At 36.3% G+C, this 72,089-nt stretch overlaps 1 long non-coding RNA gene across 1 annotated transcript, besides 1 other annotated feature; it reads left to right on the top strand.

The window, feature by feature from the left end:
• The first annotated feature begins 21,595 nt into the window (after positions 1 to 21,595).
• LINC01208 (long intergenic non-protein coding RNA 1208) lies at positions 21,596 to 52,980 on the top strand. Its single transcript, NR_109968.1, has 3 exons — positions 21,596 to 21,687; positions 22,593 to 22,783; positions 52,442 to 52,980. It is a non-coding gene; the product is annotated as a long intergenic non-protein coding RNA 1208 (long non-coding RNA).
• Positions 61,352 to 61,853: an enhancer, noted in NCBI's record as "NANOG hESC enhancer chr3:176313063-176313564 (GRCh37/hg19 assembly coordinates)". NCBI's record gives its function as "activates a minimal SCP1, AML or CMV promoter by ChIP-STARR-seq in primed H9 embryonic stem cells {active_cell/tissue: H9 hESC(primed)}" and the evidence as "EXISTENCE:reporter gene assay evidence [ECO:0000049][PMID:30033119]".

Genomic DNA, 72,089 nt, shown 5'->3' with positions numbered 1-72,089 from the left:
TTAGACACACGAATTCTTCAGAAGGTCTTCAAGGTGCTGCACAAATGATCTACTATTCAGGTCATGTTAGTAAAATGGCCCAAATAGTGATGGTGCTTTAATAATAAAAACCATTGAGCATTGTGTACATTATAAATTGTTGTGTATTTTTTGAGAAGGTGCACATTATTTGTAGTGTTTTCTCTGGAAAAAATAATTATTCCTAGTTAAATAGAGCAAATACATGTTATTTCCTACTTTGAACTCAAATTCCTGTGTTCATATTTTATGAAAAGGTAGCAACTAAGAAAACAAAGCTCTAAACAACTTGCTACCTGTTGAGAAATTTATAGCATTTGTACTTATTAGTTACCAAAAAGAAAAAGGTAATAAATCTGCTATTTCCTTGTTTGTCAGGGGCCAAGGGAAAAGAGCTTCATTAGCATATTTGTCAAGCAGATGTGAAATGAGGCAGAAAACTACTAGAACAATTGGAGAAATCTAGAATATGAAGTTCCAGCACAAACTTAGATGGCTTCTAACTATGTGAAGGTTTGAACAGCAGCTTCTGACATAGAAAATAACCACAGCAAAAAGAAGTGAGGGAAAATTATGAACATGATAATGTGAAAAACAATGATACAGTCTTTGCAATTTAGATTGGCCTTTGAGATGTGCCATATTGCATAGTTTAATTTTGGAAGGTCATTTAAGCAGAGTTAATTGCCTCTGTTAAATTGGATAGTCAACAAGGCTTGTTCTAATGCTTGGTGCACTTTAGGTTTCAGAATTACAACACAAAATTTGTTTCTTCTTAGAACTGACCTGATAGATGGGAGCCACAAATGTTTCCATAAATGTTTTCTGTCTGGTGTTATATAGATAACACCAGACAGAATAAAAATCTAATAGATGACCAGATAAATAATGTCAAGGTATATGAGTTAGAAATACCTAACTTTATAGCAGTTTGTAAAGAAAGAAAGAGAAACAAAAATTGCAGCTGTGGATTCAGACTTTTACTGAATTATGTTAGTATTATGTTAAATATACATAGTATATGATATATACTATGTTAGATATACATAGTATTATGACAGTATTTCTAAAAAATTCTATCTTTAATTTTAGTTGAATTGTTGGAAGCATTATGTTGATTACTATGGTTACAGCACCATGACCCTTGACTGGAGGGCGCATGCTCAGTTGTGTCATTGGTTAGCAATGAAGCAATTTATATATTGGCCTCTATTAGGGGCAATTGCAATGCCTCATGTACATTATATATGGATGCCTGTATGCATAAAAATCCTGAGTGATGGCAACATGGGAATTTCCAAAATTAGTTCCTAGGAAAATGTGGGCTGAATAGAGTCCATTTTTCATTATCTGTGAGAATGAAGATTGGGTATAATATAAAAATGAAATTGATGTTTATTGCATGGTTTCATCCTCTTTACTAATAAATTTTTACTGTAGGCACTAACAAGTGACAGATGTGGTTGACTCATCTCCTTCTCCCTTCGACTCTCTAATGAGCAATTAAATAGCCTGAAACAGAACAATCAAGAGGTCTGGCAAATCCACACACTAGGTAATCGGTTTTTGAAAAATTGAGAGTTAATGGTACTTAGCTCTGTTGTTAGTCAAGAATTCCCCAAGCATCTTTCTCCGAAAGACTCTGAAAAAGGGGACACGCAATAAACAGTATAGTTCTTGGTAGTGGTATCATCAACCCAGTCCATAATTTGCCAACGATTTTTCAAATACTGTTTCAAATGAAGGTATGAAGAAGGCACGTGGTCATATGTGCTATGTTGTTTGAGGAGATCCTGTGAAATTCTGATAATCCAAGCTAGCTTTCCTTCTCAGTTTCTGGGCCCACCACTATTAATAGGTTCTTTGGGTGGTGATACTCCTTAGAATTTTCTTCTTTTCTTTCTTTCTCTTTCCTTTCCTTCTTTTCATTTTTCCTTCATTCCCTCCCTTTCACTATAAACATTCATTGAGTGCTGAATGTGTATCATTGATTGTGTTGGGATATGGAAACAGGAAGATAAATAAAGACAAATTATTGATCCATACTGACTACTGTCTCTGAAGACAGTATAAATGTATAGTTATAAGGCAGTATGGCTTGTTCAAAAATAGAGAGATGCCATGGGTAATTGGAAGCATATAATAAGTGCAGTTTAGGAGTAGAGCTAGAAGATCATCTGGACAAAAAAGATAGCAAGAGCAAGAGAAGATGCCTTTGAAATAGCAGTGTCTATGAGGGAAATAACAGTCCAATATTTCTGTAGTGTAAAGTGCAAGGCAAGATTGTGGTGAAGGATGAGGTAGGAAAGCACAATAAGAGCCTTACAATTCATGTTAATGAAATAAGGATTTTTCTTACACATTTTAGAAACTCACTGAAGGTTTTTGAGCAAGGTAGAAATATGATCACCTTTGCCTTTCAGGGCAGCATTCTGGCAGTACTGTGGAGACCAAGACCAAAACAAGAATGGAGGCTGGATTGTGGTTAAGAAGCAGAAGCACTAGTGCAGATTCTGACGTATTCTGACACAGTGCCATAGTGCCAGAGAAAGAGGATGCGATGGCATCAATGCATATTTAGGAGGATGAATTAAAAATATTTAGTGCTAGAGCAGGGCAGTCCAAAGATAATTCAAACTGAGGTGTTTGTGTGCTAAGTTCAAGCTGCATTTAGGATAAACCGGGGTAATAGTCTAGCAGGCAAGCAGTTTGATGAGTCTGTATTTCATGGGAGATATATGTGCAGAAAATATACATTTGGGAATAGGGAACATTTATGTTTCACTTGAAACTATGCTAGTGGGTGAAATTTCCCAGGGACTGGAAAATTGTGATGATGAGATAGAGTCTAGGAATCCCCCTAACATCAATATTTAAAGGGCAGACAGAGATAAGAGTTACACAAAGGAAACAGAGGGTAGGCACAAAGAGGTCATAAAAAGGACAAGGACACTATTTATTTATTTATTTATTATTTATTTATTTATTTAGAGACAGAGTCTCTCTCTGTTGCCCAGGCTGGAGTGCAGTGGTGTGATCTCTGCTCACTGCAACCTCTGACTCCCCAACTCAAGTGATCCTCTTTCCTCAGCCTCCCAAGTAGCTGAGATTACATGCATGCACCACCATGCCCAGCTAATTTTTTTTAATATATATTTTTACTAGAGATGGGGTTTCATCATGTTGACCAGGCTGGTTGTGAACTTCTGACCTCAAGTGATCCACCCACCTGGGCCTCCCAGAGTGATGGGATTATAGGTGTGAGCCACCGAGTCCAGGATCTTTTTTTAAAAACAAGAGAATTGGGCATCAAGGGAGTGGAGAGTTTCAAAGATAGTGCTTAGTGCAGTCAAGTACTTCAGAAAGTTCTTAATCATTTTGCAAGGCTTAATTGGTTGGGTCCAAGGATCCTGAGCAAATTGCCTTCCACTCAGTTAAAATAACTCCAAGAAATTCTGGAAGAATACGTACAAAAAAAAAAAAGAAAAAAAAAAAGAAAAAGAAGAAAAGAAAAAAAAGAAAAGAAAAGAAAGCCAGGCCACACCAAACCCAAACAATACATTTTATTTCCAGATGAAGTATTGGCCTCAAACTGTAATGTAGAACTGTAATTTAGGTATTTGGTTGACACATAGAAAGACCTTAAAGACTCTTTTACTTAGAATAGGTATGTTACTTGGAACACCCAATCTCATTGTTCTGTGTTTTATTTAGATGATGAAGAAATGTACATCCAAGGAAAATCAAACCAAGTAAAGGAGGAAAAACTTTGAGTTCTGCTTAAGGTCTAGGACTTCCTAAGGCTCATTCCAGCTCCTCCAGATGAAGGCATTTTCTAAGCAGGAGACAATTACAAGTAATATTAAAATTTTTTGAATGAAAGAGAGAGAGAATTCAAACTAAATCTAATGTCTGAGAAAAAGAGATCAGAATCTACCACGACTTGTCATGACATAAACTCTGTGATCCAGATAAACACCTAGGCCATAAGCCAGAAGTATCCCCTAGAGATCAATATCTTTCCAATATTCCAGTAAGAAAATCTCAGAAATACATCTATTGAAGTTTATCATTAGGAAGATGTTGATTTTTTTAGGGATAGCATTTTTTTTTTTTAATAGAGTGGAGGTAGTGGAAGTCAGATTCCAATAGTTGGGAAGTGGATGAAAGCTGAGAAAGTAAAGAGAGTGTTGGCTACATTTTTAAGAAGTTTGGGAAACGCTGGTAATCCCAGCACTTTGGGAGGCTGAGGCAGGTGGATCACGAGGTCAGGAGTTCGAGACCAGTCTGGCAAACATGGTGAAACTCTGTCTCTACTAAAAATAGAAATATTAGCTGGGCATGGTGACACACGCCTGTAATCCCAGCTACTCAGGAGGCTGAGGCAGGAGAATCACTTGAACCCGGGAGGCGGAGGTTGCAGTGAGATGAGATCATGACAAAGGACTCTAGCCTGGGCGACAGAGCGAGACTCCATCTCGAAATAAAAAAAAGAAGTTTGGACAAGAAATGGAGGAAAGAAATTCAACGATAGATCAATTAGGACCAAAGGTGGAGGAAGTTTTTAAAATTGTACTTTAGAAAGGGAGATAATTTGTTTGTGTTATAAATTGAAGAGTTGGAACCAGTATAAAGCGAGACATGAAATTTTAGAAAGATTAATGACTTATTTAAAAAGACCCCTCCAAACCAAGGAGGGATACAAAGATGCTGAAACAGCTGGTAAAACAAGTCTTCTAAGATGTTATGTGTCACTTCTGCATCCACCCCAGCCATAAATAATTTTCTGCTGCCCATACAATAAAAAGAAAATATTTACTGACAGGATAAAGATACCTCATGACAAAGCCTCCTGGATATAATACTCCTAGTTATAAGTTGCAGAACAATGCTTATGTTTATATAGCTAATTGCTAAGTCTGTAATGAAAACCAAGCTTACAGTAGCTCAACACATAGAAATTAAAAATAAATGAGTCTTGTAACTTTGCCTTTTGGTTTTGTTTGTTGACTTTTTGCTTAAAATAATGATTTTAAGAGGTGATGGATGACTGTCCACATCTATTTCTATTTGGCCTAGAACAATTAATCGGCTATAAGTCTTTTGACTGTTAATGCTCTCCGTGATAGGGAGTCCCATCAAGGGACAGGGTGGTCATGGGGCAGGTAGCCAAGCCATCCTGGCAACTCTATGGGACAAAATAAAGATTTGCTGGCCCTTGATGTTGCTTCTGGCAAATCTTGGCCAGAAGGGGGAGAATGTAAACCAAAAATAAAATTACATTTAAGAAATACATTGGTTTGGTCCAGAAAGGTGGAACAACTCACAGCTGGAGGGTGGGGGGATGCTTCCAGCTTATAGGTGGATTTTTACATTTTCTGGTTGACAAGTGGTAGAATTTATATATTGAACTAAAAGTTCAGGTTATATATTTGCATTTCCACTCTCCCCCACCCCCCCTTCCCGGGCCAATCATCTGAATGGACTTCCTTCATTCAGGGGTCTTTTAAAATTTAACCTGAGAGACTGTTTCAGGCCATGGCTGGAAGTGGGGGTCGGACATGCCTCATTATACCTCTTTGGCATTAACAGCAACACAGACTTTAAGTCTGATAAGTCTGATAAGAAACAAGAAACATTTTACAGTCTTTTCTCTCTGAAGTCTTTTACCTCAAGGGTTCCTTTGCAAATAAGAACTTGGATCTCCATAATCCTTTATCTTAACCAAGACTTTTCTTTCTGTTGATCCCAGGTCTTTAAACTCTGCCACTTGTCAACTAGAAAATGTAAAAATCCACCTATAAGCTGGAAGCATCCCCCCACCCTCCAGCTGTGAGTTGTTCCACCTTTCTGGACAAAACTAATGTATTTCTTAAATGTAAAAATTGATTGAAGTCTCATGCCTTCCTAAACTGTGTAAAACCGAGCTGCACCCAGACCACCTGGGGCACATGGTCTCCTGAGGGCTGTGTCATGGGCCATGGTCACTCATCTTTGGCTCAGAATAAATCTCTTCAATATATAAAAAAATGCTATCAAGGAGGCAGTAGTAGATGGGATTAAGGATTCAGAGGTCATTTAAATTTAAGTGCTTGTTCACTAATATTCTGATTTTCTATTTTCTGGCAAAATAGTAGGATACACTTCTTCATCCTTAGGAGTACACACTTCTTCATCCTTAGGAGCACAGAAGAATTTGCCATAGAACATGCCAGTCAATAAAATGTTAGTGAAAGTGATATGTATCACTACCAGTTATGATTTGCCTTCTTCTCAACCTTCTGTCAGAATGCCTCATCATGGTTGAGATGATGACATCACCGTTAGCTGGAGTCACTGAGCAAGAATGGTGTGAAGCAAGCTCAAGGCTGACCTACTAAGGTCTACAAACTGAATCTAATGTCTGAGAAAGTGAGGCAAGATCCACCATGATTCGTCATGCTATAAATGCCCTGCCTGTGCCCTTCACTACAATTTTAAGAAATGTGAAAAATACATGGAAGAAAGAAATGAATGGATGGATTGTGACTAGTGGTGAAAGACTATATTGCATGTCATGTAGCAGGAGCAAGAAACAAACCTTTGTTGTTTTAGGCTTCTAAAATTGTAACATTGCTTGTTTACTATAGCAGGATGCAGCCTGCCTTGACTGACACATTAGATAATATAAATCATTCATGCTTAAGTATTATTGATTTATTGGGTCTTTCCCACATCAAGCCAGGCAATAATTACAGCTCTAAAACAGAATATACATAAAAATCAAAATCTATTCTTTTTTTTTTTTTTTTTTTTTTTTAAGATGGAGTGTCCCTCTGTTGCCCAGGCTGGAGTGCAGTGGCACGATCTCGACTCACTGCAACTTTAGCCTCCTGAGTTCAAGCGATTCTCCTGCCTCAGCCTGCTGAGTAGCTGGGATTACAGGTGCGCACCAACAAGCCCAGCAAATTTTTGCATTTTTAGTAGAGACGGGGTTTCACCATGTTGTTCAGGCTGGTCTCGAACTCCTGACCTCGTGATCCACCTCAGCCTCCCAAAGTCTTGGGATTACAGGTGTGAGTCATTGCGCCCAGCCGAAATCTATTATTTTAAAGTACATTCAAGTTGATGTGTGATGAAGGGTGTGTGTGTGTGTGTGTGTGTGTGTGTGTATACTTAAACAAATTTTACATAGTAATAGATTCCTATACACATATTTCACTTAAGTTCTTCTAGTATAAACAATATTGTTATGACCATCCTTTACATGATTTTTTTGTATACACATGTAAATACATCATTTGAATGTTATTTTAGGTGGAATTTCTGAATCAAAGGTATATGCATTTAAAATTTTATATGTTACTCAATTGTATGCCATAAAAGTACAATGTATAAGAATACTTGTTTCCACTAATATTACCAACATAGTACATTACCTACTATATTTTCACCTTTGAGAAACTAGTTTACAATAATAGAATTTTCATTCTAGAGTAGTTGGTATTTCTTTTGTCCCTGAAGCTAAACATCCTTTAATATAATTAAAATCCTTATGCATTGCTTTCCTGTGATCTATCTGTGTATACTCTTTGTCCATTTTTAGGTAACATTTTCCTTTTTCTTGATCATTTAAAATATATATTTTATTTTATTTTCTGAGACAGGGTCTCGCTTTGTTGTGCAGGCTGGAGTGCAGTAGTACAGTCTCGGCTCAGTGCAGCCTCCTGGGTTCAAGCGATCCTTGTGTCTCAGCCTCCCAAGTATCTGGGACTACAGACGTGCACCACCATGACCAGCTAATTTTTGTGTTTTTAGTAGAGAAGGGGCTTCAGCATGTTTGCCAGGCTGGTCTTGAACTCCTGGCCTCAAGTGATCCACCCACCTCCGCATCCCAAAGTGCTGGGATTACAGGAGTGAGACACTGCATCTGGCCTAAAATGTATTTCTATATATTAGGGAATTCAGTCCTACGTAATGAAATTTTAAATTGTTTGCTCCAAATATTATTTTTACTTTCACTTCAATTTATGATCATTTTTGTCATATAGAAATATCAAATTTTTATGCAGTATTCAAATCTATTTTATCTTATTGCTTATGCGTCTCAATTAACTTCTTCACTTCTAGTTTATGGGAATAAAAAGTTTTAAGATTTTTTTCTAGCATGTCTGTAACTTCATTTATATATTTTAATCTTTTTTTGTTTATTTATTTATTCAAATAATTGATTTACATCAGCATAAACTCATGGATATTATTTTATACTTTGGGCTATAATTCAATACTAATTTGGTTTACTTTATTACTCAAATTATTCCAGGTTTGGCCACCGGGACCTCTTTCCGTTGGTTTCTATATCCCTTTGACATAACTATATCGTTGTCTTTTTGTTTGTTTGTTTGGGTACTACAAGATGCTCAAGGCTCATCTAGTATAAACTTACCCCTGTCCTAGAATCAGCCATTTCTCTAGGGAGTTCTGGTTCCTTTGATTAAAGAATGATGTTAGAAATCAAGGTTTGGATACTAGGTCTGTTCTTTGCTACTGTGGTCTCCTTCCTTCCAGGTCTTCTTAGCTGACCGAGTAAGGAAACCTATGTATGTGTATGAATGGACATGTATCTATAAATGTTTCCATATGTAGATATCTTTATTAAGCTAAACATTGGTTCATATTGATGTCTCCAACTCTAATTCATTACCATATGGGCCTCCTTCCCTTGCTTATCTTTAACCTCTCCTTGCTTATCTTTAACCTCTCCTTCCATCATCCACTTGGCTCACCATCCATCAACCATTTACATAATTGTTCATTTCCAATATAAGTGTATATTGGCTTAAGAATTATTAACCTGTAGCTTTGTAGGAATCAATTCTATCAATGGAAGTACAGTGCTGACTATAGTTCCTTTTGCCTTTATTCTTTCCAAAATTACTTAGGTCAGCACTTTATTCCACCATCCCCTTTAGTGAGGTTGATTCCATCCTGTTATTCCCCAATCTCTTAAATGAGTTTTTAAAAATTTACATATGTCAAGGCCTACTCCTTGTGTTGTAAATTTCTCTGGATTTGATAAATGTTTAATATCTTATATTCAGAATTATTGTATTATACAGAATAGTTTTATATCCTAAAAAATATCCCATGCTTCACCTATTCAATCCCCCTCTGCCACTGAACCCCTGGCAAATATTGATCCATTTATTCCCTCCATAGTTCTACTTTTTCCAGAATGTCATAAAATTGAAATCATATAGTATATAGCTTTTCTATATTAACTTTTCCACTTAGCAGCGTGTATTTAAAATTCATTCAAGTCCTTATGTGAATTTGTAGCTTATTTCTTTTTATTGCCGAATAATATTCCTTTTTATGGGTGACTGCAGTTTATCCATTCACCTATTAGAGATCATCTTGGTTGCTTCCACTTTTTGGTGATTGTGAATAAAATTGCTATCATCATTTACATTCAGGTTTTTGTATGGACATGAGATTTCAAATCAGTTGGATAAATGCTGAGGAGTGCAATTGCGAGATCATATGGTAAAACTGTATTTTGTGTTGTAAGAAATCACAGTGGTCATCCAAAGCAGCTGCACCATTTTGCATTCTGAATAGCAATGATGGAAAGAGTTGTTGCTCTCCACCCTTACCAGCAATTGGTACTGTCAGTTCAGATTTTAGTCTTTCTAATGGATCTATAGTGGTATCTCATTTTTGTTTTAATTTATAATTCTCTAATGACAAATTATCTTATCCTATGCTTATTTGCTATCTGTATGTCTCCTTTGGTGAGGTTTCTAATCATATTTTATGCCCATTTAAAAAAATAATTTCAACTTTTATTTTAGATTCATGGGGTACAGTGCAGGTTTGTTGCATGGATACATTAAGTGATGCTACGGTTTGGGTAGAAATGATCCCATCACCCAGGTAGTGAGCTTAGTATCCAATAGGTAGTTTTTCAGCCCTTGCCCCACCCTTCCCCCTTTAACAGTCCCTAGTGTCTATTGCTGTCATCTTTACGTTCCCTAGTACCCAATCTTTAGCTTCCATTTATAAGTGAGAACATGTGGCATTTAGGTTTCTCTTCCTGCACTAATTGTCTTAGGATAATGGCCTCCATCTGCATCCATGTTTTTGCAAAGGACATGATTTTTTTTTAATATATGCTCATTTTAAAAATTTTGTTAGTTTTCTTATTGTTGAAATTTTTGTGTATTTTAAAATGCAAGTCCAATATGAGAGTTTTGCAAATAGTCTCTTCAAGTCATTGGCTTCTTTTTGCATTGTTTTAACAGTGTCTATCACAGAGAAATTTTTAATTTTAATGAAGTCCAACTTACCAAATTTTCCTTTCACAGATAATGTTAATGGTATTATATTTAAAATCTCATCACCAAACCTGAGATCATGTAGATTTTTCTGCTGTTTCCTTCAAGAAATTTTAAAGCTTTAAATTTTACATTTAGATTTACAATCCATTTTGACTTCCTTTTTGTGAAAGGTATAAGTCTGTGTCTGGATTCATTTTCTGTGGCGTGTGCACATTCCAGCACTATATTTTTTTAAAAAGAATACCCTTTATCCATTGAATTGTTTTTGCTACTTTGTCAAAAACCAGTTGACTGTATTTATGTGGCTCTATCTGCGCTTTCTTTTTTGCTCCATTGAATTGTGTGTCTATTCTTTTGCCAAGATCACAGTCTGTATTACTGTGGTCTTATGCAAGCGTTGGAATTTGATAATGCAAGTCTTCTAGGTTGTTCCTCTTCAGTACTGTGCTGGCTACACTGGGGTCTTTTGCTTTTCCATATAAACTTCAGAGTCTGTTGGTTTCTGGAAAATAGTTTGTTGGGATTCTAATTGGGATTGCATTAAATCTATAGATCAAGTTGGGATGGCTTGGTATCTTCATAATATTGGATCTTCTAATCCATAAACATAGAATCTTTCCCCATTTATTTACATCTTCTTTGATTACTTTCATAGAGTTTTGTAGTTTTATACATACAGCTCTCATATATATTGTTAGACATACACCTATTTGATTTTGGGAAGTGCTAACATAAATGATATTATTTTTTAAATTTTAGATTTCAATTATTCATTGCTGGTTGTGGTAGTCAGAAAAATGGCCTCCAAAGATGTCCATGTCTTAATGCCCTGAATCTGTGAATATTTAACCTTAAATTGCAAAGTGTATTTTGCAGATGTGATTAAGGATTTTGAGATGGGGAGATTATCCTGGCTTATCTAGGTGGATCCAATGTAATCATTAGGATACTTACAAGAGCGAGGCAGAAGAGTCAGAATCAGAAAAGGAGATGTAATGATGGAAAGAGAGTCCAGAGAATCAAAGAAAGCTTTGCAGATGTGGTGCTCCTCATTCAGAAAATAGGTTGAGTCCATGAGCCACAAAATGCAGGTGGCCTCTAGGAACTGAAAAAGGCAAGTAGATGGATTTTTCCATAGAGTCCCCAGAAGGAATGCAGCCTTGCTAACACCTTGATTTTAGCTCATCTAAAACAATTTCATACTTCCACCCTCCAGAACCGTAAGAAGATACATTCGTATTGTTTTAAGTCACTGCATTTGGGGTAATTTGTATACATATGTATAGGAAAGCATTTGTCTTTTGTATATTAACCTCATATCCTGTGTCATTGCCAGACTTACTTATTGGTTTCAGGAGTTTTGTTGTTGATTTTTTGGATTTTCAGTATAGACAATCATGTCATCTGTAAACAGAAAGAGTTTTATTTTTTCCTTTCTGATCTATATATGTCTTATTCTATTTGGGCTGCTATAGCAAAATATCATGAAGTGTGTATTTTATAAACAACAGAAATTTATTTCTCAGCTCTGAAGGATAGGAAGTCCAAGATCAAGTGCAGGCAGATTTAGTGGCTGATGAGGGCCCTCTTCCTCATCGACAGCTGTCTTCTCTCTCTAACCTCACACGGTGAAAGATGTGAGGGATGTTTCTCAGGCCTCTTTTATAAGGGTACTAATCTCCCAAATGAAGGCACTGTCCCCATGATCTAAATCACCTCTCAAAGGCCCCACTTTCCAATATTTTCACCTTAGGGGTGAGGATTTCAATATATGAATTTTGAGGGGATATAAACATTTAGACCATGGCAATATACCTTTTATTTCTGTTTCTTGCCTTATTGAACTAGCTAGGACTTCCAGTACAATACTGAATAGGAGTGTTAAGAAAGGACATCTTTGTCTTGTTCCTGAGCTTAGGGAGAAATTGACCAGTTCTTTATCTTTAAGTATCATGTTAACCGTGGGTTTATTGTAGCCTCATTCTTTCTCAAATTAGGGGAGTTTCCTTCTATTTTTAGTTTGGTGAGAGTTCTAATCATGATTTGATGCTGGATTTTGTCAAATGTTTTTGTGTGTTGATTTATATGGTCATATGATTTTTCTTGTGTTTGTTAATGTGGTTCATTACAGTGATAGATTTAAAAATTTGGAATCAGTCTTCCATATTTGGCATAAATCCCATTTGGTCTTGGTATATAATTATTCTTATACAATGTTGGATTTAATTTTTATACAATGTTGGATTTAATTTGCTACAATTTTGTTGAAGATTTTTGCATGTTCATGATAGATATTGTTCTTAAGGTTCAATATCAACAAAAATTTGTTGTAATGTTTTCATCTAGTTTTGGTGTTAATGCAGTACTGACCTCAGAGAATGAGTTAGTAATCTTTCTCCAGCTTCTATTTTCTGGTAGCGATTTAGAAGAATTGGTATCATAAATGTTTGGTAGGATTTACTGGTGAAAACATCTGGGCCTGGTGCTTTCTTTTTCATAAAGTCATTATTTATTGTATTAACCTACTTGAGCTGCCGTAAAGAATACAATAGATTGAATGGCTTTAACAATAGAAATTTGTTTTCTCCCAGTTCTGGAGGCTGGAAATCTGAAGAGAGGGTGCCAGTATGGTTGGGTTCCTGATGAGGGCTCTCTTCTGTCTTGCAGATGACTGCCTTTTCACTTAACTGTGTCCTCATATGGAAGAGAGGAGAAAAGAGGAGAGGAGGGGAGAGGCAAGTTCTCTTGTGTTTCTTCTTACAAAGCACAAATGCCATTATGAGGGCCCCACCCTCAGGACCTCATCTAATCCTAATTTCCTCCCAAAATTAAATCTCAAATGTCATCACATTGTGGTTAGGAGTCAACACATAATTGGGGGTCATGGTGGGGGTAAGTCACAAACAATCATTCTGTAGCAATTATTGATCTTAATGGATTTAGGACTAATGCTACTTATTTCTCCAGTGAGTTTTAATAATGTGTATCTTTCAAGCAATTGTTCATTTCATTTAAATAATCAGTTTTGGGGCCAAAAATTGTTCATGCTATTTCTTTTCTTTTTATTTTAATATCCTTGGGAACAGTAGTAATGCTCTTTAATTCATTTTTAATATTAATTGTTGTCTTCTTCCTTTTTTATAGTTACTTGGCAAAAAGTTCATAAACTTTATTGATGTTTTCAAATAATTAGCTTAAAAATATTTTTTGAGAAAGGGTCTTACTCTGTCACTCAGGCTGGAGTGCAGTGGTGTGATCATGGCTAACTGTATCCTTGACCTCCTGGGCTCAAGCAATCCTCCCACCTGAGTCTCCTGAGTTGCTGGGACCATTGGTGCACACCACCATGCCTGCTATTTTTTTTTAATTTATTTTTATTTTGTAGAGACGGGGCTTCACTATGTTGCTTACTCTGGGTCTCAAACTCCTGGGCTCAAGTGAACCTCCCATCTCGGCCTCTCAAAGTGCTGGGATTATAGGTGTGAGCCACCATGCCAGGCCAGAATTAGCTTTTGTTTTCATTAATTTTTACTATTGTTTTCCTATTTTCAAGTTCATTGTTCTGCTCAAATTTTTATTACTTATTTTCTCCTGTTTGCTTTTTAGACTTAGATGCTCTTTCTTCTTTAGTTTACTTAGGTGGAAATTTAGGTGAGTGGGTTTAGATCTTTCTTCTTTTCTAATATATACATTTAATGCTATAAATTGTCTTCTAACTACTGCTTTGGTTCAATCCCTCAAATTTTGATAAATTGTATTACAATTTTCCTTTAATTCAAATACTGTTTATTTTATCTTGAGATTTCATTGACCAATGTTATTTAAAAGTGTGTTGTAAATAACCGCGTTAAAAAGGCGGCAAAAGACATTAACAGACACTCCTCAAAAGAAGACATACAATAGGCCAATAAACATAAAAAAAGTTCAACATCATTAATCATCAAAGAAATGCAAATCAAAATCACAGTGAGGTAACATTACACACCAATCAGAATGGCTATTACTAAAAAGTCAGAAAACATATCCTAGCAAGGATGCAGACAAAAGGAAACCCTAATACAAGATTGGTGGGAATCTAAATTAGTTCAGCCACTGTGGAAAAGTCTGGAGATTTCTCAAAGAACTTAAAATAGAGCTACCATTCAACCCAGCAATTCCATTACTGGGTATATATCCAAAAGAAATAAATCATTCTACCCAAAAGACACGCACATGTTCGTGGCAGCATGATTCACAGTAGAAAAGACATGGAATCAACCTAGGTGCCCATCAGTGGTGGACTGGATAAAGAATATATGATATATGTACACCATGGAATATAGTATGCAATCATAAAAAAGAATGAAATCATGTCCTTTGCAGAAGTGTGGATGCAACTTGAGGCCATCATCCTAAGTAAATTAATACAGAAATAGAAAACCAAATACTACATGTTCTCACTTGTAAGTGGGAGCTAAACATTGGGTACTCATGAACATAAAGATGGGAAAAATAGACACTGGAAGCTATGTGGGGGTGGGAAGAGGGAAATGGTTTAAAAACCACCTACTGGCTACCATGCTCACGATCTGATTATGGGATCACTTGTACCCCAAACCTCAGCATCATGTTGTATACCCATGTAATAAGCCTGCACATGTACTCCCTGAATCTAAAATGGAAGTAGAAATTAAAATTATAAAAAATAAATAAATAAAAGTGTGTTGATGTGGTCTTATTTCTGAGATCTCTATTCTGTTCCATTGGTCTATGTGTCTGTTTTGGTACCAGTACCATGCTGTTTTGGTTACTGTAGCCTTGTAGTACAGTTTGAAGTTGGGTAGCGTAATGCCTACGGCTTTTTTTTTTTTTTTTGCTTAGTATTGTCTTGGCTATACAAGCTCTTTTGTGGTTCCATATCAATTTTAAGGTAGTTTTTTTCTAATTCTGTGAAGCATGTCAATAGTAATTTAATGGGAATAGCATTGAATCTATAAATTACTTTGAGCAGTATGGCCATTTCATGATATTGATTCTTTCTATCCATGAGCATGCAATGTTTTTCCGTTTGTTTGTGTCATCTCTTATTTCCTTGAGCAGTGGTTTGTAGATCTCCTTGGAGATGTCCTTCACATCTCTTTTTAGCTGTATTCCTGGGTATTTTGTTCTCTTTGTAGCAATTGTGAATGGGAGTTCATTCATGATTTGGCTCTCTGTTTGTCTATTGTTGGTGTAAAGGAATGCTTATGATTTTTGCACATTGATTTTGTAGCCTAAGACTTTGCTAAAGTTGCTTATCAGCTTAAGGAGCTTTTGGGCTAAGAAAATGGGATTTTCTAGATATAAGATTGTATCTTCTGCAAGCAGAGGCAATTTGACTTCCTCTCTTCCTATTTGAATACACCTTATTTCTTTCTGTTGCCTGATTGCCCTGGCCAGAACTTCCAATGCTATGTTGAATAGGAGTGGTGACAGAGGGCATCCTTGTCTTGTGCTGATTTTCAAAGGGAATGCTTCCAGCTTTTGCCCATTCAGTATGATATTGGTTATGGGCTTATCATAAGTGTCTCTTATTATTTTGAGATATGTTCGATCAATAGCTAGTTTATTGAGAGTTTTTAACATGAAGGGATGTTGAATTGATCAAAGGCCTTTTCTGCATCTATTGAGATAATCATGTGGTTTTTGTCATTAGTTCTGTTTATGTGATGAATTGCATTAATTGATTTGCGTATGTTGAACCAGCCTTGTACCCCAGGGAAAAAGCTGACTTGATTGTGGTGGATAAGCTTTTTGATGTGCTGCTGGAGTCAGTTTGCCAGTATTTTATTGAAGATTTTCACATTGATGTTCATCAGGGATATTGATCTTCAACAAACCTGACTAAAACAAGTAATGAGGAAAGTATTACCTATTTAATAAATGGTGCTGGGAAAACTGGCTAGCCATATTCAGAAAACTGAAATTGGACCCCTTCCTTATACCTTATACAAAAAGTTAACTCAAGATTGATAAAAGACTTAAATGTAAAACCCAAAACCATAAAAACCCTAAAAGAAAATCTGGGCAATACCATTCAGAACATAGGCATGGGCAAAGACTTCATAACAAAAATGCCAAAAGCAATTGCAATAAAAGCCAAAATTGACAAATGAGATCTAATTAAACTAAAGAGCTTCTGCACAGCAAAAGAAACTATCATCAGAGTGAACACACAACTTACAGAATGGGGGAATACTTTTGCAATCTACCCATCTGACAAAGGTCTAATATCCAGAATCTACAAGGAACTTAAACACATTTACAAGAAAAAAGCAAACAACCCCATCCAAAAGTGGGCAAATGACAGGAACAGACATTCTCAAAAGAAGACATTCATATGACCAACAAACATATGAAAAAAAGCTCAACATCACTGATCATTAGAGACCTGCAAATCAAAACCACAATGAGAAACCATCTCACACCAGTTAGAATGGCAATTATTAAAAAGTCAAGAAACAGCAGATGCTGGTGAGGCTGTGGAGAAATAGGAACGCTTTTACACTGTTGGTAACAATGGTAACTGTAGTTCAACCATTGTAAAAGAAACTGTGGCGATTCCTCGAGGATCTAGAACCAGAAATACCATTTGACCCAGCAATCCCATTACTTGGTATATACCCAAAAGAATATAAACCATTCTATTACAAAGATACATGCATGTATATATTCATTGCAGCACTATTCACAATAGCAAATACATGGAATGAACCCAATTACCCATCAATGATAAACTGAATATAGAGAATGTGATACATATACACAATGGAATACTATGCAGCCATAAAAAGGAATGAGATCATTCCTTTGCGGGACATGGATGAAGCTGGAAGCCATCATCCTCAGCAAACTGTCACAGGAACAGAAAACCAAACACCACATGCTCTCACTCCTAAGTGGGAACTGAACAATGAGAACACGTGGACACAGGGAGGTGAACAACACACACTGGGGCCTGTTAAGGGAGTGCAGGGAGGGAGAGCATCAGGATAAATAGCTAATGCGTGCAGGGCTTAATACCTAGGTGATGGGTTGATAGGTGCAACAAACTACCATGACACATGTTTTCCTATGTAAAGAACCTGCACATCCTGCACATATATCCTGGAACTTTAAAAAAAGGTGTATTGTTTAATTTCCAAATATTTGATGATTTTTCAGATATCTTTCTTTCTGTTATTGATCTCTAGTTTTAATTCCATTGTTGTCTGAGCTGATACTTTGTGTGATATCTATACTTTTAAATTTGGTAAGATGTGCTTTATGGCCCAGAATGTGATCTAACTTGTTGAACATTTTGTGTGATCCAAAGAAGAAAGTATATTCTAGTGTTGTTGAATAGCATATTCCACAAATGCCAGTTAGAAAAAATTGACTGATATTGCTGTTTAGGTCAACTAAATCTTTACTGATTTTCTGCCTGCTTGATCTATCAATTGCTGAAAGATAGATGTTTAAGTCTCCAACTATAATAGTAAGTTTATCTATTTTGCCTTAAAGTTCTATCAGTTTTTGCCTCACATGGTTTGATGCTCTATTGTTAGGATTGTTGTGACTTTTTGGATAATCAGTCCCTGTATCATTTAATCATTGCCTTGTTTATCCATGGCATTTTTCTTATTCTGAAGTCTGCATTGTCTCAAATTAATCGAGTTACTTCAGCTTTCTTTGGATCAGTGTTAGCATGGTATATCTTTTTCCATCCCTTTACATTTATCCTATCAGAGTCTATATGTAAAGTAAATTTCTTGTATGCAACATATAGTTCAGTTCTGTTTGTTAATTCACTCTAACAATGTGTGTCTTTTAATTAGTATATATGGATCATTTGTCTTTAAAGTGATTATTAATATACTTGGATTAATAGCAACCATGTTTTTACTGTTTTTTATTTGTTGCCAAAAGCTGTCTTTTCTGCCTTCTTTCATTTTAATTGAGCATTTTATATAATTCCATTTTCTTTTCTCTCTTAGCGTATTATCTTACTTTTACAAATATTGTTAGTGGTTGTCCTAGAGTTTACAATATAAAATTTCAACAGATCTAAGTTCACCTTCAAATGAAAGTATTCCATTTCACATGTAGTCCTGATTTGTCCCTTGCATCTCTTGTGACGTTGCTGTCATTCTTCTAGTTATCCAGAAGATAGAAATTGTTATTATTTAGTAACAATAAATACGCAATAGTTATCTTTTAATCAATTAAGAATATGAAAAATACAATATTTATTTTTTCTTTATTTATTATTCTCCCTTGCTCTTCCTTTTTAATGTAGACTAAAGTATCCGGCTTACATAGCTTTCATTCTATCTAAAGACAATCTTTACACATTTTTTACATGATAGATATGCTGGCAATGAAGTCCCTCAGTTTCTGTTTTATAAAATATTTTTCTTTCATTTATGAAGGATAATGTATTTTGATATAGAATTCCAGGTTTTTTTTCTTTTAACACTTTAAATATTTTGCTTTTTGTTACTTTAAATATTTTAAATATTGCTTGCATAGTTTCTGGTGAGAAGTCCGCTGTAATTATTATCCTTGTTCCTATATAGGTAAAGCATTTTATTTCTTTCTGGTTACTTTCAAGATTTTCTCTTTGCATTTGGCTTTCTGCAGCTTGAATATGATATGCCTATAGATAGTTTTTGTTTTTGGAGGGAGGAGAGGGAGGTTATTTATTCTGCGGGTTATCTCTGAGCTTCCTTGATCTGTGGTTTGTTGTCTATAATTAATTTTGGAAATTTCTTGGCCATTATTACTTCAAATATTTCTTTTGTCTTTCTTTATATTCTGGCATTCTGTAATATTACATCTTTTGAAATTGTCCCATAACTATTGGCTATTCTGTTTTATTCTGTTTGTTTGTTTGTTTTTCTTTTTCGTCTTGTCTTCTCCTTGCATTTTAGTTCAGGAAGTTCTGCTTATGTCTCTTTAAGGTCACTGATTATTTCCTTGGGTTGAGTCTACTGATGAGCCCGTCAGATAATCTTCACCGCTCTTGCTCTGTTTTAGATTTCTAGCATTGCCATCAATTCACCAAAATTACCATCTAAGTCAGGAATGTCCAAGCTTTTGGCTTCCCTGGGCCACATTGAGAGAAAAAGAATTGTATTGGGCCACACATAAAATACACCAATGATAGCTGATGAGCTTAAAAAAAAAATTGCAAAAATATTTTAAGAAAGTTTACAAATTTGTGTTGGGGCTCATGCAAAGCCATCCTGGGCTGCATGTAGCCTGTTGGGCCATGGGTTGGACAAGCTTGATCTAAGTGTTGCTGCTAGTTAGTGGTTCCAATGGCTTTTGCTCCAGATGATCTTGGCTTTGGGTTCCAGTTTGCTTTGGGTTCCAGTTTGCCCTGGGACCTACGTTCTCAGATGGGTTTTTAAAAAGTCACTGATTTTCATTTTATATGGCCCAATCTAAAATTCTCTGCCCTAGAAGTTTGCACTAAAATATACTGGAAAAAAAAAAGATGAATTCAGAACTTTAGGATCTCTGTACCAGGAATTTAGGATTTAAAAACTCAGGAGTTGTGTGATTTTGGGGGTGAAGGGTGCACATACATCTTTCTTTTTTTAACTGATTTAAAACTGAAATTTATCATGTCTTTCAATTATAAGCATAAGCAACAAAGCACAATAGTATTGGCAATAGCTGTGACATTGTTACCAATGGAACTCACACACATTTTCATATTACATTTATAGTTTTTTCTAATAAATTAAAATATCATTTGTGCTTAACCCTTTGAAAAATATACTAGTTAGTAGACTCACCACTTGATCTTATTATTTAAACCATTAGTGAAGATGCAGACGTATAACTAAACCACGAATTTGCTTAAATATTTCTTTCACTAACTATATTTTTATTTTATAATCACATTTTTATTTTATTTGGGTGTGACCTGTACTAGACTTCTGACCTACAGAACTATAATTACCTGTTGTTTTAAGCCACTAAGTTTGTTCTACTTTGTTACAGCAGCAATACTAAACTGATACACAAAGGATCCCCGTACTTCATCAAAATATCAATGTTGTCCATGACACACAAAGAACCCAGCTGTAGTTTAATTCAGCATCACAGTCCCAACATGTTTTAAAACATGTTCCAGGTAAAGATCTTCTTCCTTAAGGCACTTTACTGCTTCAGGCTTCTGTGGTTTGCTTCTTTCCCTAAAAATCCTTAAATGTTTGGCACTCATAAACATTTAACTTGAGTTTTCAGCATTCAATTCACTCGTACATCCAACACTATTTGATTGTCTGCTGGGTGCCAGTCATGGGGCTAAGCTCTGCAGGTACAAGGCTGAGTAGGACTCTGACCACATTCTCAGTATAAGAGGGAAATAAACGTGATGGAAATAAATGTTATGGAATGAAATAATGGATGATCATTAAGACACCCCAAATTTTGGCACTGAAAATGATGATTCCATCTATGTTAATAAAGGTATAAAACAATTATAATACATTTCTACCTTATCTCTTCCAATTTGGTTCCTAAATTTTCTAACTCTATGTCCATGGATGATTATGACAACTCAGTTTTTTTTTTTCTGAAAACTATGATGCATATATAAACTCAGGCTCCTAACTCAAGAGTAGCTTTTAAGGAATTGATTGCCATAAGCAATCAATTGAATGTAAACTTATGTCATTGAAGAATGCGTATGGGTGGAAAGGTTGTACTAGCAAAATCTAATGAGGAAAATGATGTATTAGAAATACAGAAGAGTGATGGCTTGTTCTGAGTATGCCTGTTAGGTTGAAATAAATTATCTTCTGTTATAATCTCAATATCCTTCAGTAAGAGTAATTCTGAAAATGTATGTTGGTGCCAAAGCAACATCACTGTGTATTCTTTATGATAATATGTTTTTAAAGTAATAATCAGAAGACCATGAAACTCTTTAAACACATGTTAGAATTAGGGAGTGGTGAGAAATCTAAATTAGGCTGTTGGAATATTGCAGTATTCCTACCGGATAATAGAAAGTCCATAGGCAATTATATGAAGAGACAATTCTTGAAAAACAGAGTCGTGATTTTTTTCTTGGCATACACTTTCTAATTAGTTTTACTTTAGCACCTTTCTTTTTTAGAGTTTGCCAAAATGTACTATCTTTTATTTACAGCTTTTGGTCCCAGGATTATTCAACCTAGCTCATAAAAGAAAACAATATTGCATTTCTAAGTATTGGCTCCTAGAATTGGCAAGTTTAGTCAAGAAAAGCTGGAATGCCGTTAAAACAACACCCTGTCATCTTTCAATCAGTCCTTAGCTGAAGTTAAAATCCCACTCATTCTGCATGATCCAGGTAAAGATCTTCTTCCTTAAGGCACTTTACTGCTTCAGGCCTCAGTGGTTTGCTTCTTTCCCTAAAAATCCTTAAATGTTTGGCACCCATAAACATTAACTTGAGTTTTCAGCATTCAATTCACTCATTCATCCAACACTATTTGATTGTCTGCTGGGTGCCAGTCGTGGGGCTAAGCTCTGCAGGTACAAGGATGAATAGGACTCTGACCACATTCTCAGTATAAGAGGGAAATAAACGTGAAAAGCAATAGTTATAGTACACTCTGATAAGCACTGTCATAAAACTTGGAAGATTATCACACATTGACAATTATAAAATTATGGAGATGTGTTCTCTCTTTAGCTGTTAATGCTTTATGCTTTGTCTCCCTGTATTACCATGCTGATCTTTTCATAATGCCTGTTCTTAAGTAAGTCTTCTTGATAAAATGTTTTTCTCTTACTGTGCTCTTCTCTTATTTTTTCCCCATTCTTTCCGTTTCTTACTGTGAACAGTGAGAAGGCATTTCTTCTCAGTTAGCCCAGTACTACTACTTTGAGTTAGTAGAGGGTAGTGGTTAAAAAATCAGGCTCAGGGTAGGGATTACCTGCATTTGAATCTAGGTCCAGCCACTGGATAGCTTTTTAACATAGGCAAGTTATGCAAACTCACAGTGCCCAAATTTCCTCATCTGCAGAATGATGAGGAATAGCACCTATTCCATAGAGTTCTTGTTAGGATGAAATGAGATACTGTGTGTAAAGTTCTTGGCATATAATAAGCACTGTGCAAATAGTGGTATTATTATTTGACAGCAGAACAGAGGCCAGCCATTTCTTCAGTTTATAATTTAGGGCCAAATAGAATGCTATTAATAAGAAATTTATTGTTTTTATTTTTGATTGCACATGACTGCTGGGAAGCCTCTGTAGCATAGAGTGAGTAGCCCCTTAACAAGAACCAAAATGGAGGGTACGGATGAGGCTCAGATCGTCACCACCTGGAGAATAGAGACAGTGACTGAGTCACCAGGAAATCTGTCCCCTGCTCATCCCAGAATCCCCGAGCTTTGACTTTTTAAGAGAACATGTGACAGATAATGCCATCTGAGAAGGTAAGCAGCAGATCTTCTAAGTGGTAGAATTGAGATTTGAATCTTTGGCTTTCTGACTTTACAACATGGTTTTTTTCCCTCTATAATAAACTGTGTTCCCAATTGGACAAGGATCCAACGAATGAGTACGTAGGAAAGGGACTTGTACAAGAGATGCTGTGATAAAGTGGTTTTAGCAAGAATTGGGAGCAGACATGGAAGTGTGGGATGTCATCTGTTGCCTAGGGCAATGACGATGTAGAACAGGGACGATATTTCTTAGTGCTGCTGCCATATGCTTAGATACACCCTAAGCTTTGTTGGTATGAAGTAGTCTGTAAGATGATTGGTTGTTGGTGAAACCACAATCAGTATTTGCCTTTAAATTATACCGTGCTGGTATTCAATATTTACTCTGCTGGAGTGTCATATAGATTTGCTTTTTCCTCTCAATGTTGTGGCACTATATTGCCTTAAATTCTAATACATTATTAGTGTTTTAAAAGAGCATGTATTTTATATTCATATTAATGAAATTCTGATATTGTTAAGGATCACACAAGGGTGTCAAGACAAGACAGAATTCATACAATGCACTTCCTACAGTGCTCTTGGCCAAAGGGCTCTCTCCACTGGCAGGACCTTGTTACAACAGCCCCACCTTCCTGCATTCCCACAGCCTGGACCCTGAGGGCTGCATGGAGCCAGGCTCCTGTACGGCATGGGTTTGGGGAAGAAGCCAGACAGGGTTCTTAGCAGGAATATAAATTGTGTGAGGAGTCATAAAAAGTAGAAAAGGAATGTGTTGTTCGGTAGTTAAAGATGTGCTGGGGCCTTGGTTTAACTATTTTAAACCCTTGGAAGGATTTGGAAAATGAATTGAGAGCTGGTTTGTTATTTTTGCCCTCATGGGTCTTTCTTTGTATGTCTTTTTAACAGGCACAACGGGTTTAGAAATCCTTTCTCTAATGATGTTTACTTCTTTTCTACTTGGGAAACATTCTAAGGCTCACAGTGGTACTTGTGGCACCCCAGCACATCTCCCCACCTCTTATCCCCCATCCCTCCCAATCTAAAAAGAAAGAAAGGAAAAGCTACTGACCGCACCTGAAGCTTTGTCAAAACTCTTTGGCACAATTCAGTGCCTGCAAATGTTACAGGAGGGTGTGCAGATAGATGCAAAGGGGCGTTAGTCAAATCAAGAGAATGCTATTCAACCGAGACTCATTTCCAGCTCTCTGTTGTGTAGTTGCCTTGAGAATAATTATGTGCAAGGAAGCACTGCTTGGATCGTATGGTGACCTGGCTAGGGGAAGAAGATTCTAGGAATAAACAGCAGCTAAGCAGCAACAGCGCTTGCCGTCTGTTTAAATAATGCTCTGTAAAATCTTCAGGTAGCCTGTCTAAACCCTGGGATTTTATTTTCTTCAGGGCTACTAACCACCTCTCTGTGCTACCAAACTGTACAGAAGAAGCCTTTGCATTTTATCTTTTAAAAACCTGCTTCTCACCCCTCCCTAAATACAACTACCATCACGGTTTTTCATGATTGTCTCTGACTCTTTTAACATTTGCATGTGATTAGTTTTCTTTCATTATTTACTAGCCTTGAATGAATCTGTAGTCTTTTATATTTTATAGATATTATATAAAATACATCATATTTGTTTCATAAAGATCTTGTTTTTCAACACTAATGACTGTAGATGCCTAGTTTTTGCAGCATGCTAAATCTTAATCTCAATTTTGTATTTTCTGATTAAAATCATCTCCTTAAAAAAATCAATAAAAGAGAGAAAGAACACTTTTTTTTTCCAGGTGCTCTCAGGTTGATCTTGTACAGTAGGAAGGTACAAGTGTTCACATATATGTGTCCAATCTAGAAAAATTTATTACACATTCTGATTCTGAGTGAAAATACAGAATTACTATCTTTAACTTTCAGGAAGCAAGGACCATAGTAGCACTTTTTTTTTTTTTTTTTTTTGCTAATGGAAAATATCCATTATTCCATAATTTTTGGAGCCTCCTGCTGAATTTGGTGGAGCATGAATAGAGCTCTGCTTTTATCTTTCATGGTGCTTGAATCTTTGCTCTCTTTCTTGGCTTTGGAGAAATGTACAGTTGTTTTTTCCTTCTTCTTTTCTCAGTCCTTCTCTGAAATTCTTGGATGGCTTGTCTGCCTCTGTTCACTGTTTTATGGCTTTAGAGATCAATTTTATATGTCCTGCCCTGACATCTCTCATGAGCTCCAGGTCTACATTTTCACATACCTGGTTTAATTTCCACCTTAGACTTGGCCTGTCTAACACTGACTGAGCTCACATCTTCCTCAATCCATCTTTTAGCACATTTGTGCCAAAGTTGTTTGCTGCCTCCTTTAGTCAGGCTCCAGAGGGCTTTACTAAGATTTCTATCATTTATCTTGATTGTGCCTGATTTAAAAAATCATTTAAATAATAAACTAATCTTACTTTTAATTCTAAATCTTCCTGGGTGGGTTTGAATTCAAAAGTTTATTTTGTTTATTCAAAATCCACTGTCTAAAAATTTTCGCTTGTGTTGAAGTTTTATGAAAAACTGCAAAGTATGAAAAAACTTAAAAATATGTACTTTCTACATGCTTAAAAGGGTCTTAGAAGTCATTTGATAAAATTTCTCATTACGTAGATGAAGAATTCATTGTAGACTGTAGTGAGTTGGGTTTCTAGGCCCTTGGTGAAGCTTTTCTTCTAGTGAATATAATAAGAAAAGTATGGTTGTTAATGAATTACAAATTCCACATCTCTGTGTACATTCATGTTTATTTCTTCATTCATAACATTTTGAATCTTCAGACCTATAAGAGGAGCATCTTATGGGAATTATATGCTTTATATTTGCAAAAGTCAATTTCTAAAAGTCTGACCTGAGTTTAACATAACTTGAGTATATTGCGTTCATTCAGAGAACATGTGTCTTTGGGCCTCATCACATGTTGTTTCTTGTGTAGAGTCACTGCCTCTGACCTGTCACATGGTCAGTCTCAAATCATTAGCCAAGTCCAAGTTTTGCAATAACCAACCCATGAATAATGACACAATAATGGGAATTTAGCAGCAACATAAATTATTTTAGATTTAGCAAATCACATGTTATGAACACATTAAAAAAAGAAATGCTGTTCCACTTTTAGAATGACTTTATTATGTGATGAGAATGTGGGCACTGCTAACTTCTAGAAGTAAGGAAAGTACACTTAGATATGGGCATAATTTTTGGTGAGCTGAAATTCCTGTCTGCAAACTAATAAAATTGATTCATTTCTCTAAATGATCATCTCTAAATAGATCTATACAATACTAAGTACCTACTGGCTTATATGGCTGTAGTTCCTCATAGTTATTTGAAATGAGCCTGTGGTGATGGTTTGAGGCTAATATAATTATTTTCTTCCACTGTGGGCAAGGTATAAATCCTCCAGGACTTCTGAAATGCACTTTCATACCCCTTTCAGGAAGGTAAAATGATTGCTTTATCAAATCCATGTCCGTAGGAATTGTATTTCTATGTATGCTATTTGATCTTATTAGATCAAATAGCACTTTCTATGGATCAACTTGTCTCAGTCTTGATTTCTTTTAAGAGGAAGGAGTTATAAAGACTACAGTGGGGATATTTCACTTGGTTTGCACACTATTGGTAAAGGATAAATGTTAAAAGAGGATATAATCATGACTTATACAAATGAAATAGATACATGTCAAAAATTTTATTTCACTCACTGATTAGTGAAGGAACTGGAAAAGTTGTTAAAACTGGTTGCTACAAAGGAGAATTTTGACAGCCAACTAATACACAAGCTCATCAGAAAGGCTGATTTAAATTTGCTTAGTAGATGCAAAACTACCTTCTTCAACAGTGGGAGAGGGAAGTCAACTGAATTTCCACTGGACAGAGTTTATTTGCATGCCTCTAACCAAGAATTATTTGCATTGCTATCAGTTTTCTGCAGGTTAATGTCTACCTTTACAGAATTATAAAATAGCTGAAGACAATGAAAAGCACAAACTTCACAAAATTAGATAACCTTGGGTGTACTCTAAACAATGCATTGTTTTGCATTAATGACACCCTTAGTCTTTTGGTCTACTTCATTAGCTTTCCCAGTTTTTCCCTACAGAGTGCCCTCTTCTTTTGGCTTTAATTTTTTCAATGGTTTTGGGGAAGGTAATACCCAATTTATGTTTCAGAATAATTTTTATTATCTCTGCTTAAGCCTTTTCTTCTCTTTTCTTCAAGTCCAGCTTAGGCAACTCAGTCATCAATGTGTCCTCGAGAAGAGCATATCCCCAAATTGGAAAATAATCCTTCAGGGCATCTGAACATAACCACATTTGGCTTACTTTGTGAAGCAGTTGTCTGAATAGAATAAGACTGGCTTGGAACGAGGCGAGTGTTAGACATTTTAAAATGCATTTTAAGAAAAATTAATTCTGGGTCTTTCTGCTTACCATATTTGTTTGCTATGTATTTTTTTTGTTTTGTTTTTTGAGACAGGGTCTTGCTCTGTCACTCAGGCTGGAGCGCAGTGGCACAATCATGGCTTACTGCAGCCTCTACCTCCCGGGCTCAAGCAATCCTCCCACTTCAGTTTCTTGAGTAGCTGGGACTACAAGTGTGTGCCACCACACCAAGCTAATTTTTTACTTTTTTGCAAAGATAGGGGTCTCACTATGTTGCCCAAGCTGGACTTGAACACCTAGGCTCAAGCAATCTTCCCACCTTGATCTCCCGAAGTGTTGGGATTATAGCATGAACCACCATAGCCACCATACACTGCTATGCATTTTAGAGTAGTTAATACAATTGTGACAAATTACAGTGGGAGGTAAATCAATTAATATTGTAAAACATTAGCAAAAATTTAAGGTCGTATGGTCTAAGCATCTAAACAATTCTATTGTTACTTCACTAATGAATTAATTCATTTATTCACTAGATCAGAAGCTCAGTAAAGGCAATAACTTCATCTATTTTGTTCCCTATTGCCTCCCCAAAGCCTTGCACAGTGTTGGAGGAATAGTATATTTGTGATATACATTTATCCAGTGAAATTTTAAGAGTAATTTATTAACCACCTACTCTTTGTCTGACACTATGATAGGGCTGGGGATTAAAAATAAATATATAATATGCATTATGATTAATATTTTAGAAAAGTTCATCATCTTTTATTGGATCTTTTCCCCAAAGGAATTTGTCCTTGATGAGAGAATTTTAGGCATTATGGCAGACTAACTGGAGAACAGTCTGAGTTTTCCCCAAATCACACCATATAGGCAAGTTTCTTTTGAATGTGTGGTTAATATTATCTCTAGGTGGGATCTCCTCAAGCAGTATGCTTGGTGTCACCCACAGAGGGACATTGGAGGTTGCTGAGATATATACCACTGGCTTCAATAGCTGCAGTTCTTCAAGTTCTCCTAGCAACCCTTCACCATGTTTCTGAGCCTAATCAGAGATTCTTCCTCTTATAGCAGCCTAGGAAGAATAGTCACCACTACCGATTAGTATGTGCCAGAATCTAGGCTAAGTACTTTGTAACTTTTATCTTATTTAATCCTTATACCTACCATATGGAGTAGGTGAGAAGTTAAGGATTATGATTTCAATAATGCAGCTAGTGAGTGGCAGGGATAGGACAGGATTTGAGGTCTGCCTGAAGTCAAAGACCATACACTTTGAACTGTGTAGCCTCAATATCTAGAACTGATGTGGTGAGAATATGGCTGAGTCTATGTTGAGTGTTTTTGGGTCTGCATGAGTGGAAGTGGGAGAAGCAGGAATTTTTTTCCTTCATTCATGATGCAATAAAGAAAAAATGTGCATTATCCATTTTTGCTCTGCTGTAGACTTCTCTCCGTCTAGGCTCCTGTACAATGAAAAATTGCACAGTGACTCTGACAATTGAATCAATACTTCTATTAGCTGCAACATGCAATTTGAAGGTTCAGAAGGTGATTGAATTATGTTTTGTGGAATTATTATCCTCCATTGGTAGAGCATGTGCTGCCATAGAGGGACTGAGTTTTTCAAATGTGTCTAGACCCCAGAGAGGTCAGCCTTTCATACAATGGCATTTCGACCCTCTCTTCCACCCTCAGCCTGAAGAGTTCTGAAATAGGTGCTGTCTGCCCATAAGTCATCCTTCAAACCTTTGTATTTACAGGACAGCTTGGCATTTTTCTTCTCTTCATCTTTCAAAATTTCTAATACCCTTAACATTTGATTTTTTCCCTCAGAATTTTCTTCTCCTAAAATGTCTACATTTTGGCTTCCTTTAGTTTCGTTTCCAATTTTGAACTCAGTGTGCTCCTCTGAAATCATTTTCCTCCTTCTAATTAACCTGACTCCATTACACACACATTCCCTATTCTTAGCTTCATTGTATCATCTACATAAATTGCTAAAGTTATTTCAGCTTTATCTCAAACCTCCTTTAACACCTACTCTTCAGAATTCTTGGTTTCTTGCCATTATCCCTGATTAGCCTCAAATCTCTCTCCCTTCCTTCCTTTCTTTCTTTCTTTCTTTCTTTCTTTTTCTTTCTTTCTCTTTCTTTCTCTCTTTCCTTCCTTCCTTCCTTCCTTCCTTCCTTCCTTCCTTCCTTCCTTCCTTCCTTCCTTCCTTCCTTCTTTCCTTCTTTCTTTCTCTTTCTTTCTTTCTTTCTTTCTTTCTTTCTTTCTTTCTTTCTTTCTTTCTTTCTTTTTGTTTTTTTGACGGACTCTCTCTCTGTCGCTCAGGCTGGAGTGCAGTGGCATGATCTCGGCTCACTGCAACCTCTGCCTCCTGGGTTCAAGCAATTCTCCTTGCCTCGGCCTCCCGAGTACCTGGGATTACAGGCACATGCCACCATCCCAGGCTAATTTTTGTATTTTTTTAGTAGAGACAGGGTTTCACCATGTTGGCCAGGCTGGTCTCGAATTCCTGACCTTGTGATCCACCTGCCTCAGCCTCCCAAAGTGCTGGGATTACAGGTGTGAGCCACCGCACCCCCAAATTCTTTTGATTGTCTCTTTCTAATGTCCCACTAATGTGAACTGAGAGAAAAAAAAAAGAATGTATGGAAAGCTAGAATAAATTCTATAAAGATTTATAAAGTCTATAAAGATTTATTTAGTTTTTAAAAACAGACTGTACCCAACTTCGTTGGTCTAAGTTCTAAAAGGTACCTTTGGGGTAAAAAATAACTACATAGCATATTATAGCAAAATAACTGTTTTAAGAGTTTAACTTTCAATTTTTATTTGATCTGTGACTATTTCAGTGCAATAGTTTATGTATGCTCCTTTTGTTTTAACTTTTTATTGTAGAAAATTTCAAAAATATACAAAAATAGGATAGTATTAACTGCCATGTAGCTGTCACTTAGTTTTAACTATTTATAACTCATGACCAATCTCATTCTATTTACTTCCTCCTTCCCCTTGAAGTGTTTGGAAACAAATTCCAGACATCATATCATTTTATATAAGTATTTCAGTATGTATTGCTAAGGAAAAGCAGCACTTTGGGAAAAATCATAACTACAACTAAACATTTTCTTAAAGATCATCAAGTAATAGCCAATGTTCTAATGTCCTTGTCTCACTTATTTTACAGTTTGTTTGCTTCAAAATCAAGTTCATGAATTGGATTTGTTGCTATTATTTTGTGTCTTTTTAATATGTAGACTCTCACTCATCTCTTTATTGCCATCAATTTATTTATTGTAGAAACCAAATTATTTGCTTTATGGTGTTTCCAACAGATTGGATTTTGTTGATTGTATTCCTGCGGTGTGTTAAATGTATTGCTTTAGCATTTATATTTTCTCTAAATTGGTGATCTGATTCAGATTACCTTAACTAGATTCAGGTTTGACTTCTTGGGAAGGTTACTTCATAGGCAGTATTGTGTACTTTTGTCAGGAGGTAGCACAATGCCTGGTTGTCTCTCTTTTTATGATGTTAGTGACCATTGATTTTCACATCCTAGATTCACAGAGCAACCAAATAAAGATGATTGAGTGAATGGCTAAAGAAATAAATATGTTCGAATCTGTACCCATCTCATGTCTTTCCTGATGTAAGTATAGAAATTACGATTATTTAAAGATCATAATAAATTTTACCTCCTCCAAATAAATATCATTTTATTTGATAAAATTTCCAAGGACCTAGAGAATTTAGGATTGTTGTCTTGTCCAATGAGACCTTGGAATATTTGTTTGGAGTCACTGTGGAAGGTATATGCACATACTTTAGAAAGCTGAGGAGCAAGCTGGCATTCTCTAGAAAAGATTAAAGAACATGGCTAGATATATACTTTTTTAGGTGAGGGAGGTAAGTGGTCTGGGCATTATTATCATTGGTGAGAATGAGTGGGGGAGGTGGGAAAGTTTGTCATTTTATTTTGTACCTATTGTTTGAACTTTCCCCATGATTATTTAGATGGGATCATGTTCATTTCAATTTTCTTCCTTGTATTTATATAGTTAAAAACGTAGTAAATGCTAAAATGAATGAATGAGGAATTAAATTAAATTAAGAAGCTTTTTGAGACACTTGTCTGGATAAAGATGCTTCCCATTCTTTTATTTTTTGAGATGGAGTCTTGCTGTCGCCCAGGCTGGAGTGCAGTGGCACCATCTCAGCTCACTGCAAGCTCCACCTCCTGGGTTCACGCCATTCTCCTGCCTCAGCCTCCCAGGTAGCTGGGACTACAGGCGCCCACCACCACGCCAGGCTAATTTTTTGTATTTTTAGTAGAGACGGGGTTTCACTGTGTTAGCCAGGATGATCTCGATCTCCTGACCTCGTGATCCGCCCGCCTCGGCCTCCCAAAGTGCTGGGATTACAGGCGTGAGCCACTGCGCCCGGCCGATGCTTCTCATTCTTAAGGCACTTACCTGGTTGGAGAGAAAAAACAAAACTAGGACATAGCATTTATGTTTATCAGCACACTTAACTGCACGTATACTAGGCACTGGGGGGTTACAAGAGAAAACATCATATTTCTTTTTAAGATTTCCCGTAGGGCTTTCATCAACTCTACTGTGTAGGAGAAGCGATCTATCATCAGGCCTCTGCCTATGCCCCCGAGCACATCACCTACAGGCTCTCAAAGTCCCAGGGTCTCAACTGGCTTCGTGTAAGCCTCTGTACCAGCTGCCTTGCACCCTAACCTAACTTGAAGGCATCATGCCCCAGGCTGCTTCTCTCCCACTGCAATTCTCGTCTGCACTGCTCTCTTCGCTTTGTACAACTCCAGACTCCCTGGAACCTCTGAACATTGCTTTTTACCTCTTGTTTTAATTAAACCAGTTCCCCCAGTGGCATGGCTCTCCTTTTTGGTCTTCTTAAGGGACAGGTTGATTTTACTTCTTTGGCCAAATTCCTCTTAAGAGGCTTGAGGTGCCTTCAAACTATAAACTTATACATGATAATTTTTCTTCTCTCTTAGAAAAAAGATAAATTTATAATGGCTCTGTTAACTAGGGTTTTTAATAAGCTACACCAATATTTGTGTGTACCCTTTTCCTGGAAGATATATTTTACTTACAGAAAAGAATGAAGTATGTATTTTCAAATTTTTTGTAAGAATTTTCCAGCCCCACGTCATTCTGGTTGGAGGTTTAATGTGGGACCTGACCGGTGAGCCCACTTCAAATAAAGTAGGGAGCTATGACTCCCCTTACTGCAGACAAGAATGTCCCAGGAGAAGAAAGGGACAAGGACCAGTACAGCTCTTAAAGCTGGTGGAACCCATCCTCAGTACCACTCTCCACAGGCCACTGGGTTGGGAAAAAAAGTCTAGATCTGCTCAGACAGCTGAAAAGAAAAAGGAGAAAAAGAAACCTAACAAGCCGAGTGCTAAAATCGATGTGCCCAATGTGAGAAAACAATAAAAAAGGTGCATCCCTTGTGAATGTGTTTAGTTTCCAATAACAGAAAGTCCACCTGAAAGACTGACATAAGTAGGCATTTATTCTGCTCATAAAACAAAACATCCAGAGGTGAGATTTTTCTGGTATCAGTTCAGTTGCTCAAGTTATCATCAGAGATCAGATTGCTTTCTCCTCTTTTGTTCTGCTGCCTTACTTTGTTGATCATATATATATATATATATATGTTTGCTGCATCTTTATCACAAGATGTGCCAGATATTTTGTCCACCTTGACAGAAGAAAGAGGAAACACATCCAATCATTCTCAACCTCTCTCTTCAGGAAGACAAAAGTCACCAACTTCCTTAAGCAAATATTGGTTTATGCCTCATTGGCTCACGCTGCATTCTCTCGGCACCCTCAAATGTAAGAGAAGCTAGGAGGCCAGGGATCAGTCATTGTCTCACCTGAGACTGGATGTGTGGCACATTAGGCAGCGATCTGTCAGCAAGGAACAAGCTGTGAAGCGGGGGTGGCAGGTGGAATTACAGGTAGGCAACCATGAAGGACAGCAGAATCACTTTGTTTGACTGATCCCTAGGCCTTTTGGAATCCTAGAGTGTCTGTCCTCACTACTTGTTTTAAAAAATCTCAAATGAAGCTCAGACTGGAGTATGAAGTCACTGATTTTCACATGTGCCTAAGATTATTTGACACTGAGGATTTTGGGGATATGTGAAAAGCAAATCCTAGGTCCAAATAAACTCCCTTGTGCTGAGCTGGGAGGTGCCTTTTCCTGGGAACTGTGGAGAAAGATGATGTAATGAGTTAGAGTTTACTTTTTTCTCTTTTTGGCACTGTCTATCCCAAATGCCTGTCTCTTCTTTTCATGGGAGTATGGTAGGAAAAGTAACTCATTCATTTCTTATCAATTATAACTATAAACTTTGTTTTTATATATGTGAGTTAATTTTTCTATTTTTGTCTGTGATTCTGAAGAAAAACTGTGATCTTGGAATCCTTTTCTTTATGCAAACATAAAAGAGGCTAATTTAGCTACAGTTGTGTTTATAGAGATCAAGGGTAAAAATGGTTTTGTGAGAAAGATGACTCATAACTTAATTGATAACATAAAGCACCTAAGTTTAAAACATAAAGTTATCTTATAAAGATTCTAATTGAAAGACAAATGGGTGCTAGCTAGTCCAGGAAAAGATGAAGAAGCTCATGTGAAATATTAGGTGATTGTAATCGTTATTATTTCCAAGATGCATTTCCACTAGTGGGCTAAAATATCCTATTATGAGTTCCATCCTCTGTATCAGAACATTTTAAAAGAAACCTGCCAAGATGAGGGGAAATTCCCTTTTATTTGCCAGGATCTAATTAATGAATTGGGGGTTTTGGAAAGCAGCAAGACATGCATTCAGAGATCTAAGAGATAGAAATTAGCTAAAAGATTTGTCTTCCATCCAAATTCTTCTGTAAGTTTGGAGCTAATATGATACAGTCTTTCAAAATCTAGATCATTGACAGCTAGGATGTCCAATCACAGCTGTTTTTATTTGAAATATTGAAATGTGTAGGAGTTTTTTTATGAAATATTTGAAGCAGTAAGCATACATATATTTTCTTGACTTAAATAGTAAAAAATTTTCAGAACATTATATAAGTTCATTTCTATTCCTTGTTTTGAGTCAAGTAAGTTATGTCTTGGGATAAAACAGGGCCTTGGTTGGGAACTAGGCTTGCTTGTTTTTTGTTTTGTTTTGTTTTTTGAGATGGAGTCTCCCTCTGTTGCCCAGGCTGGAGTGCAGTGGCATGATCTTGGCTCACTGCAACCTCTGCTTCCTGGGTTCAAGCAATTCTCCTGCCTCAGCCTCCCTTAGTAGCTGGGACTACAGGTGCACGCCACCATGCCCAGCTAATTTTTTTTTTTTTTTTTTTTGGATTTTTAGTAGAGACGAGGTTTCATCATGTTGGCCAAGCTGGTCTCGAACTCTTGACCTCATGTGATCCTCCTGCCTCGGCCTCCCAAAGTGCTGGGATTACAGGTGTGAGCCCCCATGCCCGGCCAGCCTTGCTCATCTTTATTGCACATTTATCTGTATACCCATATGCCTCCACCCAAGTGAAAAACCCATGCCCTTGAGACGCTTATGAGTCTGGCATACTCTCTACATCTCTGTATTGTTGTCATCCTTGAACACTCAGATGCCATTTGTTGAAGTCTTCACCAGTAAACTCACAGATGTCATGTCTATGTCCTGTCCTGTCATCATCCTGGCTCCAACTGTCTGGCCATTCAGTCCTAGAATATCAATGACTTTGACTACCTCTGCCTCATGTCTGTCAGTGTTCAGTCCACGTTCAGTCCACATATGCTTTACAACGGTTTTAGACTTTTGGGCTCCCCTCACTCTGAAATCCTCTCTTCTTGGCACCTGTGGCACTTTCTAGCTTTTTTCCCTGTTCTCTGGATGGGTCTTCTTAGTCTTTTTTTAAAGCTCCTAATTCTCCATGCCTCCCTTGAATCTTGTTCCTCAGGCTTCAATCTGTGTATTTTCCTTAGGCCAGCTCATCCTTCACATGGCTTCAATTAGCACCTGATGAAAACAAAATCTACAGCTGCAGTTCAGTACTCATCCTTGAACTCTAGGTTCCTATCAAACTTCATCCTGGGTCTCTTAATTTGGAAGTCTATTCTCAAACTCCCCATGTACCTCCTGCACTCATTGCCTTGGCCGTCCACACAGCCGTTTCCCCATTGCCCATTCTACAGCTCTGGCTCCTGTTTTCCATGTCTCAGTGTTGGCATCTGGTTGCCCAAGCTATAAATCTGGATGTTTTCTTTCACCCTTTCCTTTCCTCCTCATTTCCTCTATATAAAATCAATCCGATCCTATGAATTCTCCTTTCTAAATATATCCATAACAGCTCTCAAATGTGCTTATTACTTTCTGTTCTTCTTGCTATTATCCATTTACATGTGACTACTGCAATAGGTCTTGCTACTTTCATCCTCCCTTTTTCTACTCCAAAAAGTAATTATAACAATTAGTTTACTGCTTTTTGATAGTGCCCCAATTTTTTCTTGACCTAAATTCCTAACTCTATAATTCATTTACAACACCCTTCCTGACCTGGACCTTCACTTCCTTCCAGTCCTCTCCTTGCCAACCTCCAAGACCTGGTCCATGTTATTCTGTCTTCTTGAAACAACTTTCCATTATTCCCTCTTCCATGAAGCTTCTTCCTGAGCCTTCAAGTACCGGTCTTCTACAGACTTTTCACTTATTTGTTAGACATAATTTTCTCTGCAAAACCTCTCTTGTTGGCTCCCTGTCTGCATCTTCAGTCCCCTGCCTCTCATGCATTCTCCTGGTTATAGCACTTGTTGCTCCATAACTATTCATTGTCTTTTATCTCCATTACATCTTAAGTCCAAGTTTTTTGTTTTGTTTATCTTGTTTACCACTGCTTTCTCTTTGCTAAGAAAAGTGATTGGAACATAGTAAGTGCTCAATAAAAAGGTGAAAGAATGAACAAATTAGTAAGGAACATTGCTGAGGATTCAACTACTGAGATCTGGAGTCACGTATGTGTGTTAGAGTTCCCTCTTCATTCTTACTAGCCCTGTGATATTTGAAACATTTATTAATTCCTATAAAAATATGTTTAGTACATTTCTTGTTGTTATGCACCATTCTCATGGAATGACTATACTAATGAGCAAGTTAGGTCATGAATAAATGAAAAATAATAAATGAATTAATTTAAAAGTGATGGTAATGTGTTGGTAAAGTGCTGTGAGAAAAGTGAGATGGAGTGTGACTCTGTGGGGCAAGGGTGATGAGCAAAGGCTGAGAGGAGGTGGAATTTAGGCAGGGACGTGATGGAGGAGAAGGAACCAGCCATGTTTAGAGCTAGGGGAAAAGATTCCAGGAGGGAAGCACAGCAGCTGTGAGCTCCTCTGAGCTTTGCGCTTGTCTTCCTTCATCTGTAAATTAGCATAGTAATAATAAATGCCACATAGAATTACTTTAAAGTTCGAATCAGATCAGTCACGGAAAGCACCTGTCCCACTATCTAGTTGATAGTGAGCACAAAGCAAATGTCAGTTGGTTTTATTATGAAGAATAAAGTAGATCAAGTTGTCCTTTTTTAAAGGGGGTCTTTAGTTATGGATATTTTACTTTACATAGAGACTCAGTCTCTCTTTGCTTATACCCTAAAAAAATTATTATAGAGCACCTACTATGTGTAAGTCAGTATTCTGGCGGCTGTGGAAGGCTAAAGTATCTAGGAACTAAGGTCTGCTTTTTTACACTCTACATTTCACTTCTGTTATTTATTACTGCTTTGTCTCACCATCCAATCTAGAAGTTACCTCCCCAAACACACACACGCACACACTCAAGCACACACACATCTCTCTTTATATTTTCCCTCTATTTGGCAGCTAGAAAATTCAGTGTACATGGCTTTTCTTGGGTGATGACCTTATAAATCATTTGAATCACAGTTGGTATTTCTGAACATTTGAAATGCTCACGGCAAGGAAGCCTTCACATTTCTGAAAGAAAGGCTGTCACAAATACTGAACTTTATTGAAAAAGGAGCCAGATGCTAATAGAAAATATAAATGTTGTCCAAGAAAAGGTTTGCATTTGTATATTAGGAATATTTTTTGTACATAATAGCTACATGTGGCTACATTTCTTTTCTTCATGTGGGTGTCCACTTCCAAGGAAATGATGATTGAAATGTTAGAAATGCAAAATTAATTAACACCTTGTATAGTTCATTTGGCTCCCGCAGACTCAGTAAAGGCTTTATTTGTATATAACTGTGTCTGTTGCCTATTTTTGACAAGTTTGGACAAAATATCTGCTCGACACTATTTCTGGATTTCTGTTGCTGCTGAGAATAGCTGCAAGGATAAGAGGTAGAATGAAAAGAGAATGAAAGACTCTAAAATGTTATTGAGAAGGATTATGCTTTTATTTGTATGATTATGGGTCAATCCTGGGTTTTTATTTAAAAAGAAAATATATTTTAAGGCTAATGGCTTGTTTTGAAAAACAAAGTAAATGACATTTTAATCATAATTTTTAAAACATAAAAATTGCATCTTTAAAGATGTTTTCGTAACTTGATACCAAAGACAACCTCCTTCAATAAAGCAAGACTGATTTAAATATGACATGTGGAAAAAGGGCCCCGAAAGCTTACCTTTACTCTCTTATCCACTATTTAATTGTTCTTTTGTCTTCATCATGCTTAGTTCTTTCTCTTTAGACAAAACAGTGCCTAAACTATCCCAAACAGGAGGGATCTTATCCTTTAAACTTACATTTTGCCTGATAAAACATGTTTGCAATGTGTATAAAATAAGAACATTTTTAGTATGTAGTTGTAGGTCTGATTGGAAAACAGATTTTATCAAGTTTATAGTTTGGTGACTCTATATTAGGATATATTTCTCTGATATGAGAATGACCATTTGTTATGTGTGTATATATATATGTGTGTGCATAAATATTAATGTGTGCATATTTGTGGGCATAAATATAAATATATAAATTAATGTGGGTATATGTGTGTATGTTTAAACCTTGATGAGAATTTTTGATTACTTGTAAACTTTCTCAATTATTTTTTACATGATGTTACCATTGCATTTCCAAAGTCATAGGTTGGAAATGTTTGGGGAACAGTTGGTTTATAAAGTATCAGAATTTAATGCTGTGTCTGAGGTTAATTATTGTTGGTAATTGTCTTCAGAAATACAATATGCTGGTAAAGTTGTTTTTAGATCCTAAGAATGCTATAGAACCAAGAACAACAACTACTCTTTGTTTATTAATTTAATATTTTTTGAGCACCTATCAAGTACCACATGTTGTGCTAAGTTCCAGAGTAGCAAACTGTAGTTGCCCTGGTCTTTAGCTGCCTGTCATATCGTAATCTTTCCTATTTCTCTTGGTATCAGCACGCCCTTTCCTCACTTTTGATCCCGTTGGGGTAATAATTATGATGCCAATGTCTCCTGAGCCTGTGGTGATAGGCATTTGACTTAGGCTGGGCTAATCGTGGTACCTGACATAAATTCACAGATGTGCCTATAACTTATAGGGGAATTAATCCGTGGGACATTTGGGAAAAAAAGGTTTGCTTTCTTTTGGAGTGACTAATCTGAGTTTACATAATCCAGAATGTATCAGTTAGTAAACTAGTAATTTTCCTTTTATGCCTAAATTAGAATTTGATTTCTATCTCTTGTAGCTAAAAGTCTTGATTAATGAAATTGTGGATGCAGAGATGTACAAAATAAGGTTTTAGTCCTTAAGTAATTCTGTTTGATTAGAATGGACTCATAAAACAATAGTTCCAATGTAATATGAAAAGCATTATTTTTGGTGTATGTATAGCAAAATGGAACCAGAGAGGAGAAAGAAACTTGGCTGGTGAAGGCTTCAGAGAATGATATTTGAGCTAGGTGTTAAATTATGTGTGGATAGTCATGAAAGCAAAATGAGAGAGAAGGGATAAGTAAGACCTAAGAAATAGTAGGTCAAAACATAGGAATCAGAAAATACATGGTGTATTGGGGAATTGCAAGAAGCTCTATATTTTCGCTGTTGTATGGACTGTGAACAGAAGTGGATGGTAGATGAAAGAGTAGTGGGTTGGGTTGCTTTTGGTACAATTTGAAAGATATGCACCTGTGGAAAAATCCCCTCCCAAAAGTAACAATAATACCAGGGGAATTTTTTGAAATCCTGTTAAAAATAGGATTTTAAAAAAGTTAAAATGTGAGTGTTAAAAACCTACTACCATTTCCCTGCCTTTTCTGTATGTACCAGCTGGTTTCCCAAATTTTCATACGCTGGCCCAGGTAATGGGTGAAGCAGGGGACTGGAAAAGGCAAAGAGGACAAATTATAAATGCTAAAGACATAATTGGGGGAGCAAAGATTACTTCTGGAGAAGTGAAACAATGGAAAAACGAAAAAGGGTGGGGGAAAGCCAATGAAAGTTGAGTTTTGAGGCTTTTAAATACATGAGCCTAGAACCTAAAAACCAGACATTGTGGGTAGCTATTGTATTGTGGGAGATGAAAAAGGATTGAGAGATTATATTTAAAACCATTGCTATGTGTTTTGAATGTAATGTTTCCCTTTGCCAGTGATATTAGTAAATGTTTTCTCAGTGATTTTCTTTCATTGTTATTGAATACATGTTTCTGTGGAACAGGACACTCATATTAAGGCTGTCCAATTTTTATCAGGTTATATAAAAACAAAGGACTTCTCTATGAATCTTCATTTTAGAAAAGGTCAACTGTACATTTCAAATCTTTAGTTTAATGAGGCTAATATATAGAAGAGTGTGATAGTTAATTTTATATGACTACTTGGCTAGGCCATAGTACGCACATATTTGGTCAAAACAAGTCTAGATGTTGCTGTGAAGTTATTTTTTAGACGAGATTAACTTTTAAATTAGTAGACATTGAGTAAAGTACTTACCTTCTGTAATATGGGTTGACCTCATCTAATAAGTTGAAGATTTTAAGACGGGGAAAAAAGACTCAATTTTTCTTTTTCCAGAGGAAAAGGATATTCTGCCTGCAGACTGCCTTCTGACTTGAGTTGAAACATCACCTCTTCCCTTATTCTTTAGCCTGCCAGCCCACTCTGCAGATTTCACTTTTAACCAGCCCCCACAATCACTAGAGCCAATTAAAGAATACACTTCTTCTTAAAGAAAAGTTTACTTGGCCAGGCACAATGGCTTACCCCTGTAATCCCAGAACATTGGGAGGCCAAGATGGAAGGACTGCTTGAGGCCAGGAGTTAAAGACCAGTCTGGTCAACAAAGCGAGATCCCCATCTCTATTAAAAAAAAAAAAAGAGAGAGAGAGAAATTTACTGGATGTTCCAGTATATAGAAAAACAGAAGATGCAAGCTACATAAACCTCTTTTTGACTTTGGGTACATTACTGGTAACATTGGTTCAATGAGCCTACATCAAACAAAAGGAAGATCCACAAGCCTTATTTTTAGAAATCTGAAAACAATAAATACTGGTACTAAGGTTATAACATATGATGATTCTTTTCCACTTTTACATGATTCTGTTGTCCTCTAACTGAAGAATTGTTTTCCAGAAATCTCAGACTCTACTTTTATTAATCCACACTTGCCTCCTGAGTGGCATCAGATATTGTATGTTGCTACTGTATTTGAAAATCATACTAGAATTTACTTCAGACTAAGCCCTGTTATGTAGTTGGAACTATATACACTTGGACATGCTATATGACAACACTGAAAATGGGTGTTATATATAAACTTCCCTCCATCTGGATATGTTTTAAATTCCACAGCAAATAGAAACATTTCCAAGACAGGAAGAATACTAATGAATAAACATTTCAGCCCTCCAGAGGTATAATTCATTTAGTCATTCATTCTAATACACTCATTCATTTAAAGTATGTATTCAGCATATGCTAGAAACCAGGCACTGACATAGGCACTAAGGATACACTAGTGAACAAGAGTTCCCTACCTTGTGAAGCAGGTAACAAGATATATCTGCTAATAAGATATATCCTCAACATACCAAACTCTTGTTAACATACCCCTAGACCAGGGGCATGTTAATGTACCAAAATTTTTCTGTGAAGGGTCAGATAATAAATATTTTAGGCCTTGTGGGCTATGTAGTTTCTATTGTAACCACTCTGATCTGCCACTGTAATGTGAGAGCAGCCATAGATAATGTGTAAACAAATGTGTCTACATGTCAATAAAAACTTTACTTACAAAAACAAGTAGTGGACCTAGACTGTAGATCATCTAATCTGGGTCTCTGACTTAATAACTTAGAGCAGAGACAAAAAGCTGCACGATACGAAAAGTTAACTTTAGAAGTCAATCCAGAAATCTTCATTTTGCAGATGAATTAAATGAGGTCCTGAGAGGTTGAGTGATTAGCTCCAGGTAACAAAGTAAACTAATGGCAGAACCAGAACTAGAACCTATAACTCCTGACTCTTAGTATAGTTTCTTTCTGTTTCACTAGATTGCCTCTCCTGTGCTGGAAGTCATAGGACTTAGTATAATGTTGTTGTCTATGTGAAAGAGAATATTTTTCTTTGGTTTCTTGGGTCCCAAATACTACTAGTTTTAAAAACACCTGTGCACTACCATCACTATCACCACTATCATCACTATCATCTCTACCATCATCACCAGCCTCACTATCATCACAACCACCACCACTACTAACATCACCAATATCATTATCACCACCATCATCATCACAAGAAACAACCAAAGACCACCACAAATACTCAGAGTCACAAAGCTGGGTTTATTTTTCTTGGTGCAGCAGGATCTGAGAGTTCATTTAAGTGTCATTGTGAAAGCACCTCAGTAAGGGGGTGTTGAGAGGAGCTTCTTATGGGGTTGGGTTTGTGCCAATGGTTCTAAGGATGGATTACAAAGCAGAAACTCATTCTGGATCGAATGCTATCAAGAAACAGAGACTTTGTTTTGAAGTCCTTGGGATTAAAAAAAAGAGAGAGAGAAAGAAACAGAGATGGGTGATGATTGAATTTCTTTATTTATTGTGTCTAGCTGGTGGGAGGATTATAGCAGGGGTAGAGTTGTGTTGATAAAGAAGTACCAATCACTCAGCTTAGCCAGAAGAGGGGCAAACTAGTCATTTTTGTGGCGGTGAGTGGCCATATTACTCTTTTGTTTCAAGCATCAGTTTTTTTACTTTCTTACTTGTATTTTCATACTTCAATAGCAATAAATAAAATCTAGTGTTTAAAAATTATAAAATTCAGATAGGAAAAAGAAGAAAATTAAAATCCTCCATCCATAGACAACAATAATTAACAACTTGGTACGTACCACTTTTCTATGTGTACATGCACATACATATATTTGCACAAGATATGAGATAACAGTATACATTCCAATTTAAACTACATTTTTACTTAATGTATAAAACAAACATGCTTCCATAAAAAGCATCATTTTTAATGAGTTCAAATATATTTCACTATGTGAGTCTGCCATAATTTATTTAACCACTTATTATTATATATTTAGAAGAAGGTTTCCAGTCTTTGCTATTATTAAAAACATAGGCATTTTTTTGTGCAAATTCCAAATACTTTCCTTGGGATAAATTCCTAGAATTAAGAATGTTAGATCACTGCATATATACATTTGAAGACTTTAAAAAAATCTTAGTAAATTTCCATCAGAAAATCTGTATAAATTTTTGCTCATGCATATAGTGTATGAGAATATTCCCAACCCTCCAAAAATAAAATATCCATTTTACTTAAAACTGACTCTAGCATAATGTCCTAAGAGCATAATTTTGTTCTTTTTACATAGAATTTATTCACATTTCGCATCAGTCCGATAAACTTCCATTGAGTACTAGTGTGGGCCAGTCACTGTGCTAGGTGCTGAATATAATCTGTGATTTTTCATAAAGTCAGTATCTTTACTTGTCACAGTCTAGATACATGACCATTAACCACTTTTATAGAAAAAGGTAAAAGGAAATGTAAATCTTGTTAGATGAGGTTTTATAGGAGGAGAATTCCATCTGTATTGTGGCACCAATAACAATCAATCCATTACAAATAATTTATCATCATCATCTTGGATGTGTGACATGAGTTAACATTTTCTCAAAATATTTTATTTAGTTCTGTACTTTAGGTAAGTTAATGTAACTTTTGTCTGTTTTTTGTCCAAATATTTATTGAACTCCTAAGAAAATATTAGTAATCACCATAAAATACATTACTGACTCATAGGCAAACTCCGAACTAGTTGTTCTGGACAAAAAAAAGTTGCTGGATATAAGTTCCATATCCTTGTTGTTCCACTGTTCAGTTAGGAATATTTGTCAAGTCTCTACCAAAAGAAATAACAACATAAGTATTAATATGTGAGGCTGCACTAGCTATCTTGAAAACAAAGCTTCATGTTGCAAGGAAAAATTAAAACTGGCAATTGAAATGTCTAAAATACACAATTGTAAAGTGAGATAATTTTTTTCTTTAGTTTTATTTTCTGCTGCACTTTCTTAAGATTAGGGAGGGGCTTCATTATTAACCAGATTCTTGCTTTCTATTAAAACTGGGCGAGCTTGGGCATATACACCGTCTTAAAATTCTATTGAATGTGTACACTTTTCATTTCCCTGTATCTTTTTTTCCCAATTCAGTGCATGTCAATAAACACTATTAGAGTTTTGTACTAACAGCTGTAGCTATTTTATAAATTAAAATAAATTCATAGAAGTTTATGCTTTCAAAAGATAATTTCATTTGACATTGATCTATCTTCAGAAGTGAAATATATCTGCTAATATCACACTTACGTTGTTTTCTCAATACTTTCTTTTGCTTTTTGAATTATTGTTGATTTCTTTCACATGAAAGTTATTTAAGCTGTAATGATCTGTTTTTAAAACAAATCATGATAATGACTGTAATTTGTATTCTTTACAAGCTACTTTAATTTTTAAAGTAGCACCGAATCATTCTACAAAAGTTTGGATTAAAAATAAAATATAAAATGCATTCAGCATATGAAATATTATTCCTTTGATATACTTTCATTGTATCCACATCATTCTAAAGTAATTTTATATATTTTATATTCATCAATTATAATAAAGATGAATTTTAATATGTGCAGAAAATCATAATCATACATAATATGTATGTCCTAGTCTTCTTTTTCATTATTATGATTTTCAAATTGCTACTTTATAACCTAAAGTGACAACTAAAATTATCATTGGCACCCTGAATTTTAAATATGCTAATAAATTAATTGAGTTGGCTTTGTTGCTTTTATGTAACTTTGCAAGTTTTGTGTGTTGAGAGTGATATAAGTTCAAAGATCTCAACGTGAATCATTACTGAGACAGTTATAAATATCATTAATTGTTTAATTTTGGTATTTATATTTTGTAAGTGAAATTAATTTGAAGTAACTGGTATACTTTGTTATTCTATTATTCATTTTGACTTAACAAATGCATATTGAACAGCTACTCTGCATAAAACATTGCATGAGGGGACAGTCCGTACTTCCCATACTTTCATAAAAGAACCATTTTTTTTGGCAAAATCTCTTTCTCTTTACTCTCTTTTCCTCTTTCTCTCTCACACACACATACACACACACAGAATTTATTCAGCAAAAGTAAAATATATATATATATAATCAGTTTTTAATGTTTACGATTTTTTATTCTTCAATTCACAGTAAACTTTTCTGGGGGGGGGTACAGTAGTATATATTTTGCTAGTAGGTAGAGTCCTGTGTTCACCACCACAATCAAGCTACTAAAGAGTTTCATCACACACACATACCAATTTCTCATGCTGCCCTTTTGTAATTGGCCCCTCCTCCACTTCAATCCCTGGGAACCACTGATCTGTTCTCTGCCTGACAGTTCTTGCCTTTTCCAGAATGTCATATAAATGAAGTCATCCAGTGTATAGTCTTTGAATGGGTTTTCTTGCACTTAGAGCATAATGCATTTGAGATCATTGACGTTGTCATACATATCAGTAGTTCCTTTTTATTGCTGAGCAATGTTGCACTGAATGTATGTGCAACTGTTTCACTAATTGGGGGACATTTTGGTTGTTTTCAGCTTTTAGCAATTATGAATAAAGCACTTGAAAACATTAGCTTACATACAGCTATTTTGGTAAATATAAGTTTTTATTTCTTGTGTATAAACAGGAGTGGGATTGCGGGTCATACGGTAAGTGTATATTTAATTTTAGAAGAAACAGCCAAACTGTTTTCCAAAGTGGCTGTGCCATTTTACATTCCTACCAGCAATGTGTGAGAGTTCCAGTTGCTCTGCCTCATTGCCAGACTTATGACTGTTAGTTCTATCGATTTCAGCTATTTAAATAGTTGTATGTTGTATTGCATTGTGGTTTTAATTTTTTCATTGTCCTAATGACTAATGACACTAAGGTTATTTTCCATTTGTATATTTTCTCTGGTGAAGCATTTTTTAAAAACCTTTGACCATTTTAAAAATTGGGAGATTTTTTAAAATGTTGAATTCTGAGAGTCATATACATATATATTCTGGATACAAGTCACTTGTCAGATATGTGATTTGAAAATAAATTACTTAAATATGCTTGCTGTTTTATTCTCTTAACACTATTAAGAGAATAAGCCTTATTTAACAATTTTTTATTTTGGGTCTCATGCTTTTGGTGTCATACCTAAAATCCCTTTGCCTAATCCAAGGTCTTAAAAAATTTCTCCTGTGTATTCTTGTAGATGTTTTTTAAAGGATGGCTTAATGTTCAAGTCATCCTAGACAGAACCTTGCTGATTCTGTTAGGTCTTTGGACACTGAACCTGATTGTCTAGGTTTCTATCTTGGTTTTGAGACAACCCAAGTGAAAGTGCTACGTAAATTCTAGAATGCCGTAGACTTTTACTTATGTTTCCTTACGTTTAACATTATGAAAACAGGAACTGCTATTTACTTATATGTGGATCACAACCTTGTGCATCATTTCCCAAGTTCCCTGCACCTCTGCTCTTTCTAGCTCAGTAAAATACACCATGGTGCTTATGAGTTCTGGATCTAAGTAGATCTGCCTTTTGATAAATCTGGCTCTGGGACCCACTAGCTGAGAGAATTTGGGAAGGCTATGTAGTTCAAGTTTCAGTTTCCTCTATGAAGTACAAGACTCAATCCTTCCCAGTGTTTTAGCAAATCTATTATTGTTAGTAATTGTTGTCATTTGTATTGAAATGCTGCCTTGCTCCTTCCATTCTCCTTCAGTTATTAAATCACACAACAGTCCAGGAGTTGAGGTTCTTTCCTTGTTGCCAGTCTTCCCTGTTGTTGGCCAGCATCCCAGATATCCCATTGCATGCACCCTCTACCTACAGAGACTTCACCCCACCCAGTTGCCTCTCTGATGATGATAATCACCAGTTGTGCCAAAAGACACCATGTGTCTCTAGACATTAAATTCCACCTGCCCAATCTGTCCCTCTCCACCACCTACTCTTCCCTGACATTCACTACAAGTTACAGCAAATGCTGATTCCCAGGTCCGAGCTCTTCGTAAGGTTGCCTGTACTCCACTCTCCAACTCAGAAACTCTCTCCAATAGATCTATTTTGCCTCTTCTCACTTTCAAAAAAACTTTGTCAACTCTTTTTTAAGTTCTTAATTAAAAGACAAAACTCATATCATAAATTCACCACTGGTTTCTCCTTGCATGGGATTGAAATATCTTACTTAAGTTTAGGAAGTTCATAACAGACTGTATAGGTAACTTCCTGCCCCTCTTGATTTAAAATGGCTGCTATGCATAAAACATTCCACTTCAGTGAAATGGGATTGAGGAAATTATGGGGTGGCAATAATTTGAACATGATGGGTATTGAAAAGTTTCATGTTCCAGAACTGTGGGTATGTCGAGGCAAAGCCTGACTATTTTAGCTATAAAACCAACTTCTGAACTGTACAGAGGTTTATTGTCTCGGGTCACATACGATTTCTTTTGTGAAAGGTTCTTTTATTTGTTTGGGAGTTGGAGATACTGCTTACGTTGCTCTGTAGTGTTTTGAACGCCATCATTTTTCCCCTTTGTAAATACAGGAGTTTTCTGTGTGTTTTGAAGTCTGTTTTCATCTTCTTTCATCTCTTCTCACTCTTGAAACTAAAGTAAGGATGTGAGAGATGTAACATCTCCACTCACTTCCCCACCCAGGAGCTGTGATTTTTCAGAGGAAGAGAGAGAAGTGCCTTTTGATTATTGTTCAGGGGCAATTGCGACATCTTCCTGGAAAGTTAAGCACAAGGGGAGATCAAATGCTCTAGTTTGAAGTCTAGTTGTATTCGCAGCTCACGTGAGAAAAATGTGAAATCAAGGAAAAAAACACCCGAATAAAAGTAAACTAAAATCCAAATGATAGTGAAGTTCGAGCAACATATTGTAGAAATGTGAAGAAATGACATGCTGTAAGCCAGTGGAAGATGGATACTAATAATTTATTATCAAGTGTATGGATATGTTAAAAAAAAAAAAAACAGCACCAGGTAGAATCTGCTTCTTAGGCTCTTGGACCACCATGCAGTTAGCTTCTGCCTGCTGTTCCACGGAAAGTCTCTCTGGAATCATCTACTACCTCATAGGTAGAGGCAGAATCAAAGCGGGTGCCAGCTGCCCATCTTAATGAATCAGTGCTGATGGGGTGCCAGGAAATAAATTTCTTATCCTGGGGATGGTTTAAAAAGTGAGATTTTTAAACAAAATTGTGCCTGAACCATTGAAGTCTTTGGTTAGCCCATCAGGGTTTTGGTTGTCCTTCTATTTGTTCTCCTAGGAAGGGCTGTTATCACTTTTCAACATCTTATGTTCTCTTTTATTAATGCTTTGGGCTCCTTTTGTGATTATGAAATGGTTTGAGCTGTGATTTTTATGATTCATGTCACTTTGGTGTTTATCAGGACTGCATGTTGCTGGGTACAGTTTATCAAAACTGCGTGTCTCAGGCTCGGGCCTGTACTTACAGCATTTTGAGGGGCTGAGGTGGGAGGATCACTTGAGCCCAGGAGTTAAAGTCCAGCCTGGGCAGCATGGCAAAACTCCATCACTACAAAAAATACAAAAGCTAGCCTGGTGTGATGGCATGCGCCCATGGTCCCAGCTACTAGGGAGGCCCAGGTGGGAGGATCACTTGGGCCCAGGAGGTCAAGGCGGCAGTGAGCCATGATAGCACCACTGCACTCCAGGCTGGGTGACAGAGCACGATCCTATTTCAAAGCAAAACAAAACAAGACAAAAAACAAAACAAAACAAAACAAAAACCCTGCATGTTGTGGTGGTAAATCTTGATGTCAGAATGAGCGGAGCACCTAGCTCCATCTTGGGAATTTTCCCATTGCCAGTGACCTGGAACTGTCTCTTACATGATGTCAACAGCCCTAAAGGAGGTAAGATACAGAGTGAGACCCACCACACCACTAGATAAACATCTTAAAACTGAGGTGAAGGTCACAGATGTTAGTTCCGGCATCTTGTAGTAATACCTTTACTCCCTAGGAGAGGTTGTCAGATACGAATGATTGGGGACACACTTAACAGTATGGATGGTGTGAGTAAACTTGTATTCCTGGAGCAAGATGACCCTACTTATTCTTGCACAATGATTAAAGAAGAGACTATATGCTGAAATGCATTAGATCTGCATATGCCTTATTCCTGGGCACAGCTGGACCCACAGTAGAGCAATGCTCTTGGGAAGGGGCTCTAACTCTCCTGTTATTATCCTTTGTACTAAGTGGAGAGAGCAAATAATATGCAGTATAGATCTGCATACCAACTACTCAAGGAGTCACAGACAGATATCTTGCAGCTGGCTACCTGCTATCATGGATATCAAATCCCTGGCGTGATAGAACCTGCACACCTTGTACGAAGCTGAAAATAATAGAAATCCCTCCCATTGGAGAATGAGGAGCCACTAATCTCAGGCAGCTTCTTGTCAGGCAATGTGGAGGTAGCCTCCAATATTATACAACAGAAACTCCTATTTACCTCTCCAAAATAATACATGAAAAAGAGAATAATACATTGTGAGGACATATGTTAATTTTTGCATTTATAGCAAGGGAAGGAGGATAGAATATGGGTATATAGTCAGAAACAGACGAGGTTATGGGTGTGGTGGAGGAATTGAGGTAATTCCACACAACAGGTTTTGTTTTGTTTTGTTTTGTTTTGTTTTTGAGACGGAGTCTCACTCTGTCGCCCAGGCTAGAGTGCAGTGGCACTATCTTGGATCACTGCAAGCTCTGCCTCCCGGGTTCACACCATTCTCCTGCCTCAGCCTCCCAAGTAGCTGGGACCACAGGCGCCCGCCACCATGCCCGGCTAATTTTTTGTATTTTTAGTAGAGACAGGGTTTCACCGTGTTAGCCAGGACGGTCTCGATCTCCTGACCTCGTGATCCGCCCGTCTCGGCCTCCCAAAGTGCTGGGATTACAGGCATGAGCCACCGCGCCCCGCAGCAGGTTTCTATTTTCTTTGTAAACAGCAGGTTAGGTCTTTTGTTGAGAATGAAGTGAGCAGCATCTGGTTCAGAGGTTTGAGGAAGGTGGAGAAGTATAAAAATAGTCACTGTGGACAATAGGAAAGAGATTTGCCTGGAGAAGAACTGCAGGATTTCTGGACAGTTAGAGTTGGAGGCCATGAATTTTTAATGGTATCAATCTCAGTGGTTGTGTGATTTTTCTCTAGCAGTGATGAATCAGCAGTCCAGGTATAAATATGAAGAAGGCAGACTTTGGGATGAAGCAGGGTTGAAAATTTATCTTATGGCATTGTGTCAGGGTGGTTACATTTAATATTACCATTTTTTGCCATTACTTTTAATGGCAAAAACCACTATTATTTTTGCACTAACCTAATATATTGGGTAGAGAAAAATTGTGATGATGTAAGTATTTAGGACATGGCCATAAGTTTGAAGTGGAATGGGAATAAAGATAATGAAATGAGGCAATGGAAAAGCTAAGAGTCTTAGAAGTGTGGCTTAGACCCCAAAAGCAGACCAAAATACCAAGGAAACAGTGAAACATTTCTTGCTGAAGAAAGAATCAATTACGTGTAAAATTAAGGACATATGAAGTAACTTCATGGCAATAACTATTTCATGGTTATTTTTGCGGTTTCCTCCTTTTACTTGTACCCCACAGGGACCTCTTATTTTCTCCAGCTGGAACTGTGTCAGAGCTAGATGGGAGTCTGCAGTTGTTCACTGAGGAGCCATAATGGTTACAAATACTCAACCATCATACAGGTCGATGGTTTCTCAACTCACACGGATGAGTGAAAAAGTAACGAGAAGCTGAGAGAAGAAAAGTTGGGCTTCCAATGACAGGAGAGAGTGAAATGAAGAAATGAAAGTTCTTGCAAGAGAGACATAGCCTTTAGTGAGGCCAATACAGCACATGGTCAGGCCATAGACCAAAGTCAATTGCTTAGCTCACCTGTGCTTATGTCTCGGCCCAGGCCCGTCCCACCTGCAGATCCATCCCACAAAGTTTTCCACCTGAATGTGAAGTACATTCACTGATTTATCTAACTCACATCCTCGTACATCTCTGTATGTTAGAACAGAAGGTGGAACACTTAGAAAGATAGTGGGATAAGAAAGCCCTGCTCTTGATCAGGATTGAATTATATAAAATTAGTTTTAAATCTGCTTCTGAGTTGTGGAACAGAAACTCACAAGACTCCTGCAATCAGAATTATTATTATTATTATTATTATTATTTATTATACTTTAAGTTCTGGGATACATGTGCAGAACATGCAGGTTTGTTACATAGGTATACACGTGCCACGGTGGTTTGCTGCACCATCAAGTATCTACATTACGTATTTCTCCTAATGCAATCCCTCCCCTAGCTCCCAACCCACCGACAGGCCCCAGTATATGATGTTCCCCTCCCTGTGTCCCTGTGTTCTCATTGTTCGGATCCCACTTATGAATGAGAACATGCAGTGTTTTGTTTTCTGTTCCTGTGTTAGTTTGCTGAGAATGATGGTTTCCAGCTTTATCCATGTCCCTGCAAAGAACATGAACACATCCTTTTTTATGGCTGCATAGTATTCCATGGTGTAATAGTGCCATATTTTCTTTATCCAGTTTATGATTGTTTGGCATTTGGATTGATTCCAGGTATTTGCTATTGTGAACAGTGCTGCAATAAACATATGTGTGCATGTGTCTTTATAGTAGAATGATTTATAATCCTTTGGGTATATACCCAGTAATGGGATTGCTGGGTCAAATGGTATTTCTGGTTCTAGATCCTTGAGGAATCGCCACACTGTCTTCCACAATGGTTGAACTAATTTACATTCCCACCAACAGTGTAAACGCCTTCCTATTTCTCCCCATTTTCTCCAGCATCTGTTGTTTCCTGACTTTTTAATGATTGCCATTCTAACTGGCATGAGATGGTATCTCATTGTGGTTTTGATTTGCGTTTCTCTAATGACCAGTGATGATGAGCTTTTATATATATATATATATATATATATGTTTGTCGGCTGCATAAATATCTTCCTTTATCAGAATTATTTTTAAAGGTAGTTTTGAAAAAGAGAATTTGGGACTATACTACAGAAAGTCTTAAATTTCAAGATAAGGAATTTAGACCTTATTCTAAGATTCTAAACTAAAGCTCTCCCTTTTGGGGACAGAAAGATAACATGGTGGAAGTAGCACTTTTAGAAGATTCATGAGATGCTGGTGGATGGATGAAGTGTGTGTTTGTTTCACCTTACATCAATGGGAAATTTATCTTTTGTTCACTATCAACAGATCTTGTTGTTTCTTCCTAAATAATGTCTTTAAATAGATTTCCCTTTTCTTCTATTATGCTCTCAATTTCATATACAGCCACTATCATTTTACGTTTTTTTCTCTTCATTTGCTCTCAGACATCCGACTTTCCTCCATTAGCTTGAAATTGCCAGTTATTTTTGTCTTTTTAGTAACTTCTGTGGAAGAAGATCACCCATTGAACTAATCAAAACCCTCTCAGTGGTCTCATTTTAATTAAATAAAAATCTCCAATCATGAGTTCAAGGTACTTCTATCCATTCCTTTTCTAATTTAATTTCCTTTATTTCTTAGGATTGCCTCCTTTACTGTATGTTTTCCACTGAGATGAAGATTTTGGTCATTTCCTCATTCATGTTCCTGCTTTTCAAAACCCAAGCAAGAAAGGAAACTTCTACAGTGACTTTCTCATTATGAAATCTTAGCATTCACTAGTCGGCCATAATGGAAAACCAGCCAAATGGACACATATACACTGGTCTGTACCCGCAGAGAAAGAAATGCAAATCTCTGTGATCAGAAAACTATCCTATCTTGTACATTGTTAAAAGTCTGCCTCCAAAAAGTTTACTTCTGGAATACTGTAATTGAATAGAATCAGGGATCCTACCTGTGTCCTTCAACTTTCACATCTTGTCTACTCAAGTAAGGGTTGAATTTGCATGACTATATCTAAGGTTCGAGGGCTTACCTGTTGGCAGTAGACCCAGTAGTCTATGAATGGAAATGGGCAAACCTGTGACCTCCCAAAACTTTAATATGAAAGTTTTGTTTGTGTATACTCATGGCATTATTCTTTTAATAAAGAGATAATCTATATAGTTTTCTTTTTTAAAAGATACTTTTATTTCTTTATTGTTGGGAACTGACACAGCTAATTTCTTTCTGAAGAGGTTCTTTGGTTGAGAATGGTAGCAACTAGTTTGATGTGGCTGGTGAGAGTCAGCAGTCCCCCACAATCTTACTTTCAGGTTTTAATGAAAGAAATCTCCGACAAAATTTTTACACACATAAAGACATTTACTAAACAACCAAACATTAGTAAGCAGGCAGAAAATAGCTTCTATAACTGGGTCTGTCAGCTTGAAGAAGGCACGGCTCTTTGTTCTTTTAAATTCTTCAACCTCCATACTAGATGAAAGGGTCACTCAGGATAACACGACAGGATCTCTGGAAGCTGGCTTTTGATATTCTAATAGTCACATTGATTTGCAAAGGTTGGGCATAGGTCTGCTTATTGGGCAAACTTTGATATCTTTCCTAGGAATTCAGAAGACACACCACTGTCTTCTATTTTGCTCATGCGAGGGATTGGAGGGAGGATGGGTCTCATAGTATTTTACCCAATAAACATTTATTGAATATATTTAATTTTACCAATACAAGCCCAATTCTAACATTTTCCATGTTAATTAAACCAATAATTTTACCAGTAAAATCATTTTTCTGACATTTTCTATGTTTAGGTGATAATCAAGATGTGGAAAACAGAAGCACTTGGAATGGTCACTTCTGATTTGTGGATTTATGATAAGACTTTATAGAACCTTCACTGGAATATGAATTTATTATTAGGGAAACTGTCAGTCCCTACAGTGGGATCATAAACTAACTTGTATGTACATAATATTATACTGCCTCTACTTAAGTATTTTATTTATTTTTATTTTTAAAATAAAAAACAGAAATGTATTTCTCCACACTTCTGGAGACTGGTAAGCCTAACATCAGGATGCCAGCAGACTCTGGGTTAGTGTATGGTGAAGGCTGCTCTCTTCTTCCAAGATGTCCTCTTCTCACTACAGCCTTACATGGCAGAAGGGCAAAAAGAGACTAATGCTGTATCCTCACATGCAGAGAGATGGAAGGGCCAGGCAGCTCTTGGAAACCCCTTTTATAAAATCATTAATCCCATTCACAAGGGTGGAGCCCTCATGACTTAATCACTTCCCAAACATGATTTAAAAATTTTTCATTTTTTCATTATTATGGGTACATAATTGTTATATATATTTATGGGGCACATGTGATGTTTTGATACAGAGCACAACGTATAATAATTATATCAGGGTAACTGGGTATCCATCACCTCAAGAATTTATCATTTCTTTGTGTTAGAAACATTCCAGTCCACTCTTTCAATATTTTAAAATATACAATAAATTACTGTTGACCGTAGTCACCCTGATGCGCTATCAAATACTAGACCTTATTCATTCTATCTAATTATACTTTTGTACCTATTAACCATCCTCACTTTTTCCCCTCCACCTTGATCCCCTTCCCCTTCCCAGCCTCTAGTAGCCAATATTCTACTCTCTGTCTCCATGAAATCAGTTGTTTTTCATTACCCCAATATGATCTCTGCTGGGATCAATAGTTAATCCCTGTTCTCATCCCCAGCCCTTGATGACCATTAGTCTACTTGTATTGGGTACTTTCACTGCACCCAATTTGTAGACTTTTATCCCTCACCCCCCGCTTCCCACCCTTTCCCCCAAGTCTCTGTAGATTTGACTATCTTGCTTTTTAAAAATAATATGCAATGGAAATCCCTCCAACTCAAATAAGTAGTCTCTAATTCTTTGCTTTGAATGTCTGTACATTTTTCCAGGGCGTAGATACATAGTATTTTATTCAGTTATTTTGCTAATCAGTAAATGTGAGCATGTTTGCCTTGTTTTAAGACCTTGAATATCTTCTCTGTGCATGCTCATTCATATGCTTTGCCATTTTTTTCTGTTGGGATATTTTCTTCTCTATGTCAATTTATAATGGCTCATATATCATTGATATGAGCCTTTTGTCTATTTGTTGTATTACAATTTTTTCTAGGTCTATTAATTTTTAATTGTATTATGCTGAGAATGTGGCTGTAAAATCTTTACTTAAAAAAAATCACTAGGATTGTCTTTGTGACCAAGATGACTAATTTTTATAAATATTACAGGGACACACATTTACTGAAATCCTCTTGTTTATTTTGAGGCATGTATAGTTCTTAATATATGTTAGCTCACATTTAATGAATTCTATTATTCAATTTTTATCTGACTCAAACCTACTACATCTGTCCATTTCTGACAGAAACATATTGAAGACTCTCACGGTAATTAACTTTTTATTCTTTGCTATCCTGGCACCTTAAAAAGGTTTGATTTTGTGAGCTACCAGCTATATTGGTTGTTATATACATGTTTATGACAACTACACAGCCACTTTTTTCACTATCTTGTACTAACTGATTCATAATTATATAATATCCATTTTATCTGACTAGTATATTTAATGTTATATCCCATTCTGGTTGATACTGTATACCCCTCCCCAGTTCATCCCACTTTCTGTTTGGTTTTCTTTACATGATACCTCTTTGCTTATACTTCATTAAGCTTTTAAAAAATTACTTATTTTGAAACAGCCTATAGCTGGTCTTCCCCCCGACTCCTTGACTACTACTACTCTTTTAAAATTTATTTTGTCTCACTTTCTCTTCATTACTTAGATTCTGTTTAAATTTCTTTCTTTTTTTTTTTAAATTTCCATAGGTTTCTGGGGAATAGGTGGTGTTTAGTCATGTAAATTCTTTAGTGGTGATTTGTGAGATTTTGGTGAACCCATCATCTGAGCAGTATACACTGTACCCAATTTGTAGTCTTTTATCCCTCCCTTTCCCCCAAGTCCCTAAAATCCATTGTATCATTATTATGTCTTTGCTTCCTCATAGTTTAGCTCCCACTTATGAGTGAGAACATACGATGTTCGGATTTCCATTCTTGAGTTACTTCACTTAGAATAATGATCTCCAGTTCCATTCACGTTGCTATAAATGCCATTATTTCATTCCTTTTTATGGCTGAAGAGTATTCCATGGTGATATCTATGTATCGATCTCAAAAATTCTGTTTTTATTTCTATATTTTATTTTTCTTTATTGTTTCTGCTTTGGTCAAGTTTCTGTTCCGTCTGCTAGCCCTCCGCTTTATTAATTTGAAAGTATTTTTTAAAATCCTATTTATTGTTACACTTGGATTACATTTACTACTCTTTTACCTAATTTCTTTATTTTTGGTAAGATCATTTAGTAACAATACTAGGAATAACTAACATTTATTGATTTTTTTTTCTTGATTAGGAAATTTTCTAAAGTGTTTTCCTCAGAGGTAGTACGTAGGTGATATATTCTCTGATGTCTTGTACTTCCTAAAATATTTTTCTTTCACCTCAACCTGTAATTAATTTATCATTTGCATGTAGGATTCTTGGACTATAATCATTTTTTTTTCAGTGGTTCTGTGAATGCTATTCCACTGGCTATTATTCACTCTGGATTGAAGGTGAGATGTCTGGTACTAGTATGAATTTGATTGGATAATTTATTACATTTACATTGATAGGTAAAGACTTACTACTGCCATTTTATTGCTTCTGGAGTTTCCTCAAAATTACTATTTTGAATTCTTGATCTGAAAAATCTCACATTACTATCTCTTTAGGTTTGGTTACTGGGTCATTGTTTTTTCCATTTGTGAATGTCATGGTTCCCTGTTTTCTCTCTCTCTCTCTCTCTTTTTTTTAATAAACATATGTCATGTCTTCACATGGAAGTGTTAGTTATTCCAGTCTTTGTTGTCTGGCTTGGCTTGGTCTTTTACAAGTATACCTGTCTAAAGGTTTTATGCAGATTGACTATTGGGTTCCTTTAGTTCAAGACTGCTGCCTCCTTTTAGGCACTTGATAGGACACTAAGTCCAGGTTTACTGTGGCCCTCACAAAAGTTTGGAGCACTGCCCATCCCCGATGGGGTACTCTGGCTGTGTGAGAAGACTGGCTAGGGGTTTGTGTCCAGAGGACCTATGGAGCATGCCTCTTACAGCGTGGTGCTGCTGAACAGCATCTCTGATTTGGCATCTCCTTTGGCTGACATGAAGAGCAGCCACTGAGTTTCTCATGCCGGGGGTTACTAGCCCCACCTCCACTCTTTATTTCCAGCTGCCCTCAGAATTATTCACCCTACAGGCACTCTTGATGCTTTCCATAGATTGAAGCAGGAACAGTTTTCCTGTGAAGGAACTCAAGGTCATGGGGAAGCTGGATGTCTGCCTCAAGCTCACTTTTTCCAGTGAGTCCAGGAGGACTTTTCCATGAAGTGCCTGGAAGTTTGGGCGAGAGGCGAGAGGTGTTATGGCTAGACAGTTCCATTTATCTTACTTTCTGCTCATAGTTTTTCACTTCTCTGTGGCCCCTGGGATTATCACAGACTCAGTTTTGAGTCCTGGAATATTGCTGGTGATAATTTTGGCACTGGGTAGTTGGTGGTGGTTTTCTGTGGAGGAGAGTGAAGCCAGATTGCTTCTACTCCTCTATTTTCTAGTCATCCTCAGTTTGGCTTTAATTTCCCTTTATTAGCTAAGTGATTCTTTCAGCTGGAAAGTCTGTGAAATTTTTAAAAAATGTATCTTCCAAGTTCATGAAGTTACCAAGGCATGCTTAGTTGCACGTCTTTTCTCATCAATCCAGCCCTTAGTGAGTCCCTTGAATTTTTAGACTCAGGTCTCTTCCTTTCCTTGGGAAATTTTCCTTCTAATATTAGTTTATTTTCTTTTCTTCCATCTGCTCCTGTTTTTCCTCTGGAGCTAACAAAATATTCTTATGTTAGTTCTTCTGCATTTACTTTTTAATTGTCTTATTTTATTTTTACCTGGTGATTTTCATCTCCTTAATTTGCTCTGTATTTTAAGACAATGTGAGAGTTCTCACACTTAACCTTCCAAATCACTAATTTGGGCCTCAATAGTGCTTTATCCTTCAACTCATCTGTTGAATTTTTTAAATTTGGAAATTGTAACTTTTAGCTCCAGGAGGTCTTCACGTTTCACTTGAAAAATTCTCAAGTGAATATATTTTCATTCAGATCCTAAGTTATCTCCTCTAGCAGTTCTATATCACAGGATATGTATTCTGATTATTTTTCTGGATCAACTCTAGCTTTTCAGCCCCTTTAGCTTAGTTGACATTTTTTCTTGGACTTGCTGGGCTGAGGTTTGTCATATACAGTATTGTAAACAGCAAGAACCTTACTTGAGTGTCTGAATTACTGGTGCATAATTGTGTAGGTTTTCAGGCCCTGTTAAGTTGCAGATAGTTATTCCCTGATCTCTGCTTTTACTGCTCTTTCCTCATTTCAGGGTTAGCCTTTCCATCTCCTGGTCTTCTGTAGTCAGAGAAACCTACCATACTTCTTGGAGGCATCTGATCTCTGAGAAGCAGTTTAATCCCAGGATCACAACCTTTTGTCTTTGGTTCTAAGCTCTGAAGCTATTTTTCAGGTGCTTTTCTAAGTACAGGGAATAAAGTTTCTTATTAATTATTTCTGCTATGGTGATAAAGGAGTTGAGATCTTATTTGAGCCAAGCTATGTTTAAGTCTCTACAGGCCAGAGACACAGGTAGACATGATTTCAGACTGGGTCTGAAGAGATGTAAATATAGCATCATTATTTATGGAACATAAACCAATTGTTCCATGTGCTCTAAAAATACATCTCTAAATGATGTAGAATTGGGAAGAGACGGAAAGGAGCCACTGTCATGATGGCCTGCATTCCTTATCCCTTGTCTATTTGGATCGAAATGGACTACAACTGTTTCTCTGGATAATAACAACATATGTGCTAAAGTCATGTGTTCTCCATGTCTTTAATGCATTTGTCTGGGAATGACTTTGTATATGGATGACAATGCCTATTAAGATTCATAGGACTGTCCATCTAATCTACCAGACAGTGGGCTGTAGTTTCCTCCTACTACAACAAACTTTTTTTTCCCCTGTAGGGCAAAATATTATAAATCCAGCTTATTATACGGGCTCTGGCAGATACTTATCCCTTTTTAGGAAAAAAAAAAAAAAGTACATAACAAACCCTCTGTAAGTCTTTGATCTTTAAAAGTGTCTTTATCCTAAATGGCTGAGCAGTATGAAAAATTGATTTTTTAAAAAGCCTTTTCTATCTGCTAAAACATCTGATTGTTAGAAAGAGACATTTAAAAAAAAATAATAACTTCAGAAATCCTGACTGGGTCTTAAATCCCCTCACTACAGAATTTGAAAGAACGTTAAAGATCCTTAGTCCAATTTCTCATTAATGCCAAGTGGTTAGTTGGTTTCTACCTGAATTCCCTGGAGAGGCTAATTTAATACCCCATGGGTAGTCAATCCATTTATTGGAAAACTCTGACTGTTAGAAAGGTCTTGATAGATTGAAGTTGAATCTATCTCTTTGCAAACTATAACCATCGATTCCAGTTCTACCTTTGGAACATCTATTTTGCAGAAGAACATTATTCTTATAAAAGCAAGATTTTATCATCTAAAGAAAAGCACATGTACTTGCAGAGTTTTCTAAGAAAGTATATGTGCTTACATGCTATTATTGTTTGGAAGCTTAAATGCTATTTTGACCTTTCATGTAATTTTAATTTTGAATATTCTGAACTAACTGGGCAAGATAGGCATATACAATTGACCCTTGAATAAACCAGGTTGAAAATCCACATATAACTTACGATTTCCCAAAAACTTACCCTCTAAGACATACTGTTGACTGAAAGCCTTACCAGTAACATAAACAGTTGACTAACACGTATTTTTATATGTGTTATATACTGTATTCTTACAGTAAAGTAAGCTAGAGAAAAGAAAATGTTATTGAGAAAATTATAAGAGAAAATATATTTACTATTATTAAGTGAAAATGGTTTATCATAAAGACCTTCATCTTCGTTGTCCTCACACTGAGTAGACTAAGAAGAGAAGGAAGAGGCAGGGTTGGTCTTGCTGTCTTAGGGGTGACAGAGGTGGAAGAAAATCCATGTATAACTGCATCTGTGCAATTCAAAACTGTGTTGTTCAATTGTCAACTGAATATTGATCTAACCTTATGAAATTTAATTATAAAACTTAGGATTTTAGCACTGGAAGTAACTTTACATATATACAACCTAGCACATTAAACATTTTTTTTTTTTTTTTTTTTGAGACGGAGTCTTGCTCTGTCACCCAGGCTGGAGTGCAGTGGCTGATCTTCGCTCACTGCAAGCTCTGCCTCCCAGGTTCATGCCATTCTCCTGCCTCAGCCTCCTGAGTAGCTGGGTACAGGCGCCCACCACCATGCCTGGCTAATTTTTTGTATTTTAGTAAGAGACGGGGTTTCACCGTGTTAGCCAGGACGGTCTCGATCTCCTGACGTCATGATCCACCTGCCTCAGCCTTCCAAAGTGCTGGGATTACAGGCACAAGCCACCGCATCCGGCCAACTTTTTTTTTTTTTTTTAAACCTAGGGGGATACTGAAGTCCAAATAAATCAAGTTTCTTTAAAAAGTCAGTGCCATTCCTGCCTAAAATTCAGACCTCCTCACCTCTCATGTAACAGTTTTAAAACCTACTACAATAACTAGAGATTAAAGAAGGATTCAATGGATGCTAAAAGGTAGATAACAAAGAGTATTGAAATGATTTATAAGTGTCAGAGACTAACATAGACAGATTTGAGATACAGAAAAACAATAAATATCTTTTTTTTTTTTTGAGATGGAGTTTCACTCTTGTTGCCCAGGCTGGAGTGTAATGGCACGATTTCAGCTCACCACAACCTCTGCCTCCTGGGTTCAAGTGATTCCCTTGCCTCAGCCTCCTGAGTAGCTGGGATTACAGGCATGCACCACCACATCTGGCTGATTTTTTTGTATTTTTAGTAGAGATGGGGTTTCTCCACGTTGGTCAGGCTAGCCTTGAACTCCCGACCTCAGGTGATCCACCTGCCTCGGCTTCCCAAAGTGTTGGGATTACAGGCATGAGCCACCGCACCCGGCCTAAGAAACAATAAATATCATTATGGAAGACAAACTAGTTACTGCCGTGTACTATAGCACTTTAAAAATAAGTCCATTAATAATAAACCCTGTCTCTAAGAAACCTGCAAACTTCTTATAGAGATAAAACCTAAGTAATTACCTAGTATTCAGTGCTGTCCAAATCTAGCCCAATATGAAAACTAATAAAGAAAATAATCTTGTAAAATTCACCATCTGTTGAAAACTAATAATAGTGTTAAAATTACTGAGCTGCTGAGTTATTAATTTTTTCACAAGAAAGAAAATCTAATGCTAAAAGTTAAAAATAACATAAAAATTCTGTTACTAAAGGATAGGTAAGATAAAGTTTTTAATGTAAATATATCTTAATTAATGATTCCAGATGGCATGTGACCGTGTCATTAAAGGAATTTACCTGTTGAATTATTTATGGGTAAAAAAGCCAGGAAGGATGAGAAAAGACTCCAAAGGAGACTGGAGAGTATAAGGAAAGATAAAACTCTTCTTCTTTTGCTTGTTGAAGTGCTAAAGGAAGATGACTCAGAATCAGTGTTCCTTGGTGGAGATGTTATTCTTTTTAAGATGCTTAAGAGATCACTTTCCTGCTGAGTGGTTGGATATGCATGCAAGGGAACCCTCAGCACTTCAACACCATTGTGCTTTATGAGGAACTGAGAAGTATTTCTCATCTACCTGCCACACATGGTGGCATGCAGTAATACAGATGCAAGACTATTAAAATGGAAACACAGCAGACTTTGACTAAAACAATTCTTTATTTTTATTATTTAAGACATTGTTGCAGGATGCAACCATCTCTGAATTACTATTCCTTGGGGGCTGGACCCATGTTTTGTCTTTGTGTTGTATACTACAACATTGAGATGAAACCATAGTTTATTTTCCCTCTCCGACTTTCCTTAAAGCTTTTGAAGAAACTCTGGCCTGGCAGTTCAGCTTTTATTGAACAAAACTAAGAGAAATCAAAATGAACAAAATACATGTGTGTGGTATCACCCCACATGGTACATAAACAACCTCCCTCCCTTAGTGAATGTAATATTTTAACTATCAAGAGGTAACCAATTCCAAGACTATTTCTCAGTTATACTAGTGGGTATAAAAATACCATGTGATTTCATTTCATCAATACACTGGGCAAAGAAGAATTATTGTTTCTTCTACTTTGTGGCTCTGGTGAGTCCTCAGGAAGTGTAGTTGAAAAATCGATTTTCCAGACTGAAGTCTTTGCTGGTCACAGTTCAGGGATTAGAGAAATCCAATTTGAGGAAAATGTTGGCCTGCCTGGAGGCTCCTTTATAGCTTATCTTTTTGAAGTGCTAAGATGGCTTCCCTTCTGGGTGAATATACAAGCCAAGATTTTCATCTGTTAATGTAGAACTTCCTCCTTGCTCCTTATGTAATAGGTGTTCAAGACTTCTGGATTTTTACCTTCATTCAGAAACAAAAGGTATCTGTGCATCACCAGAGGGTTTAAACGTGTACCAATTGCCATTTAGGTCCTGCTAAGGCCTACTAATATAGGTGTTATTTGAAGAACCTTGGTCTAAAGGACATGTTTTCTATCCACTTATATAGGAAGACTAATTTCCATCCTTTTAGTGTAATTTAGAATGTAGTGTACTTGATCATAAATAAGACTTGGTAACACTAAATTCTGTAATGGGTTCAAGAGTAAGGTCAAGTTGTTAGTTTTGATTACTGTATATCAAAATCTTTAATTTAATATTTAGGTGGGGTATACTTCACAGAGGTTTCTGTAGGCAACTGTGCCTGGAGGAAACCAATTGACCCCAACAGAACCTACACTCTGAATGTAAATTATAAGTAACTTGCTCTTTATATAAGCTGTGCTGCCCTTGCTAAGTAACTAAAAATTGCTCAGTTTCTCTCCTGAATAAACAGAGCTCCTAATAGTGGCATACCCAGGCCTGTCTGTATAAAGGCTATACTGTTAGTACCTAATGGCTGATAAAAGAAGTTGCTCAATAATTATAAAAAAAAATCCCAGCATTAGTACTGTAAGCACTTAGCACATAATTGATGAGCTTTTTAAATTTTTCTTTGCATATACTACATCTCCGAGGAACAACTGGTTTACAGTCTTATCATGGGACACTATGTTGCAAGAACAATATTAGGAATCAATGTGTGAGAAAGAAAGTAGCATCTTAGTACAGGTTTTTCTCATAACTATGAGTTTGTTGAATGGATCTGTGTGTTGGAACATAACATTAATCTACTTTTAATTCAATATCCCTACTGCCTCAGGTGAAGGAAAAGTTATTAGCCACACATAACCAAGACAGTATCAGGTCTTTCTCTTTTTGTCCAATCTGGATGCTACATTGTCCTGTCTTGCCTGACCTGCATTGTAACTGTTATGTGTTCTAGAACAGACCAAACACTTCTTGATTTTTACTCACTCTCTGCCAATTGCTGTGATTTTTTTCTTCTTACCCCCCAAATGCTTGACTTAATCTTTAAATAATTTGATGTTTTCATCACACCATTCAATTTGAAGCCCCCTTTTTTTGATACTGGAGGAATTTGGGTGAAGCAGGAATTATGGTTGTGGCTGTGTAGCAACTTCAGTAATACACTTCTAAGAGCTGTCAACAAGACTGCATGGGAAAGAATTTCATAGTTTGCCATGGTTTTAGCAGGGAACGTGAATATTTTCTGGACTAGGTGCTCTCTAGAAGGCTTACTTCCATTGCTCAAGCAGTGAACCTCTTCTTTACATTGCTCATACCTGTCTCTTTACATTGCCCTTTACATTGCTCTTACCTGTCTCTCACCATTGCACCTCTAAAGAAGAAAGGGTTCTAAAGAAGAAATTGTTCCTGGGACTGTGGATTAAATAGATATGTAGCAGATTGTTTAATTTCTCCATATCTATATGCCCAGTTTGCATGTATGTATTCTTATATATGCATGTATGTTAGAAATAAGCATACTGCCTATAATCTAAAGTTAAAGACAAAATCAATAATCATCATGAATCTGCTATGGAACTGGACATGACACTGTGGTCCTCAGTGCCTCAGTGTTCCATAAAGTGTTTTGCTCAAGAATAGTGGCAATTTCTGAGATTTTCCATGTGGGAGCATTTTAGAGCTTTGTCTTCTGGACTGTAATATTCATTGCCTCCCGTGCCTTTGGTCTCTCACTGTTATGGGTTTTTCTCTGCCCCTGCCTCTGCTGTCCACTGCTGGAAAATCCTTAGAGCCCAGTCCTCATCTCATCAGCAATTATTTTTCCTGTAGCAATGCCTAGAGAAATTTTAGGCACTCCAAGGCCAGGGAATTTTTCTGGAATCTCAGATTCAAAAGAGATCACCTGGGATCTTTGTAGCCCCTTATACAGGGGCTTTAGGAATCTCTCTTGACCTGACCAACATTTTGCTTCTCAAGAGTAGGTTGGGGCATTCCTTCTCCAAAGAAGCATCCTATATTCCTCAGAGTCTGACAAGGCACATCATGTTTTCTGGTCATGGGTCACTGGGTAGAAAACATCAAATCACCTGGATGTTCATTGACGAATACTGATATTTCTTCTGTTTCATGAAGCTGTGTTTATAGGAGCCCATACAGTTATTGTATTTACCCAGCTTCTAATTTTCCGGAATATTTTTTGTTCCATACCAGACTACTCAAGGACACACAGCTGGCTGTTAGAAAGTAAGAACTGGAACCCAGCTCTCTGTCAGTTCAGAGCAAATATGGACCTGGCTGCTGGCAACAAAATTTATTTAATATATAGACATAAACTATACTCTTAGGATATGTGAGTCATAAAACAGGAAAATGACAGAAAGCATCTGGTTTATTATGTTTCCTTATTGTTCAGTTTCACTGAGGATTTTCAGTTTTTGAAAGAGAGAGGTGTTGTAGAGAATTCACAATGAAGAGATAATTTTGTTTTGTGTTTTGATTGAGCTGAAATATTCATCTACCTTGATTTTTAGCTCAAAAGCTCCTAAAATAATCAGCAGCCGTTCATTCAAGAGTGTATTACCTCTCTGAATACAGAACAAAATATACTTGAAATTTCACAAAGGTAATAGGAGAAACGATTGCTTCTTTGTGGTGAAACAAACCTACACTGGCATGAGAAATCTGATCAGTACAGCTTGTTGAGTTTTCTTAATAATCAATACATTTCATTACATGAATGATGTGGCTCCTGCAGTCCATTATGTAAATTGTTCTTATCTCTGGCCAATTTTACCATAATGCTTTGTAGGTACTGATATTGACTTTAAACTTGCTTTTACAAATAGAGAAAATACTAGTATGATAAATGCAGTGTGATAGAAAGCAAATATAACTGAAGCCTTTTCTTCCTATGTCTCAGCCAGTAAGAAAAATATTGGCTGAGAGGAAAGTTAATTTTGTTTAAATACCTGATAAGTAGTACAAGAATTGTTTAATACTGCATTATCTCTTTTAAAAATGAGTACAGTGTTCTATGCAATCACAAATTTCTAAACTATTGAATGTTATAGATAGGAGTTGCCAAACTACAGCCAAAGGGTCAAATCTAATCCAATGCTTATTTTTGTAAATAAAGTTTTATTGTAATACAGCCACATTCATGCATTTATGTATTGTCTATGGCTGTTGTCACACTACAGGGGCAGAGTTAAGTAGCTGCAGCACAGACTGTGTGACACACAAAGTCTAACATATTTATTATCTGGCCCTTTACAGGAAAAGTTTGCTGATTCCTAGTATAGAATAGTAATTTTTACATTGTTATTTCATTGGCATTAATATTATTTTACTTCCCCATTCTCTTAATCATCATCTTTTCTTTAAATGGTTAAATTATTCCCTAAATAGAACTGACTTTTTAAGTATATGTGCCTATAAATGTAAATATTCAAAGGCTGAACATATGCCTATTAATTTCTTTGTGTTCTTTTGATTAAAAATATAGGTCTACATAATTACAATAAAGCACTTGCTTTTTTTACTAATTGGAATAAGTAAAAACATGGATAGTTAAGGACTGATTTTACTAGATTGTAGACAAAAATCTTATGACTAATTAAAAATATACCTTGTGTTATATTCTGTGTTTCTTGAGAACCAGTGAGATTAGTGGTTAGCCTAAAGTCACAGAGCAGTCAAAACTGACACAAGCATAGTGTTGCCTGAGTCACCAAACAACTGTGACTTCCTTCATTGTTCTCTGCAGAGCTAGACATGGCATCTTCCATTATGACTGTGAGGGTGCTGTATAAAATGCATCTCAGAAATCTTGGCAGGTTTATTCAGAATGTTAGGTTTTTGGAGGTTTTTGGAACAGGTTCGGTGTTCATTTTGCAGCACTCTCTGCTAGGCCAGCAAGATTTAGTGGACACTGTTGAAATAATTGTTTGCCAGGGATGTTTACATTAGTGATTGGATATTTATGGTACATGTTGAATATCTACTCACTTTCTCTTTGCCAATAAATTTTGAGTGTAACTAATGTATTGGGTCTGTAGGTGTTGCATTTCCCAGACTGCATTACAATATGTCTGAAAATAAAATAACAGCAATGTTGTCCCAACTGGAATGCCTTTTTGTGACTAATATTTATTTATTAATGGATGATAACTTGTATTACAATTTAAGACCCTGGGTAGTTATGCAATGATTATCTATGAACAGGAAGTACAGTTTAAAATCTGGAAGTTAAGTTTAAAGTTTACAATTCTGAAACTCTAGATCTCATATATTCGGTGTTGTATTTTGAGATGAGGATTAAATGTTTCAATCCTCTAAAATAATTTTATGCACTTAATCTTTGCTAAAAAAAGTAACACTTTTTTTTTTGTAAATGTGTGTAAAAAATTAGAGAAACACATACTGATTTAGGTATGATTTTTGAAGGCCCAGTATATACACCTTTGTGATTGAGGACTGTTAAAATGAAAACAATGTTGGAGAAAGCAGCAGAAAATACTGGAAGGGAGGATATAAATAAAAGTTTATAGCAATAATATAAACTACTAACCCTGTTTTCTAATTTGGTTAATCTTGGTAATTCTTTGTGTCCTTTACAATCGGTGCATCTTACACCAGACTAGATACATTTCCAGTGTTCAATAGCCAAATGTGGCTAATAGCTGCCATATTAGGCAGCTTGTCTCTAGACTAATGATCCTAATTACTATGTGGCATTAATTCTATAAATATTTAATCTCTTTTGATTGGCAATTAGGATGTTTTCAATTATTTTGCCATGGTAAATGCTGCTTTGCTAAACTTTCTTATACATGTGTCATAAGTATGTGGAAGAATCTTCCACACTGTATATTAGTGGATTTACTGGGTTAAGGGGATACTTAATTTCCACTTTACTAGAGAGGCATCACAGTGCTCTCCAATTTGGAGCAATTTCCATTTATTTGGGAGTTCCTATGGCTCAACATTTATGCCCAAGTGTATTCTTACACTTTAAAATACTCTGAGCCTGATGGATGTGAAACATTATCCCATTGTGATTTTAAAAGTTTATGTAGTCATGATTACCAGTGAAGCCAAGCATCTTTGCATTTGCTTTCTGGCTGCCCAGGTTTCTTCTTCTGTGAATTATCTGTTCTTACATTTTGGCTAATATTTATTGGCTTGTTTGTTTTCCACTTTTTGATTTACGTAAGTTTTTTAAATGTTCAGGATGTTAATATTTCATCTCAAGAATTGCAAATCTCTTCTTCCAGCCTGAGCCTTGTCATTTTTTGGTGTGTGTGTATGTGTGTGTGTGTGTGTGTGTGTGTGTGTTGTTAAGTAGTTTTAAATGTAATAAAACTAAATTTATCAGTAGTTTCCCTTATGGGGTGTGTTTATGCATCTTGTTTAATACTTTTCTGCCTCAGTTTCCTATGTTTTTGTCTAAGAATTAAGTTTTTCTTTTTCTACACTTGCATCTTTGATACATGTGGATTTAAAGTGTACATGTACACTGTATGATAGAGATCTGATGAATTATTTCTCAAAGAGTCATGTAATTATTTTCCAAAGTGATTATTATTTTCCTAAGTGATGATGGTCTGTTTATTTTCCAAAGGAAAAATCAGTTGGTCTTCATGACTTATTGAAAATTACATCCTTTCTCTGCTGATCTATGATGTATCAAACTTCCATGTATATATAGTCTTTCTGGGCTCTTTATTCCTTTCTATTTCTGTCCAGTCATAACGAATTGTTTGATTATAAATCTTCAGATCTGGTAGATTAAAGTCTTTCACCCTCTTCTTCGGTGGAGCCTTGACTAGTATTGGTTCTTTAGTTGCCCAGGTAAAATTTTAAATCAGCTTAGCAAGTTCTATGAAAACTTTATTAGAATTTTCATTGTAATTATGCTAAGTTGATATATTTATTTTGGTACAATTGATATTTTAATGACATAGTGATATTATAGTCTATGACTATGGTGTATATCACTTTAACATCAGTGAAAATGTGTTGCAAATAGATTTTATAGTTTCTCTTAATAAAGGTCTTAGAAACATTTAACTAAATTTATTCTTACTACTTTTTTTGTGATTATTATAAATAAGTATATTTATATATATTTAAAATTACATTTTCTTTTCTTTTTTTTTTTGAGACTGAGTCTTGCTCTGTTGCCCAGGCTGGAGTGCAGTGGTGCCATCTCGGCTCACTGCAAGCTCCGCCTCCCGGGTTCACGCCATTCTTCTGCCTCAGCCTCCCAAGTAGCTGGGACTACAGGTGCCCGCCACCATGCCCAGCTAATTTTTTGTGTTTTGGGTAGAGACTGGGTTTTACCGTGTTAGCCAGGATGGTCTTGATCTCCTGACCTCGTGATCCACCTGCCTCGGCCTCCCAAAGTGCTGAGATTACAGGCATGAGCCACCGTGCCCGTCCTAAAATTACATTTTCTAAATGGGTATAAAGAAGTGGTATTCTAATCTTTGCTTCCATAATAACATACTTTTCTCGGTAATTGATAAAGAAGCAGACATATCACTAACATGTATATATATGCTTTAACACAAAACAGATTCATCTGAATGTATGTTGAACACTACTTCTAACAATTAGAGATTATATTCTTCTTGAGTAAATATAGGAAGTTCATAAAAATGATCTATTTTTTACTTCGCCAACTTTCTTTTTAATTTACATTCAATCTTTTAACTCATATGTTAGATTTTGTGATGATTTTATTTTTATTTATAGAAATCTATTTTTCTTTTTAAGATTTCCTAGTATTTTTGAATACTGTTTTGTATCATTCTAGTGTTTCTGATTTCATCATTTATTATTTTAAATGTTCTTATTTTATATTATCTATAAGTCTTTTGGTTATTGTTTCTGGCTATTCTTATTGGTGAATTTTACCTCATATATTTTACGTGTTTCATTATGATACCATGTCTGTCTGGTGGCTTTATCTGTGGAAATATTGTAGGGCTTGGTTTGATGATTTATCTTTGAGAGGAGGTTTGGATTTGTTTCTGCCAGACATGCAGAGGTATTACCAACTCAATCCTGCTTTAAGCCAATTTGGGGTTTCGAGTATCATCAAGATGGTGTAAATTTGTACCTAGTCTCTTGGGAGAGAACTATGGCTATGAATTTTCATGGGACACTTTCCCCCTCCCGTAAGTCAGGTTCAGTAAATATTTCCAGCTCATCTCCTTTGGGTGGCAGCAATTCATTTTTAAACCAAGGTTTTATTCTGTAGAATATCCAAAACTTATGTATTGGTTGCACTTTCAACTCTCGACTTGCATGGACCTTGTCCTTTGTGGTTTGTATGGTCAGAAACACCATCTTTGTTGCTGACATTGTCAGACATTCTTACAGCAGCTATAGTTTCAGCATCAGCTTATCACTCTAGTTTCCTGCTCCTCATTTGCTTTTGGTACTTGGGCATTTCTCTTATAGCTCTGCAAATATGTCTGTATGTTTAAAAGAATGTTTACCACACTTTTTCAGTCTTATTAAATGATCTAGCTCCCTGAAACCAAATTCCTGAAAATAAATACAAAGTTGCAACCCTGTCAGTAATATACATGAATTTTCATGGGAGATTTTTCCCTACCGAGAAGAATCTGATTCCTTTAGCACGACAGTCTGATTCAGCAATATATGATAAGAACCCGGTTTCTTGCACCCTTGATAAATTTTGCTGTGATTAATAAAGCAATCCAATCATTCACATTTGTTTTAATGTGTACTTCTTTTATTACTTTTATGAAGACATCTTTTTGTATGATGATGGGTCATTAGCTTTCATTTTCAACACATTTCCTGTTATTATATTTTTGCCAACTAGGAAAAAAAGCAAAAAAGGGAGAAGGAGGAGAGAAAACATTTTCAAAGCAATTCTCTTTTGGAGCTGGTATTTTTGTCCTAGTAATTCCTTGGATAGGCTTTAGAGAGTCACGTACTCCCTAAAACTGTGTGCAAAAATGTGTCGATAACAACATGCGTTTTTGGATGAACAGTCTCTATGATTCTCACTGGATTCTTGAAATGTGATCCAGAGGTCACTAAAAACCATCACTATATTTGATACAATTTTATCCTTTTAGGGAAGGACTAGATGTCAATTCAAAATTGCTTTCTTTTCTTAGGAAAGCATTTTAAAACAGTGGATTCAAAAGGGAAATAGTGAACACATAGTGAAGAATACAAAATGAAAGTTGCTGGGTCTTTTTTTAAATCTAACTTTTATTTATTTATTTTTAGAGACAGGGTCTTATTCTTTCACCCAGGCTGGAGTGCAGTGGTGTGATCATAGCTCACTGTAACCTCGAACTCCTGGGCTCAAGCGATTCTCCCACCTTAGCCTCGTAAGTAGTGAGGACTACAGGTGTGCACCACAACACTTAGCTAATTTTTAAATATTTTGTTGAGAAAGGGTCTCACTACATTTCTCAGGCTAGTCTTCAACTCCTGGCCTCAAATGATCCTCTGCTTCAGCCTCCCAAAGGACTAGGATTAAAGGCATGAGCCATGTTCTTGATGGGGTTTTTGAAGCTAAAAGGATATTAGAGGTTAAAAAACATCCCTCAGAGATGATGCAGTTTCCTCTCTCATTTTATGGATTGATTAAAAGCAAAAATTAAAAACTCCACATACTTAAATTGCTGATAGTTATCTTCATTTTTGGACATTAACTCTTGAATAGTCCTTACCGAATCAATACACAAGTAGGCTTATACATAGAAAGAAACTTATACACACATTTTAAAGGACAAAGTTAAATACATAAAGGCCTATACTTTCATTTTTCTCCACAAGACAGTTTTTTATTGGAATTTTTCATTGACCTACTTTTAAGGAATATGGAGAAGAAAATGGAGGTTGATTCTGTCTTGTGGATGAAATGGTGAAGATATAGGTGATGAAATTTTTTACAATGCCAAAAAATTCATTCTAATTAAGATAGAGCAGATGGCAAATATGGGGCTTGAGAGTTATAGCACAACTAGTTTAACTTTGAATTCTAATATCTACTCTATGCTAATAGATATAACACAGCGGGTAGTATGCTACAAGTTATTAACCAGGCTCTTGGGATTCTGATCTCTTCAAGGTTACAGAAAAATATTATGTTGCTCTAGGTCAAATGTGAGGGTGCTCTGTCATTGACTTTCTAAATATAGCTCCTGTCACTGCCTTTTCCTCTAGGTAATAATCTTCTCAGATAGTAAGATGTCTGTTATACAAAATTCAGTCAGCAGAAGTTTAATCCAGGTAGACTTCTATGGTGTAACATTTAATCAAAAAGACAAATGATGATAATTAACTAATCTGGTATCAAAACTTCAAAGTTTTATTACTATTAATATATACAGATAGTAATTTTGGATGAGGACAGGCAGGAAGGAAGAACACTTTTACTGAAATTGTCAGCTCCATAAAGACAAGGATCTTTGCCTGTTTTATTCAATGATGTATCCCAACCACCCAGGATAATGCCTGGTGCATCATAGATTATTATTTGTTATTTTTTGTTTGTTTGTTTCAGAGAACAGTGTGTCATTTTTTTATCTTGAGTTCATAAGGGAAGAGTT

The sequence above is a fragment of the Homo sapiens genome, chromosome 3 (genome assembly GCF_000001405.40).
Source record: "Homo sapiens chromosome 3, GRCh38.p14 Primary Assembly".
Lineage (NCBI taxonomy): Eukaryota > Metazoa > Chordata > Mammalia > Primates > Hominidae > Homo > Homo sapiens.
Note: the sequence above shows the minus strand (reverse complement) of the source record. Positions and strands in the feature narration are given on the sequence as shown.